Below are 72,089 nucleotides of genomic sequence, written 5' to 3' on the forward strand. Positions count from 1 at the left end.
TATATATATATATATATATATATATATATATATATATATATATATATATATATACACATACCCTATATAACACTTAAGGGGTTAAAATGTGAATGTCTTTTACCCTTTTTACACCTCGGTTTTGAAAAAATTAGTTGGACTTGGCAGACTAATTTTGCAATGGAAGTGTATTCAGTGGCGTTGCTAGGGTTGTTGTCACCCGATGCAGTAGAAAATGGCGTCACCCCCCCCCCCCCCCCCCCATCCTCCGTGGAAAAGTAATTCCAGTATTATAATCAAATATACCAATTGCCACATAAGGGTGAAGTTTTTACCATGTGATTGACATGTGATTGAAATTGTGGTTAGGGGATGCTGGGAGTTGTAGTTTTGTAACATGGGCCTTCTGTATTACTCACTGTATCTCCTCCATGGCCCTGCACTGCTTTTTGTTTATGTAATAGGAAATGACAACAGAGCAATAGAGAGCTATAATAATATTGCTATGACTTCTGGGCCACACTGTGTACACCCTGGCAGTATAACTTGTCATAACTAGATGCAGTGCCATCTGGCCTATTGGTTAAGGCCGGGTTTGCGCTCCATTTGTGCCTACCAAAGCACAAATAAATCAGCATCCTGTCAAAATAGGATACCCATGTACAGGCCTATAGATGTGCAGGGACATTCGAGTCCCATAGACCATGGCCTGAATGTAGCCCGAATAAAGTACAGCACACCATGCTTTAGGGTCTGAATACAATCACCTATATCAGGCATAGGCAACCGTTGGCACTGCAGATGTTGTGGACTATATCTCCCATGATGCTCTTACAGTCAAAATGCTTCCAAAGCATCATGGGATATGTAGTCCAAAACATCTGCAGTGCCAAAGGCTGCCTATGCCTGACCTATATGTTGTAAAAGGACCTAAATGTAGTCAATAGACTTATAATGTAAAAATAATAATAATATTTTAACCACACCTCAAGGATGATACACAATGAATAAAAATTACGGACAGTTTAATCTCTTACCTAGAGTGCTTTATGCTTTCCGTACCCTGCCAATCTCCGTTCCCTCTCAAGCTTTAGACCGCTTGCAATCGGACTTTCTTACTTTTATTTGGGGCTCCAGGGGTAGCAGAGTGGGACGCAGGACACTGTTTGCTCTCTGTTCTCAAGGGGGATTGGGGGTCCCAAATCTTAAAAAATATTACCAAGCAGCGAGAATAGGACAGCTTATCTAATTTCACATACTCCACTCTAGCCCCCAATGGGTCTCCATCGAACAGTTAGCTGCACCTACCGTACCTCTATCCCTCTTACATTGGCTCCCAGCTAAAGACCCTCAATCCTCTCTCCTATTTTATCACAATCGCTACAATTGTGGGATAGTCTTCGTAATAGATTCCCCTTACAATCAGCCCACACCCTGGTAGCACCACTTCTACATAATCCTAAATTTCCTCCTGGCATGGTCTCGCTGGCTTTCTCATGGTGGACAAATAAGGGATTATTTCGCATAGGTGACTTTATTGATTGACTGGGTATTAAACCAATAGCATACTTCCGCGCCTTCTATAAGCTACCCGACTCAGAATCATTCTGCTACAGTCAAATTTCTCACTTTTTGTCTAGTCTTAAGAAGACGGGGACAGACATTACTTCCCGCACCTCTTATGAATCAATGTGTCTGAGAGCTTTTGACAGTAGGGGCACTATCTCTTCTATCTATAACACCCTATTATCTACGCCCACCAAATTACCGTATATGATTGCCTGGGAGAAGGACCTGGGGAAGGAAACTGACCTGAAAGATTGGACACTTAGCGCCTCTATTACCTCCAAACTCTCCATTAATTCATCCTTGCAGGAAGCGGGCTGGAAGGTGCTACTTCGATGATACTTGGTCCCTACTAGAATAGCTAAAATGTAGCCCACAGCCTCTCCATTGTGCTTCCGTAATTGCCAGCAGCAGGGAACTATGTTCCACATTTGGTGGACTTGCCCACGAGTAAAACACTTTTGGATACGGGTCTACTATTTTATCCTGTCGGTCACAGGTGTGAACCTTGTGAAATCCCCGGAGAAAGCTCTATTAAATGCCCCAATCCCGAATGTCTCAAAGGGACTTCGCAAACTTATTTTCTACATCTTTCTAGCCGCCAAGATAGCTATAGCGACTAATTGGAAATCAGGTTCTGTGCTATTTAAGCTGATACGCCCCAAGCTAAACTGGATAATGGCTAATGACAAACTGACGAGCCTCCTAAATGATTCCCAACAGTCTTTTGAAGCTACCTGGCAACCTTGGGTGGACTATCTGGGTAACCCTTCGTGGAGTTTCTGCCTTTGCACTTTTCCTCTCTTTCTCTTCCTTCTCTTTCTCCTTCCGGACCTATCTTCTCTCCCTTGTTTCACTATACGTGTTGTCTTCCCCTCTGTGTCTATCTTTGTATTGGTCACAACCCGATGTTACCGGGCTAATCTGTCTTAACATATATTGATTGATTTAGATAGTCGGGTCTCCTCCAAATAGCTCATCTTGTGACTATTGTTCAATCGGAGGAACCTTTATAAGTATCCCTATTCGGAAGCCACAACTGGCTTGTGACTTGGCGATCGGAGTTTTTCGTACTTATGTTTACTGTATTGATAACTTACATATGGGAGTTTACATTCCTTTTCTGTTGGCATAAAGTGCCTTAACTATGTTACATGTATTGTATACTTTATTCTTTACTGAAAACCTTAATAAAAACATTGAAACAGAAAATTACGGACAGTTTGATTTATATGAGTGCAAAAATCATTTATTAGTTCCCCTTCCTCAGTAGTATATACTTTTCGCCTACTGAGGAAGGGGTCGATCTAAGTACCCTGAAACGCGTCTAGGCATTCTTTCTATCCAGATATAGCATTTAGAAGATGCACTTCTAATCTGCACATTATCGCAACAAAAGCCAGCATAAAGAAATCCAAGAGACCCACTTACTGAATCTGTATCTCCATAACACCGGGCATGCTGTCTGCTGCATGACTTTATCACGATCAACCTCTCCATCCAAGTGCTGCCTGAGAGGAGGACTGTTACAACTGAGATCCTCATTCATTGGAGCCTCCTGCCGGAGTATACGCTCCCACCATTTCTGCGAGCTTCATACAGCAACTACAAGTGCCGCAGCGCCCGTAACATCAAATCAGCCGCAGGACTTTTCACATTTGGTCCGTCGCAGTACGGGACCAGCGGCCGGAGGCACGGTGAGCAAATGACAATTTAACCATTGCAGACAAACTGTGGGTAGCATACTATAGCTCTATTTTTTTGGAGATACTTTCATACATATTAATTTCTCGACATCTAATTGCCCGACCAGTGGACTTTTTTCTGAACGATCAGATTACAAGTGCTTAAAGCAAACACTATTAGTGTTTTGATTTTTCAGCCATTGGGGCCCAAATGGCAGATACTATCAGTGCTATATACTTTTGTGTTTTATGAAATTATTTCAATTGCTTTTATATTGTGTAATAAATAATTTTTGCGTTCATATAAATCAAACTGTCCGTAATTTTTATTCATTGTGTATCATCCTTGAGGTGTGGTTAAAATATTATTATTATTTTTTCATTATATGTTGATCAATGGGGATTGATCTTTTTAACCACACATACCTCGGACGTTGGTTGTGAGCTGCACACACAAGTTTTCTTTCCAGACTTATAATGTAGCTTGTCTTTTTCAACGAGATGAAGATTGCAGGTAAAATCTAAACTTACATGTCTCACATTTGGAATAATGACAGGGGCACTTTAAAGTGCAACTCCAGTGACTCAGAGCCCTAAACTTGCGCAAAACTACGGTGCACAATCTACATATTTGGGGGAGGTCCCATAGACTTGCATGGGAGTTCCTCAAAATCTATAGATTGAACACCGTAGTATTGTGCAAGTCTTGTGCTTGGGCGGCAGCACAAAAAGGTAAGCCATTACCAAAGTTACATTTTAAGTTGCGCTATCTCCTATACATGCCTATGACATCTTCTAAAATATCACTGTGACACTGTGGCTATAAAGGTAGATTTCCTCTTTAATCTGAGAAAAACGGAAAAAGAAAGTTGAAAAAAATCTTCCGTACTGGTAATCTCTAGAAGGGAAAAGCTTCTTTATTTGGAATTATTTGGGTAAACTATATGCGAGTCACCTCTTCTCCCATGCACAGACACACTTGCCTGTCTCTGATGACCAGAGGAAAACCAGAGGCTGAAGTAAAAATAGACAGTATTCACGTGTATGAGGAGCACATTAACTATAGACATGACATTAATCCAGCCATCTGGAATTGGAGCTGAATGATGTGAGATTTCACAAAAAAAAAAAATGTACATGTAAGATACCATACTGCACTGCCCAGCGCAAGCCTTGCTTCTATGCTATGGTGCCGACTTCTATGCTCTGGTGCCAGCAGAAAATTCATCAGAAACTTCGTAGTAATTGCCAAACCCCCTACTGACATTACCAGGAAGGCAGCGGATTTGCTCCACTAGAGTCAGGTGGCAGCTACTCCTTGTAATCGTTGGTTAAATGAAAGTTTTATGCAATCTCCAGTTTTGGTAAAGCCTGACCAAAGTAAATCATTCATCATGGAGGTGGATGAGTCCAGGGTAAGAGGGGGAGAAATTATTTTGCAGGGGTCACCTGTTCTCACCAATCTTCGACTACGTGCCCTTTTCTCCCCAAAAAAATTATCTCCTGCAGAGAGAAATTATGATACAGTAGAGAACAGGGAGCTCCTTGCCATAAAGTAGGGGCATGAGGAGTGGTGGCACAAAAATCTCACAATTCCTTGGTTTGCTAAAAGGTTAAAGCCTCCTGAGGCCCACTGGGCTTTGTTCTTTACTTGTTTTAATTTTGTGGTTACCTATATGCCATGGTCTATAAACATTTGTTAGGATTCGGCTAGCTGGATGTGGATCCTCTGTGTCTAGGGTGGACCGGTTCTAGGGTTGCTAATGGTTTTCACCAGAGCCCGCCGCAAAGCGGGATGGTCTTGCTGCGGCGGTAGCAACCAGGTCGTATCCACCGGCAACGGCTCAACCTCGCTGACTGCTGAGAAGGCGTGGGACAGAAGGACCAGCTGGCGGAGGAGATGGTTGCTGCTGTAGCAGTGGCAGAAGTTGCTGTAATGTGGCGGTCAACTGTGACAGCTGCTGTCCTTGTTGGGCAATTTGCTGCGATTGCTGGGTGACCACCGTGGATAAGTCAGCGAGAGTTGGCAGCGGCACCTCAGCGGGATCCATGGCCGGATCTACTGTTAGGATTCGGCTAGCTGGATGTGGATCCTCTGTGTCAGCGAGGGATTGGCGTGGACCGTGTCGGTGGACTGTTTCTAGGGTTGCTACTGGTTTTCACCAGAGCCCGCCGCAAAGCGGAATGGTCTTGCTGCGGCGGTAGCAACCAGGTCGTATCCACCGGCAACGGCTCAACCTCGCTCACTGCTGAGAAGGCGTGGGACAGAAGGACTAGGCAGAGGCAAGGTCAGACATAGCAGAAGGTCGGGGCAGGCGGCAAGGTTCGTAGTCAATGAGGATGGCAGGAGATCTGGAACACAGGCTTAGGACAACACTAAACGCTTTCTCTGGCACAAGGCAACAAGATCCGGCCAGGAAGTGTAGGGGAAGTGAGGTACTATGGACAGGGAGCAGGTGGAAGCTAATTAGACTGATTGGGCCAGGCACCAATCACTGGTGCACTGGCCTTTTAAATCTTAGAGAGCTGGCGCGCGCGCACCCTAGAGAGCGGAGCCACGCGCGCCAGAACATGACAGCCGGGGACCGGGATGGGTAAGTGGCTTGGGATGTGATTCGCGAGCGGGCGCGTCCCGCTATGCGAAACGCATCCCCATCGCGAATGTCAGTGCAGCGCTCCCGGTCAGCGGGTCTGACCGGGGCGCTGCAGAGAGAAGAACGCCGCGAGCGCTCCGGGGAGGAGCAGGGACCCGGAGCGCTCGGCGTAACAACATTAAAGCACATGCCCTGTCCAGAAACACTTGTGCCACCTATTCCCCTGACCTAGTGCCTGAATCTCTCTCTATCTGCTTTCTCTCCAGATTTAGCCACTAAGATTAGGTCCAGTCAGGATTGGGCCCCCAGGTTCTGCCCAAATGGAAATTGTATGTTCCTCCTCCAGATTACACCTCTCATTATTATTGGTGGCTGATGTTATCTCTGCATATGTGATCGCATTTGATGCCCATTCCAAGATGCTTTGAACCTGTGAGGGAATTCCATCTATTGCCTATACCCAAGAGGCCATGGACCCATATTTCTATGGACTTTATTACAGATTTACCACCTTCTGAAGGAGAGATGGACCCATTTTATTCCATTGCCCCAGTAGCCTAGTGCTTAAGGGACTCTTTAAATTGTTTATTCTTCATATTATTAGACTTCATCAGGTACAATTTGTGTCTCTTTTCCAGAGACTCATTTGCTCTAGGAGGGGAATACAACTTTCTTTCCATTGGCATTCCATCCTGAGACCAATGGGCAAACAGAAGGGCAAAATCTGAATCTGAGGCGGTGTGATTAAAGTTGAGCCTTGTCCCTGCACCTGCTCCACTTTCCCCCTTCCATGCTGTAGTGTGTCTTACCTGTTCTGATTTTGCTTCGATGCCAGAATAAATCATACCTTCACAGTCGTCTACTTGGTGAGTTGCCGTGTCTTCTTTTCCTTTCTATGCTGGATATGAATTGTCTCACCATAATAGACACTGAGCTCCCCCTTTACCTGTGAATATACCCATGAATATGTTCACACCTGTTTGCTCCACTGTAAGATGGCGCCGCACACCCCAGATTTTCTACAACACGTGGAGCACGTCACTATAATCACATAGACACTTGCTGCAGACAGTGGGCATAGTGCGCATATGCAGAGTGATTTGAGCATGGTGCCATAACCACATAGACGCTCTCAATTCCATGTATCGCACTCAGGATGACGCACTTCCGGCGCTCATGCGCAGAAGAATATATACACGCTGAGTTTTTCCCTGCTTTCTCTGGGTGAGTGATTACCCCTTTTCTAACTGTAAGGTTTTGTTTTTAAATGATTTTAACCAGGTTCATATATGTCCTGAGTCATAATCAGGACCTTATTAAGGGTGATGTATAATTTTGGAGGTATTGATGGTTATGATGTGATTTGTTATTCTGCACGTATACTGTTTATGTATGCTGAATTGTATATTTACACTTGTTCATGTAATTGATGTGTGATAAATATGTGTTGTACACTTGATTTGTTAATTAGATATCAGATTTGTATCCCTATATAATGTGTGAAATGCACCATTTGTACTGAGCTTGAGAAAGACCAGGAGAGCTGGTTGAAACGTTGCTATGTGACATTCACTTTTTTTGATGGAATACATTTTCAAGTTTTTCATGGACTTGAGTGCTGCGGATATATTCCTTATTTTGGATAAGAAGGATAGATAGGGGATGGATTTATAAGTGATAGATATGTAGAATATATGTAGATAGATATGAGAGAAAGCTATTCTGAAAGATAGATAGATAGATAGATTAGATAGATACGAGATAGATAGATGATAGAAAGATAGGAGATAGATAGATATGTGATGTCTCAGTACGGGATATAGTCCTATACAGTACTTAGGCCCTGTCAGGTTGAGTCCCTCTGTGTCCTAGAGGCTCTCCTGCAATGTTTCCCCCATAGTAATGTATATTATGTATAGTGTTAGGTATGTTATGTATTAAGGACCTTTAACCTGTTAAGGACCCAGGGTGTACGGGTACGTCCTGACACCCTGGTACTTAAGGACCCAGGATGTACTGTACCTGTACGCCCATGGGAATTTCGGTCCCCGCCCGGTGACTGCTGATATTGATCAGCAGGCACCCAGCGCAAATGCCAGGGGGGGGTCATTACAACCCCCCCCCCACCCCATGTCGGCGATTGCCGCAAATTGCAGGGGTGTTAAGGCTCACTGGAGCCCTTGTTACGTTCCTTGAGGGGTGTAGTTTCCAAAATAGTATGCCATGTGTTTTTTTTTTTTTTTTGCTGTTCCGGCCTAAATGCGACATGCCCCCCCATTTCAGCAAAATATGCAAATGTGACTCCTGCTTTTCTGAGCATTGTAGGGCACTTAACGTCCACACATGGGGTATTTTCATACTCAGAAGAGATGGAATTACAAATTTTGGGAGCATTTTTTCCTATTACCAGCATTTTAGTGAAAAAAAAAATATATAATTTACACATCCAATTTTAACAAAAAGTCGTCAAACACCTGGGGGGTGTTAAGGCTCACTATACCCCTTGTTATGTTCCTTGAGGTGTGTAGTTTCCAAAATAGTATGCCATGTGTTTTTTTTTTGCCCCCCAAAAACCATTTCAGCAAAATTTGCTTTCCAAAAGCCAAATGTGACTTCTCTTCTGAGCATTGTAGTGCGCCCGCAGTGCACTTGACGTCCACATATGGGGTATTTTCATACTCAGAAGAGACGGGGTTACAAATTTTTTGGGGGGCATTTTCTCCGATTACCCCTTGTAAAAATGTCAAATTTGGGGGAAAAACCAACATTTTAGTGAAAAAACTAAAAATAAATCATTTACACATCCAAGTCATCAAACACCTGTGCGGTGTTAAGGCTCACTGTACCCCTTGTTACGTTCCTTGAGGGGTGTAGTTTCCGAAATAGTATGCCATGTAGGTATTTTTTGCTGTTGTGGCACCATAGGGGCTTCCTAAATGCAACATGCCCCCCCAAAACCATTTCAGCTAAATTTGCTTTCCAAAAGCCAAATGTGACTCCTTCTCTTCTGAGCATTGTAGTGCGCCAGCAGAGCACTTGAAGTCCACATATGAGGTATTTCCATACTCGGAAGAGAAGGGGTTACAAATTTGGGGGGCATTTTCTCCTATTATCCCTTGTAAAAATTAAACATTTGGGGGAAAATAAGCATTTTAATGAAAAAAAAAATCCTTTATACATCCAAGTTTAACGAAAAGGGATAGGGTGTTGAGTCTCACTGGACCCCTTGTTATGTGCCTTTAGGGGTGTTGTTTCCAAAATAGTATGCCATGTGTTTTTTTTTTTTTTCTGTTCTGGAACCATAGGGGCTTCTTAAATGTGACATGCCCCCCAAAAAACATTTCAGAAAAACTCACTCTCCAAAATCCCACTGTTGCTCCTTCCCCTCTGAGCCCTCTACTGCGCCCGCCGAACACTTGACATACACATATGAGGTATTTCCTTACTCGAGAGAAATTGGGTTACACATTTTAGGAAGATTTCTCTCCTTTTACCCCTTGTAAAAATTCAATAACTGGGTCTACAAGAACATGCCAGTGTAAAAAATGAAGATTTTGAATTTTCTCCTTCAATTTGCTGCTATTCCTGTGAAACACCTAAAGGGTTAGCAAACATTTTGAATGCCATTTTGAATACTTTGAGGGGTGCAGTTTTTATAATGGGGTCATTTATGGGTTATTTCTAATAAGAAGGCCCTTCAAATCCACTTCAAAACTGAACTGGTCCCTGAAAAATTTCGATTTTGAAAATTTTGTGGAAAATTGCTGCTATACTTTGAAGCCCTCTGATGTCTTCCAAAAGTAAAAACATCAAAACTTTATGATGGAAATATAAAGTAGACATATTTTATATGTGAATCAATATATCATTTATTTGGAATATTCATTTTCCTTATAAGCAGAGAGCTTCAAGTAAAAAAAAAATGCAAAATTTAAAATTTTTCATCAAATTTGGGAATTTTTCACCAAGAAATGATGCAAGTATTGAAATTTTTTTTTACCACTGACATAAAGTAGAATATGTCACGAAAAAGCAATCTCGGAATCAGAATGAAAGATAAAAGCATCCCAGAGTTATTAATGCTTAAATGTGCAAAAAATGGCCGGGTCCTACAATGAACACTGGCTGGGTCCTAAGGACCTTTGAGTTAGTCACATGATAATGTGTTCACCTGATGTGTTTGTTACCCGGAGAGCACCAGCTAACCAGGTGACCTGCAGCTTGACCTATGGGCTTCTGGCTCAGCCCCCCTTTATAAGAGGGGGAGACATTAAAATCTCTCTTTCTGCTGAGGTACAGTGAAGACCAGACATCTCAGACTTAGTGTCCAGCTACCTGGAGGACTCAAGCCTACCTTCAGCCATGTGCCAGTAAGTCAAGTATTCTATGTCTGCTGTCACTATCTACAGTCAAGTCTATAGTCAAGTCTCTTATAGTCAGCTTGGCTGTCCTAAAGTCTATCTAAGTCACTACAAGTCCCAGCAAGCTGCGAGGTCCTTCTGTGTTACTGGCCACCTCTCTGGGATCCTGGCCTAGCTGTAAAGACTATTACAATCTGTCTACCTCATTAAAGCTACCGTTAACCCTAACCTGGTCTTGGACTATTATTGCCCTGCCTAACCTTGGGATAGTGGGGCTATCGTTCGGGTGGTTACAGGGAAAACAATGCCCTGGCGTCATGAACATTTAGGGTTTAATAACATATGCCCCTGGGCTATAACATCTGCCCCACACACCTCACATTGCACCCTCGTGGCTCACCACAGAAAGATAGGTCCAAAGGAAAGCAACACTCCTATTATATGTGTCCGGGTGCAGGCTGCAGAGTCCTGGTCAGGGGCTCCTCAGCAGCAAAAAAAAAATAAAAAACATGCAAAAACAGCAGCACTCCGTTTGAAATGAATTAGTGCCTGGCTTTATTCATCAGGATTAGCTACGTTTCGGCTGGCTCACACAGCCATTATCAAGCCCCGAAATGTAGCTGATCCTGATGAATAAAGCCAGGCACTAATTCATCTCAAACGGAGTGCTGCTGTTTTAGTTTTGTTTGATAGATATGAGATAGATAGATAAGTAGACCAGGGCCAGTTCTTCCTAAGCAAAATAGACAGCCTCCAAGAGCACCCTCTTGATGGGGGGCACCGCTCTTCCTGCTGCAAGAAAGTTAGAAGCCAGCATCCGAAACACCCACTCATCTAAAGCACCCGCCTAGCCAGAACCTCCACCGCAAGGGGGGGGGGGGGTTACAGTGTGTCACCCCAGTAATAAGGTGATTGATTACATGATGAGGAGATTTGTTGCAGTGTGTCACCCCAGTAGGGAGGTAGGGTGTGTCAAAAGGGCAGAGCCAATGGGCGGGGTCAAGGGGTGGCAAAATTGGCTTTCACCAAGGGTGGAAAAAATCCTTGCACTAGCCCTAAGGTAAAATAAAGAGACTTTATTTGTAACATTCAGTACATGTCACACATTAACAATGGAGTCTAATCATTGTCTCTGCTCCGTCTTCTTCTTCTGGTGTAGTAAGACTATATTAATCTATTTGCTGCTAATGATGATATTTGCAGTGAAAACATTATATTAGAGAATCGCTGTTTATGCAAATTCTTGAATGGGCACCATAGAAGACGTCTTAGTACCCCTTGGTATGAGATCTCTTACCTCATATTGATCAGCTGGCATTATTTGGAGTCCAACTGAAACCCCACTGACTCCGTGAGCAGCATTATAAATACCAGGAACAACACTCACTGGCTCATGTACAAGTTGGCAGGGTACTCTATTATGTTTTATGCATTCACAGCAATGTCCCCTACCGTCCCCAGTATTCAGCCCTCATTACAAAGAATCTTTAGATCCTCTTAAAACTAAGAAAATCCTAAGTAAATAAGAGTGCTTAAAATCTTTCACAATACAGAGGCTGAACATGAAGCTTGGGGCTGTAATACAAATACTGTAGAAGGGTTTTCATCTACCATTTGTAATTTATAACACTAGAGCCCTCTTATGTGGCAAAGGAGTCTTTGGGCACTTTTTTTTGGAACTGTGTAACCTCTGTATCCCCTGTAGTTAAACGGTTTGTCCAGCTATTAAAAACATATCCTTTATTCACAAGTTAGGGGATAAGGGAAACTGGGACCCCGACGATCTCAGAAACAGGGGCCGACTCTTCCCGCTGGGGCCCCGGTTTTAGACACTAAGTTATCTCGGCAGTGACAACCCGCTCAGCCAATCAATGGCTAAGGAGGGACACTGCTGCGTAGTGATTGACTGATCGGCCACTGGCAAGACTAGTACATCTTGGAAGTTGTGGGCCGGAGCATTCAGCAGGGGGAGACGTGCCCTTTTCTGGAAATCGCAGTGGGTCCCAGCAGTCAGACCCCTGCAATTAAACATTTATCCCCTATTCTTTTAATCAGGGATAAGTTATTAATAACTGGATACCCCCTTTAAGACCCTAGCTATAGAAGTTATGTGATGTCCCAGTACAGGTACACGGTCCTGTACTACCTGTAGGCCCTGTCAGGTTGAATCCCTCAGTGACCTGGGGGCTCCCCTGCAGGGACTCCCCTTGTTCTCATGTTGGTTTAGTAAATGTGGTGTATGTGCCTTTAAGAGCATAGACAGGATCCTTATGTCTAGATAGTATACAGGGCCTGTGGAGGTCTCAAGGACCTGTGTGAGTAAGCCTGTCACATGTTATGTTATGCAGTTATATGATTTGTTACAACATGTACTCCCAGAGGGCACCAGCTTAACCTATTACCCACAGCTTGACCAATGGGCTTTAGTCCAGCCCCCCACTATATAAAGGGGCAGCCATCTTTAATTCACTCTCTTTGAGTTATGTGTCTTTGCTGAGGAAGCTACCAGAAATCTCAAGGACAAGTGATCAGCATCTGGAGGCCACAAAGCTACAAGTCTCTCCAGTAAGTCTACAAGTCTATGTCTGCTGTCACCACACCTAGTCAAGTCCTGCACAAAGTCAAGTCTAATTACAAGTCAAGTTTATTACAAGTATTAGTCCAGCAAGGTCATCTGGGTACTAATCCCCTCTCTGGGAATTCTGTCCTTTGCTGTGAAGATAATTACACCTGTCTTCTATTCAGTAAAGCCTCCGTTTACCCTCAACTGGTTGTTGACTCTTTATTCACTACTAGCCCTTGGGATAGCGGAAAATCCGGGCGTGTGGTGTTCCGGAACCCAAAAACCACACTGGCGTCACGAACACATAGGGGTTAATACCAATAATATCTGATCCCACCACTCTCACTGCAGCACCCGTGGTCCCGCCATTCAACGCAGTGATGCACCACAGGAACAGAGGTCACAGCTGCACCCAGGTTCTGGTACCCAAGTAGCCCAAAGGCCAAACATTTATCTGCAGATAGAAACAAACTACCACATGTCTGATAAGGTTTCCATGAAATACTGTTTTGTGTATGTATTCGATCCACCTTTTCTTTGTAACTTTGGGGTGGGTCTCCTTCAATGATTGCCTAGGGCAGCGCACATAGAACACTTGAGCATATTTTTACCTCTTGCTCATAGACTTGATGTCTCCAAAGTCATTTAGCAGCGAGAAAATAAACATCCACAACACTGAAGGGCCGTACTCACATAATTCACATTATTATGATCCAGTTGTAGGATTCGACTATGTATCTAAAGGGTCTTTTCAATGAAGTTAATGTTTTTACAGATGGTTAATAATCTGTTTTTTATAATCTTTCAGCGGTAATGAATATCATCTCTCCACGCACTCACAGCAGCCAATCAGGGGATGCAGGGCTGCAGTAGGGAGGAGGAGAGCAGCAGTCCGAACCAATGATGAGGCAGGAGGTGTATCTGCTTCAGACTTCCTGTAGTTCCTTCTATGGAGCCTGTGATCCGCAAAGTTACAGATCAAGCGCCGCGCACTTTACCCGGCTATATTTTTGGATCGATGTGTGTGTGTGTGTGGGGGGGGGGGGGGGGGAAGGAGGGAGTCTTAGCACTGAGACCCTGAAGGATCAAAACTTTTGACATGTCTTTGACAAGTTTTCTTTGATAAAAGTTTTATCTGTTTAGTTTGAATAGATGCCTCATTTACGCTATGAAGAATGGTGCAGGTACACCAAGTAACACCCAGGTGCTCTCAGGGATGAGTGTGTGTGTCGTCTACCGGTAGACGGTAGAGATGGGCGAATTTTTCAAAAATTAGATTCGGTCAATTTGCTGAATTTTCCCAAAAAAATTCAGGTCCATCCGAATATATTTGCGGTGAATCCCTATTAAAAAACGTCTATTTCCGAGCTACAGAGAGCCTCAATAGGGGTGTAAAACACTTTGCCTTGCCATAACACACATAGGGTGTGTGCTGTGTTAGTGAAATAATACTGTTATTCAGTATGACATGCGGATTAGAGGTGTCGCTATTAGAATCACTGCAGCAGAGCAGGGAGGTGGCATTAGCATGATGAAACCATAGGGTGGCACAATAGCAGAGCCTGGAGGTGGCAGCAGCATGATGAGACCATAGGGCGGCACAGTGATAGAGCCTGGAGGTGGCAGCAGCATGAAGAGAGGTGGCAGCTTTGGCTCCACACTTCCCACTGCTGCCACCATGCTGACTGCCAACCATGCTACCACCTTGCTGGCTCAGCTGCTGCCTCACGGGCAACCTGCCACCCTCTTCTCCTGATGATGATGAAGCCCCTTCTGCACCCGGCTCCCAAGTGCGATCAGCTTCATCATCATCAAACTGTGTCTGCATGTCACTGATGTCCTCCTTAAGTTCCTCAACGATGTCTACTTCAGGAGCCTGAATGCTTGCAACATCACCTCCCATGCCACTCTCCCCATCACTATTTGCCCGCCTAGCGGAGGAAGCGGCGGATGTCTCCTCCACGTCCTTGCTGTATAGTGGAGCTGAGCCCACAGCATACAATACTTCCCTGGGTGAGGGAACAGCATAGGACAGAGGCGGTTGGAGGCCAGGGATTGCTCCCGGGCCATGTCAACTGGGGGTTGTGTCTGAGAAACCCATCTACTGTTGACTGGGGTGTCGCATGTCACTTGGGATAAGTTGGATGACCTTGTTAACCAATCAATGACGGCTGCTGGATTGCTGGTCGAGACATGACCACTAGCTGACCCCGGGAGCTCAGACCTCTCGCTGCGACTCCTGCTGCCATGCGCCCCTACTCTGCTACGACCTCTGCCTGCACCCTATTAAATTTAGGCCTCTGACGCCTTTTGCCTCTGTGCATGGCCTGGCACTTCTCTGCCTGACATACTTGTCGAACAGTGAAGTTTTAAAGAGCAATACTCCCCTATATGTCTGCAACAGAAACTTGCGGAACACGCAATGTGTGTGTATTTATATATATGTATGTATATATATATATATATATATATATATATATATTGTGGCAGTGTGGCAAGGAAAGGGTGTATTTCCTTGGCTCACCCTGCAGAAGCTCTCACCTGCTTCTTAAGTAATGAGGCAGGAGGTGTATATGAGATGTAGACTCAGTCTAATGTGGGCTCTTCCTAGGAGACAGCATGTGGGCTGTAGGGAAGAGACAGAGCCTGCTGAGGAGTACACAGCCCGAGCTATGAGTGGCTCAAAGAGAGTGACATGAATTGTGAGTAGAAGGTTGCAGGGGACATATGTTTAACCGGCTGAGGGAAGCTCAGCAGTTGTTAGTCATGACAAGCTGATCTGTTTAGTCAGTGACCAGACGGTCTAGGACTTTGTTTTGTTCCTGCTTTTTGTTTATTTCTTTCCCTGCAACCTGTCTAATAAAACAAACAAGGTGCCAGATTTGCATTAGAAACGCTTGTTTGCTGGTTTATTGAGAAGAAACGCATCCTGTGGCGTAGTCCAGGACGATCCCAGAGCTAATCCCCAAGACTGGTCTACACAATATATATATATATATATATATATATATATATATATATATGTCCCTGCTTTTACAATAACAGGCCATTATACGCTTGAGACTGAAAACACGTACAACAGCGGAGTGCGTCTATGTTTTACTTTTTATAGAGAAATATGCCCTTATACTGCTGCAACAGAAACTTGCGGAACACTCAATGTGTGTGTATATACAAGCAAAAAGAAAGATAGCCAGCACAACAGCCCAATACACGGGTGCACACTGCTATGGCAGATACAGAGTATACAAAAAAAGAGGATTGCAGCAGCACACATTGGTCAAAAAATTTAGGCTCTTAGCGCACTTTTTGATCAAAACTTGTCCCCCTTCCACCACGGGGAGGTGGCCTCATTTAGGATGGGACCCTAGCACAAATTCTGAGCCTAACGCTCAAATATCCACTCACCTCTGCTGGGCATATAGCCTCTGACTGGGTGACATGCTGGATCCATAGACAATTTAAAACTCCACCTGTGAAAAAGGGGGAGGGGTGCACAGCTAAAGAGGGTGCCATCATGGATCCAGCATGTCACCCAGTCAGAGGCTATATGCCCAGCAGCAGTGAGTGGATATTTGAGTGTTAGGCTCAGAATTTGTGTTAGGGTCCCATCCTAAATGAGGCCACCTCCCCGTGGTGGATGGGGGACACGTTTTGATCAAAAAGTGCGCTAAGAGCCTCAATTTTTTGAAGAATGTGTGCTGCTGCAATCCTCTTTTTTTGTATACAATGTGTGTGCATATATATCCCTGCTTTTACACTAACAGGCCACTATAAGCTTGAAACAGAAAACACGTACAACAGCAGAGTGTGCATATACTTCACTTCTTTTTTTGAGTAATACGCCCCAGTACGGTTGCACCAGAAATAAGGGTAACAATCTAGTGTGTAAGTCTTTTAGTGCTTTTACACTTACTGCCCCCTATTAGCTTTAACCAGAAAAAACGTAGAACTGAGGAGTGCGTATATATTTATTTCTCTTTTTTTTTTAGTAATACGCCCCAGTACAGTTGCAACAGAAAAAAGCATACTCTCTCTCTCTTTCTCTGAGCTGTCCCTGCACAAACTATGGTTGCTTGCAGTCTTTGAATGGGGAGTGTGTGGTAGCCCTTGGGGGTGGTGGTATAGTATTGGTATATGAGGGGTTAATGTTAACCCTATAGTTTGTGAGACGCCAGGCTGAGGGCTGGTATGCTGAATCAATGTTCCGGCCTATCGCCGCCCTTCCCAGTAACGATAGGTGCATGAAATGACTGAAGGTCCACAAAGAGATTGAACTTGAACGTGAATAACTTTAATGAAGTGCTTGCAATATCCACGGCACAGTAACAGTCTCATATAAACAGTCCTTAGGTTACTTAGTGACTGGCAGTTGTTGCGGACCTTGAGTTAGTGATACAGTCTCTAAATTTAGGGAGAGATTTGTAGATCCATCCGGATTTAGGGGAGTTATTAGGTCCGGTGATGCTGCAGAGTGTTTGGAAATTGATACACTCTATAATTAGAATTCAGGTAGAAGAAACAGACATGGTCGCACATCTACAATCTTGTATAATGATCTAATTGCTTCTCAGCATAGTATCAAAAACTAACAGGTTGCTAGTATACATTTTTGATCAAAAAGTACAAGCCCACTCGCCACGTCAAGGCCACCTATTTAGAGTGGGTCCCTAACGTCCCCAGCATAAAATGGCGTAGCACCGGGCGGCGACCACCACCGCCGCGACACCAGTGCCCACGGGGGGGAACGACCCACTGGCAGAGCGGCCCCAATGCCACTCAAACCAGTCTATGGGCCGCACCCCCCCACACACACAGACACGGCGCCACGGCAGCAACGGACGCCGCACAGCACCACACCTGTGTGAACAAGGTGTAACAGCTCACTTACCATGCTCTCTCAGTCAGACTGGGAGGCTGCTAGAAAAGAAATGGCCCTTGTGTAGCTAACTACTACTTATATAGGGTTGGGCTGAGGGGGTCGGGAAGAGTGCAGACACATGTTCAAAAAAAAAAAAAAAAGGAGGGGATAGAAAACATAATGTGAATTCAGGTAGAAGAAACAGACATGGTCGCACATCTACAATCTTGTATAATGATCTAATTGCTTCTCAGCATAATATCAAAAACTAACAGGTTGTTAGTATACATTTTTGATCAATAAGTACAAGTCCACTCGCCACGTCAAGGCCATCTATTTAAAGCGGTGGTGGTCGCCGCCCAGTGCTACACCATTTTATGCTAGGGACGTTAGGGACCCACTCTAAATAGGTGGCCTTGATGTGGTGAGTGGGCTTTGTACTTTTTGATCAAAACGTATATACTAACAACCTGTTAGTTTTTGAAATTATGCTGAGAAGCAATCAGATCATTGTGCAAGATTGTACGGGGCGAATCTGATTGGTCCGAACATCTGCCATTCACCATTACATGGTGTAATGGGATTGCTTACGTCACAGGGCCTCCAAAGGTCCTTAAGCCTAATACCATAGAGTTCACCTAGTCACATGACTTGCAGGTCCTGCAACGCTATGGAAACAAGTAATTAACCATTTATTTACAAATAAATCATTACATTTACGTTAACCTTATATAGACCACTGGTCTACTAGTAGAAATAGAGCCGACAAGGGGTAAACTACATTACAGGGATCCCTACGTCCTAGGGACTCTGGCTATGGGGACCTATACATAAATAGGTACCGTATAGAATGTGGTACCGGGACACCACAAGTGCTTCCTGTGATGATCTCAATTAGCAGACTATGAAACAACTTCTAAACTCTCCCTGCCTGCCTGCAGTGATGCGGGCTTGAGGTCAATAGATTTCCCCTGTGCTGATCTGTATTTTCAGTAACGCTGATTAGTGACCACACAATGTCTGCTCTTTGTCTAGCCAGAATGAATGCGGGCTTGAGGTGAATGGATTCGCCGCTGTAAAGATCTGTATTGTCAGTAACGGTGATTAGTGACCACACAGTGTCTGCTCTTTGTCTAGCCAGAATGAATGCGGGCTTGAGGTGAATGGATTCGCCGCTGTAAAGATCTGTATTGTCAGTAACGGTGATTAGTGCGGAAATGCCCGTCTTCGGCAATGGCTGCCGAATATATAGAGCTGTGAAATCACAGGGCTGGCTGGCTGCTGATAGGCTGCATGCCGCCATGTGATTCAGGGTGATCCCGCCTACCCGCCTTCTCACACATGTACCCTCCATTTTAGCCCCCAGGCCCGTACAAAATGTAGTGAATGACACGAGTCGTTACCACAAAGCGGAAGGAAATTTGGATTAATTCAGAATAAAATTTTTCATGAAATTCGGAATGAATTCAACTTCGTCAGCTTCGATTCGCCTATCTCTAGTAGAAGGCATGCGCTTCATCCATTCCTAAGGGGGCGCTAATGATGCCCGAGAGCTGTACTCGGGTCTTTTCTGCGCTTCAATAGGTATGAATGGAGCGTGTGCCGGCTGCAGTACGCACTCCTCACTGAGTGCCAGGGTCCAGTCCCGGTGATCGCCAGGGGGCCCCAGCGGCCAGACCCTCCGCGATCAGCTACTTATCCATTAATTTTCAATGGAGATCTTCTAAAGTATAAGTATAGTATAAGTATAATATTTTTAGGAACAAGTGTTTTATTCTGTTCCTTAGCTATATTTGTTTCTGGGAAAGACAAGTGACAGTCATTATGTCAACCATTGCACTTCCCACATGGTTTGTTACCCAGCTTTTCCAGAATTCTGATTTTAAAATTTGTGAAAGCTGTGTGGCAAGCCCTAAGGGTACCATAATAATACTGTTTACCACCCAGCTTTCCCTGGAAGACATATAAATGGAAACATCTCACGTCACCATTTTACCAGCATGACAGCAGAGGATGACCTTATTTGCTAGTGATTTTATTAGTACATAAAAGCAATGATTCTGTATGGGTCATGTTGTGCAGGTGGTACGACAGATCCAATATGAAGTGACCTCATGCTCGAAAGACTTTGAAGCAAAGCAGACTTGTGGTGTTTGAGGTTCTGGGGGAAGCCTTGTAGGGAGAGAAGAGTTATGTGATGTTTATTTGGGGCAGTCAGGGATGTAGCACAAGTCATCATCTGCCAGCCCGGTCTTCTCTTGTGGTCGGGGGCTTAAGCACTTGGCTTGAAGGGTTTATGGTGTAATGGAAAAAACACATTTGTGTACGATGCAGAATATGTTGGCAAAGAATGGAAATGACTAAAAAGGAGCAATTATTACAGAGCCGCGTGGTGAACAGAACTCCGTGTTATGGCTGAGAGTGAATGATCCGCAACGTAACTGCGGCACAAAGTACAAACTGCTGGTTATTAACGACAGTGTTCTACAATTCACTAGTCAGCTAAGTACAATGTACAGCGATAAGTCTGCCCCATCCTTCGTTTTACATAGGACTAGAGCATGTTATATAGTCAGGACCGGTGCAAGGATTTTTGTCACCCTAGGCAAAAGCTCATTTCTCCGCCCCCTTGACTCCTCCCATTGAAACCCCACCCCTTACTACTGTGGTGACACACTGTAACAAACCTCCTCCTCATGTAATCACCTTACTACTGGGGTGACACACTGTAACAAACCTCCTCCTCATGTAATCACCTTACTACTAGGGCAACACACTGTAACAAACCTCCTCCTCATGTAATCACCTTACTACTGGAGCGACACACTGTAACAAACCTCCTCCTCATGTAATTACCTTACTACTGGGGCGACACACTGTAACAAACCTCCGCCTCATGTAATCACCTTACTACTGGGGCGACACACTGTAACAAACCTCCTCCTCATTTAATCACCTTACTACTGGGGCGACACACTGTAACAAACCTCCTCCTCATGTAATCACCTTACTACTAGGGCAACACACTGTAACAAACCTCCTCCTCATGTAATCACCTTACTACTGGAGCGACACACTGCAACAAACCTCCTCTTCATGAAATCTCCTTACTACTGGGGTGACACACTTTCACAAACCCCCTCCTCTTGTTGGCTCCTAACTGCTGGGGTGACACATTGTAACAAACCTCCTCCTCATGTAATCTCCTTACTACTGGGGTGACACACTGTAACAAACCTCCTCCCCATGTAATCTCCTTACTAATGGGGTGACACACTGTAACAAACCCTCTCCTCATCTAATCAGCTTACTACTGGGGTGACACACTGTAACAAACCTCCTCCTCATGTAATCTTCTTACTACTGGGGTGACACACTGTAACAAACCTCCTCCTCATTTAATCACCTTACTACTGGGGTGACACACTGTAACAAACCTCCTCCTCATTTAATCACCTTACTACTGGGGTGACACACTGTAACTAACCTCGTCCTCATGTAATCACCTTACTACTGGGGCGACACACTGTAACAAACCTCCTCCTCATGTAATCATCTTACTACTGGGGCGACACACTGTAACAAACCTCCTCCTCATGTAATCTCCTTACTACTGGAGTGACACACTGTAACAAACCTCCTCTTCATGATATCTCCTTACTACTGGGGTGACACACTGTAACAAACCTCCTCCTCTTGTTATCTCCTAACTGCTGGGGTGACACATTGTAACAAACCCCCTCCTCATGCAATGTCCTTACTATTGGGGTGACACACTGTAACAAACCTCCTCCCCATGTAATCTCCTTACTAATGGGGTGACACACTGTAACAAACCCTCTCCTCATCTAATCAGCATACTACTGGGGTGACACACTGTAACAAACCTCCTCCTCATGTTATCACCTTACCACTGGGGTGACAGTTTTGTGGCTGTCAGGACCTGGAAAAATAACTTTCTTGTGGGGCAGAAAGGCACCCCCATCAAGGGGGCGCTCTAGGCAGCTGCCTATTTAGCCTATAGGTGGAGCTGGCCCTGGTTATAGTAATTGTCTGCTTGTATGTCATAATACAGTGTTTTCCAAACAGTGTGCCTCCAGCTGTTCCAAAACTACAACTCCCAGCATGCCGTTGGCTGTCTGGGCATGCTGGAAATTGTAGTTTTGCAACAGCTGGAGACGCACTGTTTGGAAAACGCTGTCCTAATAGGTTATAAAAAAATGTGTGTAAGCCCAGTAGGTAATGGCAGGTGTGAGAATTTTTTTATAGGGAACCTGTATTTTTTTTAAAAAAACTTCTAAAACTTGGAGGATTCACCGAACACATGGGCGTATTAAAGGGGTACTCCAGATTAGGTAAATGTATCCCCTCTCCAATACATAGGGGATAAGTGTCTTATGGCTGGGGGTCCGACTGCTGGACCACTCCCCCCCCCCCCCCCCCTCCCTGCAATCCCTTGAACGATGCCCGGGCTCTTCTTCTGCACGGAGCGGGAGTCGGCATGTGCCCTCCATGCCTCTCTAAGTTTGAGCCGAAACGCTGAACTCGTGTATCTCCAGCGAGAAATTCTGGCCAGACATTCTGTGGGGAGCTAGGACTACCCGGAAATGTGATGTCTCTATAATATGTTCATTCTTTTTGCAAAATCCGGAATTTGAATTTCCACAGCAGATGTTTCCGAAATTTTGCAGTGTGAACGATGCAGCAAAATCCAATAGAAAAAAAAAATTGGAGGCTACTGCAGTAGAATTTCTAAGTAGAGTTTTTCAGCCAGATTCGGCTCGGTAATTTGGCTGTGTAAATCAGCCTTTAAGGAGTATTTCCATCTCAACTAACGTGGTTAAAGGGGTATTCCAGGGAAAAACTTTTTCATATATATCAACTGGCTCCAGAAAGTTAAACAGATTTGTCAATTACTTCTATTAAAAAATCGTAATCCTTTCAGTACTTATGAGCTTTTGAAGTTAAAGTTGTTCTTTACTGTCTAAATCCCCTCTGATGACACGTGTCTCGGGAAACGCCCAGATTAGAAGATGTTTGCTATGGGGATTTGCTTCTAAACTGGGTGTTTCCCGAGACACGTGTCATCAGAGAGGACTTACTTCAGAAGCTCATAAGTATTGAAAGGATTAAGATTTTGTAATAGAAGTAATTTACAAATCTGTTTAACTTTCTGGAGCCAGTTGATATATAAAAAAAGTTTTTTCCTGGAATACCCCTTTAAACTTGTATTGTACAAGAAGGTCAAATATTATCCCCCTCTCCTGATACTCCTGACACTTTCCTCTTTTTGTTGACAGCTCATTGCCTAGGCCCTAGGATATAGTCCACCGCTCCACTTTATATCAAGATATATATATATATATATATATATATATATATATAAACAAACAACAAAAAACGTTGTCTCAAATGGCTGGAGGTGCTCAACCCCAATATATATATATATATGTATATAGGGGAATATGCAAAACAGCTCATTACATCACCTTTTCAGGCGATGTTCCCTGGTATCAGCTTAGCTCCAGTTACGGAATATAAAAAGCTAATCGGGATTAATGCCAAGCCAGAACTCTCTCTCCAGAAGGAAAGAGCACCCATCTGCAGACAGCTGTTTCGGGGTTTATTGAAAGAGCTTTATTGTCCGTTCAGTCATTAAAAGTCATACAATAAATTACAATCACACAAAGCATGACAGTACAATACACAGCAAAGGTCCCCTAAGCTATACATCGCACATCATGCTACTCTAACACTCCGCTCAATCCTGTAATAGAAAAGCACAAGAGATCGAATAACAAAACAATACAATCTGTGATCGGGGTAGCGGCGTGGGCGACTATGTGAGGGTGGGGAGGGGGCGGATCACAGGGCCAAACTGCTGGGCTGTATCTTGAAAGAGACATGGGAGAAGGAGAGACCCATCTGCATACAGCTGTTTCGGGTTACTTGCCCCTCGTCAGTACAGAGCAGGGTAATCTGGCTTGGCTGAGATGAGGGGCCTTAGACCAACTAAACGGGATGAGTATTTAACTCAGGGAGAGTTCACCACTCCTGGTGTGACGGGGCTGGTGTCAAGGGCCACTAAGCACTCCGCAGGTATTCTGGGTAGGGGAATATGCAAATCAGCTCATTACATCACCTTTTCAGGCGATGTTCCCTGGTATCAGCTTAGCTCCAGTTACGGAATATAAAAAGCTAATCGGGATTAATGCCAAGCCAGAACTCTCTCTCCAGAAGGAAAGAGCACCCATCTGCAGACAGCTGTTTCGGGTTACTTGCCCCTCGTCAGTACAGAGCAGGGTAATCTGGCTTGGCTGAGATGAGGGGCCTTAGACCAACTAAACGGGATGAGTATTTAACTCAGGGAGAGTTCACCACTCCTGGTGTGACGGGGCTGGTGTCAAGGGCCACTAAGCACTCCGCAGGCATTCTGGGTAGGGGAATATGCAAATCAGCTCATTACATCACCTTTTCAGGCGATGTTCCCTGGTATCAGCTTAGCTCCAGTTACGGAATATAAAAAGCTAATCGGGATTAATGCCAAGCCAGAACTCTCTCTCCAGAAGGAAAGAGCACCCATCTGCAGACAGCTGTTTTGGGGTACTTGCCCCTCGTCAGTACAGAGCAGGGTAATCTGGCTTGGCTGAGATATTTTGCAACATCTGGAGGTCCACAGGTTGGAGACCACTGCAGTAGAGCATACATGTAGTGGGTGCCAGCAGTAAAGTCCACTCCAAGTCATGGTCCGTCTGCTCAATATACAGCAAAGAGGTTCTGCAGCACCCCAGGATAGATTCAAAACGTGATTTTATTTTCCTATAAAGATACTATATGAAAATAAAATCACGTTTTGAATCTATCCCGGAGTGCTGCAGAACCTCTTTGCTATATATCTACAAAGGATAGGGGATAAGATATTTTTCGGCGGAGTACTCCTTTAAATCACATAAACAAAGAACCACATGATTGTAAGAGAAAAAAAACTGAAAAAAAATCATGTACAAAAACGTAAGAAGGCATAAATGGCTTCCAATAAAACTGGACCAAATGTACGGTGGCGATAAAAGAACTAGTGAGAGAATGGTGACAGTCTCTGTACAGCACTATGGAATAAGCTGGCGCTATCGAGAGTGTGACTCAGAATAGGTATCATCCTATAATGCTTTGTTTTCATATAACTGTGGTGGCCCAGTACAGGGCTTGCCCTCCTGTACCTTTTTCTGTCCTGTGTGGCGGACTCTATTTCAATGTCCCCTGGGTCCACCTCCATTCTACAAACCCTGAATGGTTAAAGGGGTACTCCGGTGGGAAAACTTTATTTATTTATTTTAAATCAACTGGTGCAAGAAAGTTAAACAGATTTGCGAATTACTTCTATTAAATTTTTTTTAATCCTTCCAGTACTTATTAGCTGCCGAATACTACAGAGGAAATGATTTTCTCTTTGGAAAACAGAGCCCTCGGCTGACATCATGAGCACAGTGCTCTCTGCTGACACCTCTGTGCATTTTGAGAACTGTCCAGAGTAGGAGAAAATCCCCATAGCAAACATATGCTGCTCTGGACAGTTCCTAAAATGGACAGAGATGTCAGCAGAGAGCACTGTGGTCTTGATATCAGCAGAGAGTACTGTGTTCCAAAAAGAAAAGAATTTCCTCTGTAGTATTCAGCAACTAATAAGTACTGGAAGGATAAAGATTTTTTAATAGAAGTAATTTACAAATCTGTTTAACTTTCTGGCACCAGTACTCCACCGGAGTACCCCTTTAACAGTGCCTTATGTGATTTATTAATTTGTCTCTTTGATGTTAATATGCCTTTAAATGTTGTTACCAAGTCATGTAACCAGGGAAGATGTCAGTGACCAGGTGACTTGTATGGTGACCTATAGGACCCCTCCAAATTGCTCCCTTATAAATCCAGGGAGGAGCTAGCTAGTTGAGTCTAGAGTTTTCTGAGGTTCAGTCAAGACCTGAGAGTGTCTGGTGTCCTAAGAGAGACCAAGGCCTAACCACGCAACCACGCTTCCACCAACCGTGTACCCCTACAGGTGAAAGTCATACCTGGTAAGCAACTACAGGGGAGAAGTTTAGTCAGTCATAGTCAAGTCTGTTCAGCCTGCTAAAGTTAGCGTGGGTCTGCTTAATTCAGTCCACTGCAAGTCCCAGCGAGTCTCATAAGTCACTGGTCATCTCCTTGGGCCTAACTGTAAAGACTATACCATCTGTCTATCTCAGTAAAGCCGCCGTTGTTCCATAACCTTGCATCGGAGTGATTATTTTGCCTGCAGCTGGCCCAGGAACCAGCGGCCATACTTCGGGTGGTGTAGAGGAGAACCACGCCCTGGCGTCACGAACACAATGGGTTAATGCCATCTGCCCCTAGGGTAATAACATCTGCCCTTTCATCGCACCCTCACCACATAACCTTGTACTTTCTTTGGGTCCTGATGCCGTTTATGGGCCAGAGCTGTTAGGGAACATACGAATTTAGTAAACTATGGGACAATATTTACATTGAGTTTTATTTTGTTTGTGTCCTTTTTTTAACTTCCTTCCATTCTTCTCTGTCTCCAGCCGCTGTTCCTGGCAGTGGTTTACGCTCTGGCCCCCAGTTCCTCTTGTATATATTTACTTCACATATAGTTGAAAGGGAAACTATTAGTCATTTATATTGGTCAAAGTTAAACACAAATGGATTAAACCATTAATCCCTTTTGATGGAATCAGTTGTCAGGAAAAAATGTACAGCTGGCGATGGATACCAGGAGAATCTCTGCTGAATAATGGGCAAACCCAAAAAGACAGGGTGACACTTGTCTACCAGAGCAGTGTTTCCCAACCATGGTGCCTCCAGCTGTTGCAAAACTACAACTCCCAGCATGCCCAGACAGCCGAAGGCTGTCTGGGCATGCTGGGAGTTGTAGTTTTGCAACAGCTAGAGGCGACCTGGTTGGCAAACATTACACTAGAGGATGATCCCAGGTTCTGATACAGTAATGGGCCCCAAAAGCAACTCCAATGTCTTGCTGCTTGACCAAAATGTACACCCCAAAGAAGCAGACCCTAGCAAGAGGGGGCACAGGTATCTCAATTGAGAGCACCTTTAAAAAAAATAAAAAAATAAAAACTCCAACAACAACTTAACCCCTTAAGGACTCAGCCCATTTTGGCCTTAAGGACTCAGACAATTTAATTTTTACGTTTTCATTTTTTCCTCCTCGCCTTCTAAAAATCATAACTCTTTTATATTTTCATCCACAGACTAGTATGAGGGCTTGTTTTTTGCGCGACCAGTTGTCCTTTGTAATGACATAACTCATTATATCATAAAATGTATGGCGCAACCAAAAAACACTATTTTTGTGGGGAAATTAAAACGAAAAACGCAATTTTGCTAATTTTGGAAGGTTTTGTTTTCACGCCGTACAATTTATGGTAAAAATGACATGTGTTCTTTATTCTGAGGGTCAATACGATTAAAATGATACCCATTATTATATACTTTTATATTATTGTTGCGCTTTAAAAAAATCACAAACTTTTTAACCAAATTAGTACGTTTATAATCCCTTTATTTTGATGACCTATAACTTTTTTATTTTTCCGTATAAGCGGCGGTATGGGGGCTCATTTTTTGCGCCATGATCTGTACTTTGTTTTGATACCACATTTGCATATAAAAAACTTTTAATACATTTTTTATAATTTTTTTTTAAATAAAATGTATTAAAAAAGTAGGAATTTTGGACTTTTTTATTTTTTTTTCGTTCACGCCGTTAACCGTACGGGATCATTAACATTTTATTTTAATAGTTCGGACATTTACGCACGCGGCGATACCAAATATGTCTATAAAAAAAAATTTACGCTTTTTGGGGGTAAAATAGGAAAAAACGGACGTTTTACTTTTTTATTGGGGGAGGGGATTTTTCACCTTTTTTTTTACTTTTACTTTTACATTTTTTTACATTTTTTTTTACATTTGAATAGTCCCCATATGATTGCTAATACTGATCTGTTCTATGTATAGGACATAGAACAGATCAGTGTTATCGGCGATCTTCTGCTCTGGTCTGCTCGATCACAGACCAGAGCAGGAGACGCCGGGAGCCGGACGGAGGAAGGAGAGGGGACCTCCGTGCGGTGTTATGAATGATCGGATCCCCGCAGCAGCCCTGCGGGCGATCCGATCATTCATTCAAATCGCGCACTGCGATTGATCCCGGCACCTGAGGGGTTAATGGCGGACGCCCGCGAGATCGCGGGCGTCGGCCATTGCCGGCGGGTCCCTGACTGCGATCAGCAGCCGGGATCAGCCGCGCATGACACGGGCATCGCTCCGATGCCCGCGGTTATGCTTAGGACGTAAATGTACGTCCTGGTGCGTTAAGTACCACCGCACCAGGACGTACATTTACGTCCTGCGTCCTTAAGGGGTTAAAGGGGTACTCCCGTAGAAAACTTTTTTTTTTTTTTTAAATCAACAGGTGCCAGAAAGTTAAACAGATTTGTAAATCACTTCTATAAAAAAATCTTAATCCTTCCAGTACTTTTTAGTGGCTGTATACTAAAGAGAAATCCAAAAAAGAAATGCATTTCCTCTAATGTCATGACCACAGTGCTCTCTGCTGACCTCTGCCGTCCATTTTAGGAACTGTCCTGAGCAGCATATGTTTGCTATGGGGATTTTCCTCTGCTCTGGACAGTTCCTAAAATGGATGGCAGATGTCAGCAGAGAACACTGTGGTCATGACATTAGAGGAAATGCATTTCTTTTTTGGATTTCTCTTTAGTATACAGCCCCTAAAAGGTACTGGAAGGATTAAGATTTTTTAATAGAAGTGATTTACAAATCTGTTTAACTTTCTGGCACCAGTACCCCTTTAATTCTATAGAGAAGCTTACGGAGAAAAATGGACAGAAACCCCTACAGTCAGCAGCACATTATAGTATACGCTAGTACTCATGTGGTGTCCCATGTACATGTGTTATATGTATATATTATCTTACTGTACCTTTAAGTGAGGAGCTGTGTAAACCCATGTGACCCTGCCTGCCAATGGGAACCTCTAAATTCCTTAGAATATAGTGTAGGGGGGGGGGAGGCGTCTCATCCAGTCATTCTGTAGGGAATCCCCCCGCACAGAGGAAATTCAAGCCCTGGCGGAGAAAGTCACAGGACCTTGTCAGAACCCTAGCGACCTGGAACAATCTTCAATCTCATATCAAGTCAATATTAATCTATAGGGTGAAAAGCACCATAAGTCCCAGCAAGGCAACAGGGCTCCCAAGGGGTTACACTACATCCTCTCCACTCTGCTCCATACTGTTAGCGTGTAATACCATCTGCGCCCTGCTCAGTAAAACGCAGTTATCCGTAACCCAACATCAGTGTGTTCCTTTACACCCCATGTCTGGACCAGGAGAAACTGTCTCCAACCTTGGACCGTTATAGGATAACAGTGCCCTGGCGTCACGAAGTGATCAGGTATTTCCTAGCACCCCCGTGGCTACCACAAAGTTAAAACACTTTCCTAAGTTCACGTTGATTTAAGGAGAAGTCTCATGGATAAATATTAAACAACAATTGTGACTTACCTGCCACCGCTCCCTGTGTAGCAGGTAAGTGCTACACAGGGAGCCCGGTATTGCCGCTCGAGACCTCCGCTTGGGGGAGCCCGTAGTGTGATGCGTTGACCACAGGAACTGGGAAGAAGATGGCAGAGGAGGTTCAGAGCGGCAATACGAGACACTGCGGAAGCGGCAGCAGGTGAGTCCCGTTTGTTGTTTTATGTTCTGGCAGCCCGGGAATAATGTCCGCACATATTTGTCCATGAGACTTCTTCTTTAGGGTCTATTCACACGTACAGTGTTCTGTCATTCAGTTTACATTGAAATCTGCAGCAGAAAACCCTGCGCATAAAATCTGCACAGAATACTGTACATGTGAATAGACCATTAATAGACACTTATTATACAGTGGTCCCTCAACATACGATGGTAATCCGTTCCCAACGGACTGTCGTTTGTTGAAACCATCGTATGTTGAGGGATCCGTGTAAAGTATAGGACAGTGGTCTACAACCTGCAGACCTCCAGATGTTGCAAAACTACAACACCCAGCATGCCCGGACAGCCAACGGCTGTCCGGGCATGCTGGGAGTTGTAGTTTTGCAACATCTGGAGGTCTGCAGGCTGAAGACCACTGTTAGAGGAAGTTGTACTCACCTGTCCCCGCCGCTCCGGACCGTCACCGCTGCCCGGGATGTTGCCGCGTCCCTGAGGTGTCCCCGACGCTCCGGCAAGGCCTCTGCTTCCCCGGCATCCTCGCTCTCCATTGCCACCATCACGTCGCTACGCGCGCCGCTCCTATTGGATGACGGGACGGCGTGCGCAGTGCCGTGATGACGACGAGGGAGAGCGCCGAAGATGCAGGGGATCCCGAAGAGGACGCGCCGGAGCCCCGAGGACAGGTAAGTGATTGTCAGCGGACCACACGGGGCACCGTAAACGGCTATCCAGTCTGCGCTGCCGGATAGCCGTTTATGCGATGGCCCCGACATACAAAAGCATCGTATGTTGATGCTGCCTTCAACATGCGATGGCCTCTGAGAGTTCATCGTATGCTGAAATGATCGTATGTAGGGGCCATCGTAGGTCGGGGGGGGGGGGGGTCACTGTACTACTTGGTACCTTGAGCAGGAGATCGGGGGTTACTCTTCTATGTTACTTCCCCGCCCCTTTCTTTCCTTTACCCTAATGTGTTAATCTGCTAATTGTTTTCTTCTCTGATATATTATTGTTGAAAATGTTGAATAAAAACTATTTACAAAAACAAAACACACGACCCTACCAGGACCCCCGTGCTGTAGGGCAACAGTGCTAACCAATGAGACACTATGTTTTATGTGATGTAGCCCAGAATAGCACATGATTAACCCTTATAGCATTCAGCTCTAGGTAATCTATATGAAGCAGGTGAACACCCCAAAGCCTCCTGAGAAAGCTATACGTCTGTATACACAGGATATCCTGCTGTCTCATATCTACTTCATCCTCGGCAGACTATAGGCAAGATGGTGCAGTGCTGCGGCAAGTGTGATGTCATCCTGCCTATGACTGACACCAGGAGATCGGACTTTTAGGATTTCTATACACACAGTAGCAGCGACCATAGGTTAAAGGGGATATCCCATCTTGAGAATGGGGGACGCTTTGGATGAATGGACTGGCAGAGCACATTCTGGATACTACTTCATGCATTCTGTATGGAAGATTCAAACATTGCAGAGTACTGATCTGCTGATCTCTGATGTATGTCAAGTGCCATAGACAGTGAGGGGAGCTGAGGCCAAGCATGCACTCTGCTGCTCATTCACTGGGGGGACCTCCGTTCTCAGGATCGATAGTTGGACCCTCACTTATGAGCTAGTTGTGGCGGCCACTGGGTGTTGGTAGACGTACCTTGATCACTTTGTGACGCCAGGGCACCGTTTATCCGATCCATGGTCCGAAGGTGGGAAGCAGTCTTCCTGGGCCAGACACGATGAGCCAATAAACACAATGATGTCAGGTTACAGTTAACTGCTTTTATTGAGCTTGTGAAGTTGGTATAACACAGACAGCTGGCTTTATTATGAGAGTGCAGCGTACCCCTTGCGAGCCTTGTTGCTGTTCTGAGACCTGTGGTGCTTTTCACCGGACAGAATTGTAGAATTTGCAGTACTGATTGCTAGGGTCCTTCCAAGGATGACCAGTAGTGGAATGGAGTAGGCCTCTGCTAAGAACACACAACACAGCACACCTGAGCTTAGCTGTTGCTCAGGAGCACACACTGGGTGAACTCACTGCATACTGACTAACTCCTCCCCTGTACCTCACTATACAGAGGGGACTTTGGGGGTCTCATTGGTTCACATGGGGCTCACTGCTCACAATTTTAAAGGCACAGTAATACATTAAACTTACATACATGAAACAATAACACAATTAATTTAAAGAAAATATATTACTCTTATTTAACAATATTCACATAATTGCTATACTAAAGAATGTCAGTGGGCCCAACACTCTGTGCTGCCAGGCTGCCCGAGTCAGTCCTCAACCAAGAGGACAGCCACTTGTGCTGGGACACCACATAGTTACCCCCTATCCTGTGGACCCCACCAATCAGCTAGTTATCCCCTATGCTATGTACCCCCACTGATCAGCTTGTTATCCCCCATCCTGTGGACCCCCACTGGTCAGCTAGTTATCCCCCATCCTGTGGACCCCCACTGATCAGCTAGTTACCCCCTATCCTGTGGACCCCCACTGATCAGCTAGTTACCCCCTATCCTGTGGACCCCCACTGATCAGCTAGTTACCCCCTATCCTGTGGACCCCCACTGATCAGCTTGTTATCCCCCATCCTGTGGACCCCCACTGATCAGCTAGTTATCCCCCATCCTGTGGACCCCCACTGATCAGCTAGTTACCCCTTATCCTGTGGACCCCCACTGATCAGCTAGTTACCCCCTATCCTGTGGACCCCCACTGATCAGCTAGTTACCCCCTATCCTGTGGACCCCACTGATCAGCTTGTTATCCCCTTTCCTGTGGACCCCACCTGATCAGTTAGTTATCCCCTATCCTGTGGAACCCCACTGATCAGCTAGTTATCCCCTATCCTGTGGACCCCCACTGATCAGCTAGTTATCCTCTATCCTGTGGACCCCCACTGATCAGCTAGTTACCCCCTATCCTGTGGACCCCCACTGATCAGCTAGTTACCCCCTATCCTGTGGAACCCCACTGATCAGCTTGTTATCCTCTATCCTGTGGACCCCCACTGATCAGCTAGTTATCCCCTATCCTGTGGACCCCCATTGATCAGCTAGTTATCCCCTATCCTGTGGACCCCCACTGATCAGCTAGTTATCCTCTATCCTGTGGACCCCCACTGATCAGCTTGTTGTCCTCTATCCTGTGGACCCCCACTGATCAGCTAGTTATACCCTATCCTGTGGAACCCCACTGATCAGCTTGTTATCCTCTATCCTGTGGACCCCCACTGATCAGCTAGTTATCCCCTATCCTGTGGACCCCCATTGATCAGCTAGTTATCCCCTATCCTGTGGACCCCCACTGATCAGCTAGTTACCCCCTATCCTGTGGACCCCCACTGATCAGCTTGTTGTCCTCTATCCTGTGGACCCCCACTGATCAGCTAGTTATCCCCTATCCTGTGGAACCCCACTGATCAGCTAGTTACCCCCTATCCTGTAGACCCCCACTGATCAGATTGTTATCCTCTATCCTGTGGACCCCACTGATCAGCTAGTTATCCCCTATCCTGTGGAACCCCACTGATCAGCTAGTTACCCCCTATCCTGTAGACCCCCACTGATCAGATTGTTATCCTCTATCCTGTGGACCCCACTGATCAGCTAGTTATCCCCTATCCTGTGGACCCCCACTGATCAGCTAGTTATCCCCTATCCTGTGGACCCCCACTGATCAGCTTGTTGTCCTCTATCCTGTGGACCCCCACTGATCAGCTTGTTGTCCTCTATCCTGTGGACCCCCACTGATCAGCTTGTTGTCCTCTATCCTGTGGACCCCACTGATCAGCTTGTTGTCCTCTATCCTGTGGACCCCCACTGATCAGCTAGTTATCCCCTATCCTGTGGACCCCCACTGATCAGCTAGTTATCCCCTATCCTGTGGACCCCACTGATCAGCTAGTTACCCCCTATCCTGTGGACCCCCACTGATCAGCTTGTTATCCTCTATCCTGTGGACCCCCACTGATCACTAGTTATCCTCTATCCTGTGGACCCCCATTCATCAGCTAGTTATCCCTCCCCTATCTTGTGGACCCCACTGATCAGCTAGTTATCCCCCATCCTGTGGACCCCCATTGATCAGCTAGTTATCCCCCATCCTGTGGACCCCACTGATCAGCTAGTTATCCTCTATCCTGTGGACCCCCATTCATCAGCTAGTTATCCCTCCCCTATCTTGTGGACCCCACTGATCAGCTAGTTATCCCCCATCCTGTGGACCCCCATTGATCAGCTAGTTATCCCCCATCCTGTGGACCCCCACTGATCAGCTAGTTACCCCCTATCCTGTAGATAAGGGATCATTTTCAATATTTGTATAACCCCTTTAAAAAGTGGTATTTATTAAACAGTGGCAACAAACAAGTAAGATGTTACATGGACGGCAGCTGCGGCAAATGTTTCTACAGATGTAGCAGAGCTGAATTTGTCCATGAACTCTCCTAAGCTGTGTCCTGTCTGCCCAGTGTCAGGGAGTCCAGCGAATGCAATAGGCGCATCCAGTCCTATGTATAATACCAATGTGATGTCAATACGAGTTCAGCTCTGCTACATCACCTCTGTGTGTAAATGGTTTAGTCCCCTGTAGGAGGTAATGAATCTGGTTGTGGGTGTTTCCAGCACTGCCTGAGGGTGTGTGGGAGATCCCAGGGGAGGGAGAACAGTACACAGAAACATTATAAAGGGAGGGTGAGAGAAGTGACACAGAAAGAAACTTTTCATGCAGAAGTTTCCAAATACAGAGAGAGAGAGAGAGACAAAAGAGAATTTAGTGTTCAGAGCACCAGGGACCAAACAGGGACACTGAGCCCAAATAGGACTAACAGGCGAGAATGCCCCTGGGACTACGGGCAGACTGGTAAAAGGGGCTTCTGCCATGTCTGGGGGTCACAGGTGGAACCAACCCTCAGGATTCCAGGTGAGGAGATTTGGGGGGAGGGTGGGGAAAAATAGAAGCCCCCCACCCCCAATCCATTGCCCTCTATTCTCCCAGACTGATCCATCAGCTGCTGACTGAGCATCATATAGTGCAGACTCAGCTGTGCAATGCAGAGCAGGCAAGATAATCTGCAGAGTGCTTACAAATTGGGGGTTAAAGGTCTATGCGGCATTGGGGCATGGTTAATAATTCAGAATGTGTGTCAGCTTGTTCTGGACGTCTGTTTTCCTGTAGACCTTATGTAAATTTACTAATCCGAAACACGGGTGGCGGTGATGGGCATCGACTTCCATTGGCCGTCGCGAGCAGAATTTGGTTAAAACGTAGAAGAAAACCTGATGTCACGTAATATGGGCAAGAAGTGTCTCCTAGTACCTAGGCTTCACTATAAAGCTCTATACTGTATAAATTAATATGTAACGATATTCTATGCGATTGTCATTAAATAAGGATTATTCATGTTATGAGAAACCATGAAAGAGTTAAAAAAATATTTATAAAATAATGGGTGATCCAGTCCAACAGAAATAAAGCGTACTCCTTGCACCGTATAGTGTGACCAGTTCTGCAACTTGCCTATAGGCTTTAAGGGTACGTTCACATGTGCGTATTTTCTGCTGCAGGTTTTCTGTAGCATGGCTTTGCTACCCCTTGAAGTCAGTGGGCTGCAAAATCTGCAGCACAAGTAAGAACGTGTGAACTGATTCTAAGGGAATGTACTGCAGCTGATTTTGCAACCCGTTGAAGCCAATGGGTAGCAAAATCAGCTGCAGAAAATCTGCAGCAAAAATATGCACGTGTGACCGTACCCTAAATCAGTTCCTCCCCGTTGTCAATATCTCTGTTGGCTGACGGACAATGCAAGCTTTTTGTTTATGGCAGTGTTTTCCCAACCAGGGTGCCTCCAGCTGTTGCAAAACTACAACTCCCAGCATGCCCAGACAGCCAACGGCTGTCCGGGCATGCTGGGAGTTGTAGTTTTGCAACAGCTGGAGGCACCCTGGCTGGTTGGAAACCACTGGGCTATGTGCTTGCACATTATTTTTGCCTTCTATACAGAGAAAAACTATAAGACATATTTACGCTATTTTCTGAGTTTCGGACCCATTTCTGGTTTTGGTAATATAGGGGGAAATTTATCAAAACCTGTCCAGAGGAAAAGTTGCACAGTTGCCCATAGCAACCAATCAGATCGCTTCTTTCATTTTTAACAAGGCCTCTGCAAATTGAAAGCAATCTGATTGGTTGCTATGGGCAACTGGGCAAGTTTTTCTTTGCACAGGTTTTGATATAGCAACCTCATACACGGAGGATGAACGCTACTACAGACCTATGGGTATATTTAGAGATGAGCGAATTTACAGTAAATTCGATTCATCACGAACTTCTCGGCTCGGCGGTTGATGACTTATACCTTATAAATTAGTTCAGCTTTCAGGTGCTCCGGTGGGCTGGAAAAGGTGGATACAGTCCTAGGAAAGAGTCTCCTAGGACTGTATCCACCTTTTCCAGCCCACCAGAGCACCTGAACGCTGAACTAATTTATGCAGGAAAAGTCATCAACTGCCGAGCCGAGAAGTTCGTGACAAATCGAATTTACTGTAAATCCGCTCATCTCTAGGTATATTCTCACAGTGCGGCCACGTTGCAGTTCATTGCTGCAAGATTGGAATAGTTACTACAAAATTGTTACAAAATTCTTGGCGGGTTCGCAGGAAGTTATGTGAACGTGCGCCTAATTTTAAGCCTTTATGCCTTTTTTACACACACCAAGGGGGAGATTTATCAATGTGGTGGCCCAGTACGGGAGGTTTTACCCCGTACCCTTGCTGCCCTGTCATGCAGCCTCCCTACAGTGTCCCCTGGGCCCCCTTGCATCTGTCCCCCATGTAAATATGTTTATTATGCATTATACTGTGTAATGTGTCCAGAAAGCGTTGTCACTTTAAGAGTGTTTACCATGCGATTGTTACCCAGGGAGGTATCATTGACCAGATGACTTAATTGTGACCAATGGGATCCCCACAGAGCCTCCCCCATATAAGCCCTGGGTAAAGCCTCTGCTCTCTCTCTTTCCTTACAAGTCTTTGCTGAGGTCAAGACGAGTCCTAAAGAGTGTCCAGAGTCATAGGAGGCCTCAGCAGCTACAAGTAAGCCACAGTCTCAGTATTGTCAGTCGTCATTCGTCAAGTCAACGTGGCCTGCATTAAATTGACCCCATCTACTACAAGTCCCAGCAAGTGTCTGAGTCACTGGTCACCTCCGTGGGCCCTGGCTGAACTGTATAGACTTTACCATCTGTCTACCCTCAGTAAAGATACTGTTATCCGTAACTTGGCATCAGTTATAATTCCCCGTGCCTAGCCCAGGATCTAGCCTTATACCTTGGGGTGGTATGGAGGATAAACCACACCCTGGCGTCACGAATACATGGGGTTAATGCCATCTGCCCCTAGGGTAACCACATCTGCCCTTTGCATCACACCCTCTACCACATCAAAACCCATGCAGAGGATGAATGGTGCAGTTGCCTATAGCAACAAGATTGTATTTTAAAGAGGCCTGTGAAAAATGAAAGAAGCGATCTGATTGGTTGCCATGGGCAACATCACCACTCCCCCCATAAAGGAGATCTGCAGTGTATAACACTTATCCCTTATCCGCAGAATAGAGGATAAGTGTCTGATTGCAGTGGGGACCCCCACAATCTCCTTTACAGGGCCCTGGCTCTGCCGTGGCTATCCCGTGCAGGAGGCGTGTCGGCCGCAGCGTGATGCCGCAGCAGACACTCCCCCTCCATGTATCTCTATTGGAGAGGCGGCAATGGAGCGTTTGTGCATCCTCCCCTATCCCATAGAGCTGTATGGAGGGGTCATTAGTGGGTCCCCATACAGGAGATTGCGTGGGGTCCCAGCGATCAGACACTTATTCCCTATCCTGCGGATAGGGGATGTGTCTATGGGTGCAGTACTCCTTTAAACGCTTGATAAATTCCCCCCATAGTATAGTCTTCATGAAGCTAAACAGTCTGATCTTCATATTTTTGACTACTGCAGAAATATCAGTGTAGGAAAAAATGTAATCTATTAGGACAAGATTTTTGTTGTTGATGTATATTACAGTCATAAAGTATCCCATAAACTGGATACATGCCCTGGAAATATCCAGTTGTCGTTGTTCAAAGGACTGAAATGCTGCAGATTTTTGAATTCCCTATTGGAGATAGTTGTGGAAAACCTGCAACAAATCTGCAGCATATCCGCAATGACCGAGAATACCTGTACGACAGTGTTTATTCCAAACAGTGTCTCCAGCTGTTGCCAAACTACAACTTCCAGCATGCCCAAACAGCTGTGAAAGAGAATGTTCTTTCACTGACAGCAAGCATAAACAGAACTTGTTCCACTTACTCACTCACTAATGCCTTTTGCTGTCCAGGCATGCTGGGAGTTGTAGTTGCAAGAGTGCACAAAATGCACCTGTGTAATGATTGTCTTACAGCCTGACCTATAATTCTGTCAAGTTTGGGTCACTAGTAATGAAGGAAATGCCCAGCACACGCTTAGTAATTCCGCTTGGAGTGTCCGCAGGAGATTCTGCTGTTCAGTGCACACGGTGGAATTTATGTGCGGAAATCCAGATGTTTCCGGCACGGAAATTCAATTTTCCGAGTCCGCACAAAGAATGAACATGTTAATTCTTTGTGTAGAGACTGCACGGAATGCATAACCGTCCTACGGTCCTAGCACCAGTACATTGTACCGGCGCCTGCAGTCTCCGGAATGTCCGCACAGAGATTCTCCGTGCAGACATTCCAGTGTGTGAACATAGCCTTATGGTTCATGTCATTTATTCCTGCAGTAGAAATCAGTACAGCGGTTTGTCAAAAGGCGCGTCGTGGCTCCCAAACGGAGCCTTTCTCCATTGCAGCTAACATGTCATGTGTGCATTACAACATAAATAGTGGACTAACGACCCTTAATAATGTCAGAAACCAGTAACCATGGTTACATGAGAAAATACAGTTTGGGGTCACCAGTAGAGATGATCAAACTTACAGTAAATTTGATTCGTCACGGACTTCTCGGCTTGGCAGTTGATGACTTTTCCTGCATAAATTAGTTCCGCTTTCAGGTGCTCCGGTGGGCTGGAAAAGGTGGATACATTCCTAGGAAAGAGTCTCCTAGGACTGTATCCACCTTTTCCAGACCACCGGAGCACCTGAAAGCTGAACTCATTTATGCAGGAAAAGTCATCAACTGCCGAGCCGAGAAGTTCGTGACGAATCGAATTTACTGTAAGTTCGCTCATCTCTAGTCACTAGGACACCTAGATCATGTGAAACTGGCCAGAGACATTAGTATGTTGCTTGGCTAAACCTGAGGGATGTATCATGTATGTGGCATCGTTGGCAAATATTTGGGTAGGAAGGATCAAGCATGTTGGATTTTAACTGCCTGATCCTTTTAATCTTAGTATAAAAAAAACTAACATAAAATAAACACAGGGAGGAATCTGTCAGTGGCCTTCTCCCATTCAGAACACATGCATGCTCGGCTGAGCGTGGGCATGCATGATGTATCAGGGATGATAGCTGTCAGCTAAACATTTGCTTGATAGCGATCTTGAAGGTGTTGAAAGGATTGTTTAAAGCGCAACTCTGATGCTGGTCTGGCTGCAAGAATCTCCCAGCAACTTCATATCCAAAGTCTAAAGTGATCCAGATTTGCCAGAAGTTCCATAGACTTGCATGGGACTTCCAACAAATCTGTATCCTGGCATTGGACCAACATCAAAGTCAGGGCCCATGAACAATATGAAAATTCAGCGAGGAAATTCTTTGCTGAATTCAGTCAGCAGATCTACACCACCCGGAATCAAGTTCATTTTGAACGGAATTTGCTGCAATCCAATGTCCCATTGACTAATGGGCTTTTCCAGATGGATTCTGACATAAACAGAAACATGCTCATTCTTTTGTCGAAATCTGGATGCATGTCAGAACTTCAATAGTGTGCACGGAGCAGCAGAATTACTTTGAAATCAATGGGATTCTGCTGCAAGTGTATTCCACTCAGAATTATATCGGTGTTCAATATCCGTAGTGAGCATGGGCCCTAATGCTCCCACCATCACAAGGGAGGGACACACCAACTTCCTGTGGGGGAGGATTTCTAACATACCTTTTTTTTTTTCTCTTTTTTTTGTGGGATCGGACAGGTACACTTTAACCTTTTAAGGACGCATGCATACACCCTGCATCCTGAGTCCTTAAGGATTGCAGAAAATCGCATGTCAATTCAGACATGCGATTTTCTGCTATTCCGGGCAGATCGAGTCTCTGGTGACCCGATCACCCGGAAAATAGGGATGATCGGAGCTGTCAGGGACAGCCCTGATCATCCTGAGTGATAGGAGCGAGGTCGCAGTGCTGCGATCTCCTCCTATCTCCTACCATTGATCAGAACTGATTATGACCAATGGCAGGGCAGGACATTGCCATGTCAACCCCCCATTCTGCCCACCCCTGGATGTCAAGGGGATCCTGGGCATGCTGGGAGTTGTAGTTTTGCAACATCTGGAGGGTCACAGTTTGGAGACTACTGTTACAGTGGGGCACAAACGGTAGCCCTCCAGATGTTGCCAAACTACAACTCTCAGCATGCCTCGACTGCCCAGGCATGCTGGGAGTTGTAGTTCTGTAACATCTGTCCCTTCAGATTTTGCAATTTTCATGAAATTTTTGAAAACTGCTGCTCTACTTTGAAGCCCTCTAATTTTTTCAAAAAGCAAAAATATGTCCATTTTATGATGCCAACATAAAGTGAACATATTGTACTTGTGAATAAAAATAAAATTTATTTGGAATATCCATTTTCCTTACAATTAGAGAGCTTCAAAGTTAGAAAAATGCAAAATGTTCAAAATTTTCATGAAAATTTGGGATTTTTCACCAAAAAAGGATGCAAGTAACGCCGAAAATTTTGCACCAAAATAAAGTAGAATGTCACGAAAAAACTCTCAGAATCAGAATATTCGGTAAAAGCGTTTTCGATTTATTAATTCGTAAAGAGACTGGTCAGAATTGCGAAAAAGGGCTCAGTCCTTAAGCTGAAAAAGGGCTGCGTTCTTAAGGGGTTAAGGACAATGTATATCTAAAAGCTTTAGAAACAAAAATTTTCAGTTTTCATCTCTGCCCCAAGACTTCCATATAGCGTTCATATAAATAGCAATGAAATGCGCTGCTTCAGTCTCTTCTACATGCCTCCTAGCGCTGCTGCTAGCCAAAAGAGATACCGTACTTGTGACTGACTAGCAGAAGAACACACTTTTCAGGTTTTCCTACCTCTGCACTGATGCTTCGGGATCATAGTGATGTTGGGTCACGTCGTAATTCAGACACCAGTAAGGCCATGTTCACACGTCGGAATTTCCGTACCAAATTACGCATTGGAATTTGCCCCAGAGATTTCGCTGCAGCAGAGTCCCGTTGAATTCAACAAGATTCTGCCGCGCTGTGTACACTGCAGAATTTCCATGCCAGATGTTTCCGGCACAGAAAATTCTGTTTTTTTGTGTCCACAGAAAGAATGAACCTGTTCATTCTTTCTGCGCACACCGCATGGAATGCATAGACGCCTATGAGCCGGTGCATTCCTGTATCGTCCTAGTGCTGGATGTTATGCCGGCGCCCGCAGTGTGCAGGATGTCCGCATGAAGATTCCTTCCGTAGTGTGAACATAGCCTAGATCATGCGGCAAAGCATGCAGATTTTGAGGCCAAACTGCAGCAAAATCCATTGTGTGAATTTTTTTCTCATAATCTGTAAGTAAGGAGAAACTAAATTTGCTATATTAGGGTCCGGTCACACGCATATTTGATGTGCAGGATTTGAAGCTGCAGATTTCAATGTAAATTACATAACTGAACAGAGCTTCCTATACTGCACATCAAATATGCACAGGATACTGTACGTGTGAATGCAATATTGCTACTAAAAAAAAAAAAAAAAAAAAAAAATATATATAAATATAAATATATATATATATACGCGCTGCATTGGGGCAATAGATGGTGGCCCCCGGGATGCCTTAGGGCAGTGTTCCCCAACCTGTGGCTCTCCAATTGTTGCAAAACTACAATACCCATCATTCCGGGACAGCTAAAATATATCAGGGGCATGATGAGAGTTATAGTTTCGCAACAGCTGGAGAGCCACAGGTTGCGGAACACTGGCTTAGAATTTGCATTATGGAAATATAGGGATCTAGCAAGGACAATAGAATTATAGAAGCTTTTCCACCTCAGTAGTGTTTATTCATGGATGATTCACAGGGCTTCCAACCCTTTGTGAATTCCTGGACAGTCTGGGACCTTTAACCAGTGTCTGAGAAAAATATAATTATTATTGTAATTCAACATATAAGTGTTTCCCAACCAGGGTGCCTCCAGCTGTTGCAGAACTACAACTCCCAGCATGCCCGGACAGCCGTTGGCTGTCCGGGCATGCTGGGAGTAGTAGTTTTGCAACAGCTGGATGCACCCTGGTTGGGAAACACTGTATTAGGCTACATTCACATCACGTTTTTAATATATGGTATGTAAATATATGTTGCAGTGAGCATGTGTTCATGTTTGTGTGGTGTCCCGGTACCATATTTCATACGTTACCTTGTGGTGAGGTCCCCAAAGACAGAGTCCCTAGGAACAGTGGGGGTCCTCTACCTTAGCTAGCCCCTCGTCACCCCTTAGTTAGTTAATATTTATGTAAATAAATGTGTGGTGTCCCAGTACCGCATTTAACACGGTACTTAGTTATCTGTGGGTCCCCATAGCCAGAGTCCCTAGGACTTAGTAGTCTTTATTGGTCAGTTCGCCCCTAGTCGCCTCCATTATAGTATATAGATTACTAATTTATCTATAAAAATAATGTATATAGTGTTATTTCAGTATGTAAATGGTTAATTACTTGTTTCTATGACATTGCAGGGCCTTCGGGTCATGTGATGCCTTCCAAGCCTCGCTATGGATGCGTTCCAGGCCTCGTTCTGGTATCTGTAGCCTCGTTCTGGTTCTACAGTGTACATAGAGCCTGTGACATAAGCAATCCCATCTCACCATGTAAAGTGAGTGGCAGACGTTCGGACCAATCAATCCGCTAAGCACTCTGCAGCATCACCGGACTCAATATTTCCGCTAAATCCAGACTCAACCCCTCATATACCAACATCCTACCATCCCTACCATACACCCCCCAAGGGCTACCACATATGTAAATATGTCTATTCAAGATTCCTACCTTGGTTGCGTCGCAGGACCTGCAGATCATGTGACTTAGTTCAGAACTCCATGGTTTTGCTGAAGGACCTTTGGTGGTTCTCATGACATGTGATCACCCACAATGCAATGGTGAGTGACAGCTGATTGGACCAATCCAAAACAGCCAGCCCCTGCCCATATAAGGGAGCTGCGCCATCTTGATCCCTCTCTTGGGTTGCTGACTCTGGATGAGGTAGGACCTCCGCAGCTTACAAGACAAATTACTAGGCCTAAGCCTGCGCTAGAGACGGATAGTTCTTACAATTCCCTGTTACCTCAGCAAGATCTCCGGACCTAATCAAACCCCTAAATCCGGCGGATCTATGCAAATACAATCCTCTAAAGCTAAAGAGAACTTTCCGGTCCTAAGCATCTGTCAATCACTGCTGTGCTGTTTCAATAGACTCTGTTATCTGGACTGTTACCGTTATTTCAAAATCTTCAGTAAAGGTTCCGCAAATTTTAAGTTCAGCACTGCTGTGGACAATCTATTTATTTATTTCACACTCACCTATCGCTCTTGGGAAGGGTGGCGATAGGCCCAGCATCACTACAGAGTTTTAACCCTCACCCTGGCGTCACGAGTGACAAGGATTTACAGCGCCCTTTCAGTATCTAGAACAGCAACACCCCAACTAACTTACACCCCACAAGTCTTTCCACACACTTCTGCACCACATTTGTATTTTGGGCTGTAAACATATACCACTTATTAATATCTTTCTAATCTTTTCTAATATATATATATTTTATTTTTTCATCAAAGTTTTGACTGTCCATGATTTTTTGCGGTGTCCCGGTACAGGACCGGGTCCTGTCCCTGCCTAAAGTCCACTATGCCATAGTCACTTAATTCCCATAGGGCTCTCCTGCAGGGCTTACCCCTGGTCGCCTCATATAAATTGTTTATTATTTAATGTATATACATAGGTATTATAAATGTATAGGACCTTAGCAGGTCTACAACATGTGACTATAATTATGGTTGTACTATTGTTCAAGGATCTTCCAGGGTCATGTGATGTACCCAGAGTTCACTGGGTTCAGGACTGACAGGTTTGCTTTGCTAACCAATGAGTTTAGTCCAGCCCCTTATTATATAAAGGGCTGTAGCCACTAAATTCTCTCTTAGGACCTGCACATGGAAGCAAGCACAAATATCTCGGCACAAATCTCAATTCAACTAGGCCAAAGCCTAAGAACCTGCAGCCACTAAACCGTGAGTTACAAAGCTCAATCTATCAAATCCTGTGTGACTACTACCAGCTAAAATATTATTATTAGTAGCACAGTGGCCTGCACCAAAGCTCATTGCTTCAAAGTCCCAGCAAAACCTGTGAGGAACCTGCATTCCGGTTGCCTCTTAAGAGACTGTTATGTATATAGACTGTTGCATAAAAGCTTCAAGTAAAGTTCTTCAGTTTATTCATAAAGTCTGCTGTGGACATTCCGTTATTTTCCCTGCTGTTTCTGGGACGCTTGTCAGTAGGACCATTGATACTAAGGAAAACCTCACCCTGGCGTCACGACATCTAAGGGTTAATACCACCAGACCCTGCACTTACATCACCACAACTCTCCTGGTTCACCACATTTTCAAAAAGAGAAAAAAAATCACTGCTTAATGCTGCATTAGGAATGATGAAGAATAAATATCACCTATGACTAGTAGGGGATTTTAGGATTCGAGCCTCTATGTTCTGAATAAGACCGATTCCTACTCTAGAGCCTTTGTCGTTTCCTTCATTTGCACATAAATACCATTTATGGCACCAAGCAGCCTTTCACACCCCCCCCTCCCCTCACACCTTGGCACCCGTGGGCATCTCCAGTTTTTAACCCTACTGTGGGCTACATTCCATGCTGACAATGCCCTGCGGCTCTTCAGGGCTATTTTCGGAATCCCCCCCCACGAGTATAGGGAACCGTTCCAATAACAACATTTATTGGGTAATGTCTTGCAATCCAAGTCCCTTTTTATACAATAGTTAATGTGGCTCCAAACTTGATTCTGACTGTAAGATGTTTCTTCCAGAAGATTTGCAGCCCTATTTATGTCCTGAGGATAGAAGGAGCCGGTTAGGACAAGTAGGAGAATCTTCTATCCCACCTGCACTGAAATTCCTGCGCTCCTAAAACAAATCTTCAAAGCCGGGAAACCAGAATGGTAACATAGTTTTGTAGAAACCTACAGGCGAGTGAAGTGCTAAGGAAGATGTGATGGCCATATTAATGGATACCTACAGGTTGCAGTTACACGACTTTCCTGTCCTCTAGGCACGAGCTGATTGGGCGCACTCAGCGACATATTCTCTATCTTTTGCTGATCTTCATTTCTCTGGGGAAACAAGCATGTACTGTATAGTGCTAAGGTGACGGACGGCTGCGGGCATCAGAGGAAAGTTCAGGGTCTGTCTGTTATTGCCTGTTAATATGTGAGGGTGACTGGGAAAATATGGTAATGTACATTGTACTGTATGGAGCAGTGGTTCTTAACCTGGGTTTGATTGAACCCCAGGGGTTCGGTGAGTCAGTCTCGCGGGTTCGGCGGAGGTCAAGACACACACCCGACTCATATGATTCGTGATGCCCCGCTTGTCCATCATTGGCTACAGGTGATCATGTTCCACCTAGCAGATCTCAGAGTACTGTTTTTACCCTACTGTAAAGGAAGCCTCCTTTCCTTTGTGGCTCCGCTCCTATGCGGTCGCCTGCATGCGTCCCACACTGGAGCGCACCACTTCCGGCGCAGCCTCCCGTGACGCACTTTCGGTCTTGCGGCGTCTTAAACAGACTCAGCCAGACCGTCCCTCTGACACACGGACAGACTGGATGCACGGACGCTGCGGGAACAGGTAGGCACACTGAACCACCGCTGCCTTCACTCAATGCCTGGCTAACTGTTCTTAATGATCTTGTTGTTTAATTGTTTTGTTCATTTTGTGCACCTATGTATAAATATAAACTTAAATATATACCTATGTTTTGAGTTTGAAAAAATCATATTTTATTTTTCCAATTAAGAAGGGTTCAGTGAATGCGCATATGAAACTGGTGGGGTTCAGTACCTCCAACAAGGTTAAGAACCACTGGTAAAGAGGTACAAGCTCTACTGAGGCACATACACCTGTGGAATCATTTATGGAGAAGAAGCATTCAGAATATAATGGTGTCCATAATACACCATCAATAGTTGTCAGCCAAACAGCAGTCACTCCTGTTTACCTCATACATAAACTTTCGGCCAAACTTTGTGTTGTGAATGGGTGGAGGACAGCTAAGACTCCTCCCTTTTCTCTCGAGAGAAAAAAGGCCTTCATACACTGAGAGTCCAAGCCTCATTCCTTGGTCCCAACCCAGTCCTTAAAGGGGTACTCCGGTGGAAAACATTATATTTATTTATTTTTAAATCAGCTGGTGTCAGTGTGGTGTCCCGGTACCCCATCCTATCCGGTACCTTTTGTATATAAGTCCCCATAGCCAGAGTCCCTAGGACGTCTGGGTTCTTCTTAACTAGCCCGCCCCTAGTCACCTCTCATCTAGGTATTAGTTATCTAATAATTCTTCAGGATTTGTGTATGTACAAGTGTATATAAATGGTTAATTACCTATGCATAGCGTAACAGGACCTGCAAGTCACGTGACTGGGTGAACTCTATGGTTTTATGCTTGAGGATCTTTGGAGGCCCCTGTGACGTTTATCTCCCATCACTCCTTGTAACGGTGAGTGACAGTTGATTGGACCAGTAAAAACAACCCAGCCCCTGCCCATATAAGGGAGCGGCGGCCATTGCTCACTCTTTCCTCGTGGGCTGTTGATGGAGAAGGATCTGCAGTGCTGTCATCAGTGAGTTTAGGCCTGAGCCTTGCGGCGACGGCTGATATCTGCTAAATTGTGTGTATCAATCCCTAAACACTCTGCCAGATCACCGGACCTTATCTATCCCCTAAATCCGGACGGATCTTCGCAATATTCCCTAATTCAGAGACTTTTATGAGAAGTCAAGGTCCGCAACCACTGTCAGTCATTGCACTAGATAGACTGTATTCATGAGACTGTTACTGTTCATTGGATGTACCGCAAGCATTTAAGTAAAGTTGTTCAAGTTCAACTACTTTGTGGACCTTCAGTCATTTTATGCATGCACCTATTGTTACTGGGAAGGGCGGCGATAGGCCAGAGAAGTACCTCAGCATACTAGCCCTCAGCCTGGCGTCACGAACTATAGGGTTAACATTAACTCCTCATCTACCGAAACACCCCAACTACCATACACCCCCCAAGGGCTACCACACCAGAAAGTTAAAAAGCTTTGTAAATGACTTCTATTAAAAAATCTTTACCCTTCCAGTACTGTTTAGCAGTTGTATGCTACAGAGGAAATTTCTTTTTTTTTTTTTTACTTTTTTGTTTTGTCCACAGTGCTCTCTGCTGACACCTGATGCCCATATCAGGAACTGTCCAGAGGAGGAGAAAATCCCCATTGCAAATCTATGCTGCTCTGGACAGTTCCTGACACGAATTTTCTCTGTAGCATACATTTCCTCTGTAGCATGCAGCTGCTAAAAAGTACTGGAAGGGTAAAAAATTTTTTTAACAGAAGTCATTTACAAACCTGTAAAAACCTGTAAAAAAAAAAAAAAAAAAAAAAAAAAAAATTCCCCCAGAGTACCTCTTAAGGCTCACAAACATTTTAGTGTGTGTGTATGTGTTATATATATATAATATATTATATAATAATTTTTTTTTTTTTTTTTTCAGTTCCTCCATTGGGACAGAACAGGGAAAAAATAAAATCCTGGACTGTTGGTGGGCCTAGAGGATGGGGTTAGGTCTCTAGGACCACCAACAGTCTTGTGTATTAGTCAATCCTCCCTGATCTCTAGGGAGAAAAAGGCCTTTATACACATTAGAGGGGTACGCCGTTCCACTCAAATTGGTGAGGTCAGCCAGCTTTTCTCTAAAGTGCACGGGGAACTTTAATGCCAGAGACTGGCCTTTTGTCCATGTGCATGGAGCCTTAGGTCTTAATCATACCCCCATTCTACCAAACCGGTCAATACACCCCCTATATACCTGATGAATGCCAAAAGAGGGCCCTTTTTGCATCCACTGGGCCGGAATGCAATGTTTTTCCATTTCTTTATTAGAGAGTAGCTTACTGAACTTTCATATACTGTTGACCAATGCACAAAAAAAATATACCACACAATATAGCTAATTTTTTTTCTTGTATATGAAATGCTGTTTTATTTACAGTGGCATTAGATGGTGTGGTGTCCCGGTACAGGACCTTGTCCTGTCCTTTGTCTAAAGTCCCCTCAGCTAGAGTCCCTCCATTCATATAGGGCTCTCCTGCAGGGCTTACCCTTGGTCGCCTCATGTAGTGCGTGTTAATATTTATTTAAGGTACAGAAAATATATGTACAGGACCTTAGTTGTCACATGATGTACGGTTGTGGTGCATAAAATGTTCAAGGACCTTAGGTCATGTGATGTACCCAGAGTTTCATAACAGGTTTGCTGACCAATGAGCTTAGTACAGCCCCTTATCATATAAAGGGCTGTAGTCAATCAATTCACTCTCTTATCTCCTGGACACTACAGAAGCACAAGCATCTCATCAGCATCAATTCAATTCATCTAGGCCTAAGAACCTGCAGCAACTAAACATGAGTTACTCAAAGCTCCATCTATCAAATCCTGTGTGACTACTACCAGCTCAAATCTTCTAAATTAGTAGCACAGTGGCCTGCATAAAAGCTCATTGCTTCCAAGTCCCAGCAAACCTGTGAGCAACCTGTATCCCATATGTATCTTGTATGTTAGACTGTTTTCATAAATTCCGCAAGTAAAGTTTCTTCAATTTATTCCTGAAATCTGCTGTGAAAATTCTGTTATTTTTCCCTGCCTTTTGTGGGACGGTTGGCGGTAGGAACATTACTATTGAGGAAACCCCACCCTGGCATCACGACATTCAAGGGTTAATACCACCAGACCCTACACTACACGGCAACACCCCAGTCACCATTACTCTCCTGACACCACAATGTAAATGTACACAAATTGTAGACTCTAAACATGTAAATAGAGCTCATATGGTGTTCCGTACTACTGAGCTTCTGTATGGTCCATTTCGGACGCATCCATCAGACTACTTAAAGGGGTACTCCGGTGGAAAGATAGATAGATAGAGAGAGAGATTTATAGATAGAGAGATAGAGATATAGATAGATAGATTTAGAGATAGAGATGTAGATAGATAGATTTAGAGATAGAGATATAGATAGATAGATTTAGAGATATAGATAGATAGATTTAGAGATAGAGATATAGATAGATAGATTTAGAGAGAGAGAGATAGATAGATAGATTTAGAGAGAGAGAGATAGATAGATAGATTTAGAGAGAGAGAGATAGATAGATAGATTTAGAGAGAGAGAGATAGATAGATAGATTTAGAGAGAGAGAGATAGATAGATAGATTTAGAGATAGATATAAACTGGTGCCAGAAAGTTACACAGATTTGTAAATTGCTTCTATTTAAAAATCTTCATCCTTTCAGTACTTATTAGCAGCTGTATGCTACAGAGGAAATTCTTTTATTTTTGAATTTCTTTTTTGACTTGTGCACAGTGCTCTCTGCTGACACCTCTGTCCGTGTCAGGAACTGTCCAGAGCAGGAGAAAATCCTCATAGCAAACCTATACTGCTCTGGACAGTTCCTGATATGGGAATCAGGTGTCAGCAGAGAGAACTGTGGACAAGACAAAAAAGAAAGTACCCCTTTAAGTGTACTCACCCTTTATATGACTGAATTACATTTTAACAGAAGAAGTTTATCCAAGTGTATACTGACCACCTACTGGCGCTACTAGTGCAATAGGTGAAGGTATAGATAAAAATAGTATAATGCTGGGACGCCTTTCACACACATCCAGGTAAGAAACCAGGGGAGCAGTACTGATAAACACAAGTCCCTGTAGGGCAGCTATGTCAGTTTAATGGTTGTAACTTCAGAAACTGCAAATTTTTTGTAAAAAACTGATACCAAAGTAAATGGTCACTGTAGTTATAGAGAAAAAGTATTTTTTACTGCAAGTTTGTCTATGAAAAACTATGGACTAGCATTGAAGAACCACATGTAAGAACGTTCTTTGTGCTTCTACAAACATGGATGATGATGGTACATAAATATATATAAATTTTTTATTTTTTATTTTTATTCTTATTTTTTTTTATTTTTTTTTTTTAATCTCCATAAGCACCTAGGAGAAAAGTGTCCATAAGAGATTCAGCACGTCCTCCTAGACTTCTAAGGGGCTGTCATACATCTCTGTACAATTGTATGAAGCTGTAATCAAGTCATGTGCATGAAGTCTTAAAGGCGTACTCCATTGGAAAGCATTTTTTTATTTTATTTAAATAAACTGGTTCCAGAAAGTTAAACAGATTTGTAAATTACTTCTATTAAAACATCTTAATCCTTCCAGTACTTATCAGCTGCTGGATGATCAACAGGAAGTTATTTTCTTTTGGAATTTTCTTTCTGTCTGGCCACAATGCTCTACTCTGACACCTCTGTTTTTAGGAACTGTCCAAAGTAGGAGCAAATCCCCTTAGAAAACCTATCCTGCTCTGGACAGTTCCTAATATGGACAGAGATATCAGCAGAGAACACTGTGGCCAGACAGAAAGGAAGTAAAAACTTCCTGTGGATCATAACAGCAGCTGATAAGTACTGGAAGGATTACATTCTTTTTAATAGTAATTTGCAAATCTGTTTTACTTTCTGGCACCAGTTGATTTAAAAAGAAATGCATAAATAAAATTCCAGTGGAGTACCCTTTTAAATTCAAGCTACAATGATTTACTGCTGCCTATTGTAAAGGAGTCATCAGCCTGTCCTTGGCCCAGCACTTACATTGAGCAGATCGCACTTATGGAAGAGTCTTCCAAGATTGTATTTTTTGTTTTTTCTGTTTCGTGAATAAAACAGTAGAATTTTCTTGTAGCTTAGGACAAGCAGGGAAACTGCAAACTGGACTAAATTACTTAACCCATCTTTTTGAACATGGGATAAAAAACATGGTAAAAAAGTGAGGAGGTAGTTGGGTTGGCCATAGACTAATGGTTAAGAGTTAATCTGGTGAAGATGATCCTCCTTTCTCTAAAGATTATTAATGTCTATGGCCAGTTCACAGAATTGTCTCCTTCAGAGGGACACTCCCCAAGAAGGTCAAAAAAAGTAGACCAACCAGATCCCTTATGTTCTCTATCTTGTGTTTCACAGGGAGATGTCCAAAATGGCACCGATCCGGGGCATGAACCTCCTCAGATTATTGAAGCTTCAACGAATTGGACTTTGAAATCTCCACCTCATTTCACTAACAATAGCACAATTCTTCCAGGACACCCAAGCGGACTTGTTCCTGGTAAGGATAGCCTAGACACCATGCCTTCTAGCTATCCATTCATGTATCATGTAACTCCACTGGCATTGGTGACCCTTCTTTGTCATGTCCATTCATTGAATGTTATCTGTTTTATCTCAATTGTGTTTTTAGGTCTCATTGCCGCTGGAATCTTTATAATGTTCCTGCTTTGCCTGTATGCCATCCTCTGGAAATGTATGGTATCGCCCCCGCAAAAGTAAGTGATGAGTTTATTTTTATTTTTCTATTACTATCGAATTGTTGAGAAATCAGAATCTACCAAAACTCGAGTCGGGGTGTGTGTGTGTGTGTGTGTGTGTGTACAGTAGAATTTTCCAATAGTGCACACTCATGGGGAATAAGTGTCCGCTCTATTGAGAGATGTCCCCTATTGGGGGGGGGAAAGGCTCTTTATAAATGCCTGAATACTGTTCTGTATGCACTCCAGAGTGTAATTACCTATAAAACATGATAAAAAGGAATACTACAGTAGTATCTCCCAGTGACGTTTAATTTCCCCTTATCCCTCCCCTGTATCATTTCATCGCCCCTTTATACCCTGTGTCCCCTTAGGCCTTGTGCCAAATTATCCCCCCTTACCCCCTGTGCCTAATCATTTCCTCTTGATCCCCCCTCCCCCTGTGCCATTTCATTACTCAATTATTACCCTCTGTGAAAATGTATCGCCCCCCCCCCCCCCCTTTATGAAATGGCAAAGGGGGATAAATGGGGAATGAAATAGCACAGGGGGGGGGAATCAAGAGGAAATTATGTGGCACAGGGGGTAAAAAGGGGGGGGGGATGATTTGACACTGGGGGGAATAAAGTGGTATTGGGGGATCAGGGAAGGAGAGGGGGCGAATGACGTGGCTGGCGGACGTATGGAAGCAGGAGACAACTGAGGTCTTCTGCTTCTGTGCTGGGGCTGCTGCAGGGGGGTGCAGTGGGGGCCTGGGCCCCCTGGGAGTCTCGGCCCCTTACTGGGGTATTGGCTGTATCCCAGTGTACAAGGTAGTCTGTGTAAAAGGTAGGGTCCGTACATAAGCCTGGTTGTTCCCTATTGGGATTGTTTTGTCCCCTATTAGATGTGTCCCTGTCCACTATTGGGAATGTCCCCTATTCGGAGGATGCAAATACATTATGTCTTATGGGACTCTGCCAGGGGAATTAAAAACTGTCCACTATTGGGAGGTGTCCGCTAAGGGAGATATCACTGTATATAGATATATGCGAGTTATAATAATCTTTATGTAAACAGTGCAAACACATTCTGCGGCATGGAAGTAATAAAGAGGTAAAATGACAAATCATCAAAATAAATGAAGATCTGATGAGTCAATGGTAGAAAGGTCCCTGCCCATAAGAGCTTAGAATATTAATAGGATGGGAGTGACAATAGACACATGGTGCCAACAATATCCAGGGCCCCTGCCTTGGCATGGAAATTATAAATAAACCTGCATGAACCAATTGTTTAGCCAGAATCTGAGCCAACATGGATATGCAATGCAGAGTGATGCAACAAGGTAAGTTAGTTGAGGACAGGGTGGAGTGGAGAGAGCTGTGACCAGGTCAGGTTGTATGTGGGCCATGGACTGTGGTTAAAGGGGTACTCCGCCCCTAGACATCTTATCCCTTATCCAAGGGATAAGATGTCTAATAGTGGGAGTCTCGCCGCTGGGGACCCCCGCAATCTCCCTACTACACCTGGCATTTGTTTAGAGCATCAGGTGCAGCGCCAGAGGCTTGTGATGTCACAGCCACGCCCCCTCAATGCAAGTCTATGGGAGGGGGCATGACTGCCGTCATGCCCCCTCCCATAGACTTGCATTGAGGGGGCATGGCCATGACATCACGAGCGGAACATGACCGTGATGTCATGAGCTTCCGGCCCGCATCGCCAGTCATCACTGGATGTCTGGGGTGCTGCAGGGGATAAGATGTCTGTGGACAGAGTACCCCTTTAAGTGACACCGGTCTCGATAAGGCTACAAAGTGACTTTTGTTGTGTAACACGATAATTGCAGTGTTGCACATAATATTTAATGGAATTGCACTATGACCTGTAATTTAGTGCAACGGTCCCAAAAACCCCAATTTTGGTTGCAAGTCACATGAAGCTTTTCAAGCATTGATCTTAATGCAACCTGCTTGTGATTTCTCTGCAATTTGGCTGGATATTTTTTTTACAGCCAAAACAGAGTTGTAATCATGTGACAGCAAGTCACAGATGGGTCAAAAAAATATTTTCGTTGTGTAACTTGGATGGGATTTGATGTTGCGCAACGCATGTCACGGTGTAGCTTCCAGCCATCAGAAATGAGTTTTCTTATGCTTAGAACTAAAAATGTTAAGAGCTCCTTTGGTTGTGTGGGGCAGTGAGTTCTACAAAATGAATGTAGCACCGAAGAAGTCCCATAGACCAGTGGTCCTCAACCTGCGGACCTCCAGATGTTGCAAAACTACAACTCCCAGCATGCCCGGACAGCCAACGGCTGTCCGGGCATGCTGGGAGTTGTAGTTTTGCAACATCTGGAGGTCCGCAGGTTGAAGACCGCTGCTATAGACAGTACTGAGAAAACATAATAGCCTTATTCTTTATCTTCCCGATTATATCTTTCTGATGTTAAAAAAACAGCCAAAAAAAGGCCCTATTTTTCCAAGTTCTATGGGAACTTGCCCTTCTACCCACACACTTATTTATTTTTTATTTATTTATTTTTAGTGGTATTTGTTACGTCCACAAAATATAGCTATGTTTTGGCACATTATGGCACATAATTTACATTATGTTTTTTTGTGCTATAGCTTTTGCTGTATGTAGCTCAAAAAACTACCACTAAACAGCCAGAAAGCTGCAAAAAAGGGCTAAAGAAAAAGCAAAAAAGCAGAAAGAAGGCTCAAAAAATGCTTAAAATGTTACGGCATGAGCCACTAAAAAGATGTCATGTGATGACCGCCTGAGAGACATGTTATTGGATGGGCAAAGAGGACGATGGGGTTGGTAGTTGGAAAAGACAGGAGAGATGTAGGACAGTGCAGTGTTGTGGGGAACTTCTGTAGACTGGTAGGAGAGAGCTAAGTATATTACTTCTTATTCTGCAAAGGGGACTGCGCAAGAGCTGCGATTATAAGAATTTGGATGCCACAAAGTTAGTGTAGTTTGCTATTTTATTAATTTAGAGACCCCCAACATACTTACAAGGATCCTTTAAACTCCTGAACACTCTGTGGTGGACCATCGGTGTATGACGGGACTACGGCTGTAGCGGTGTACATGGTGGGACCAGATGGTATTAGCCCCTGGGGCAAGATGTTGTTAACCCCTATTGTTCGTGACGCCAGAGTGGTTTTTGGTACCGGAGCCACACGAACGGTATCTCCGCTATTCCAATGTCTAGTAAAAGGAGAGTCCACAACCAGTTATGGTTTAACTGAGGCTTTACGTAGTTTAAGACAGGTGTCATTATCTTCACAGCTAAGCCAGATTCCCAAAGAGGTGGTCAGGAACTCAGAAGACCTCGCAGCTTGCTGGGACCAATTATACGTGTAATAGACTTGAGACAATTATCTTGAGGCTTGACTATATGCAGGACTTGACCATTTGTAGCGACAGCAGACATAGACTTTAGACTTACTGGAATGACTGTAGCTTTTGGGGTCTTCCAGATGCTGATCACTAGCACTGAGATCTCTTGCGTTTGCTGTGCTCAGTAGCAGGTAGTAAGAGAGAAGATAGTGAATTGTAATGGCTGCCCCTTTATATAGTGGGGGGCTGGACTAAAGACCATTGGTCAAGCTGCGGGTCATAGGTTAAGCTGGTGCTCTCTGGGAGAACATGTGACAACAAATCATGTGACTGCATAACAGAACATGTGACACAGTTACTGGTCCTTGACACAACCTCTCACAGGTCCTCTGCTCTATCTATAAATTAGGATCCTGTCTATACATTAAAGCAATATACACAACATTCTGGAAACAGGGGGAGACCCTGCAGGAGAGCCCCCAGGTCACTGAGGGTCTCAACCTGACAGGGCCTAAGGGTAGTACAGGACCATGTCCTGTACTGGGACATTACAACTCATTCATGTGATATATATATAGATAAATGATAGATATATATTTATCATCAGACATGGTAATGAACAGCTGAACATTTCAAATACCACTTCATACCATGTAATGGAGGCTCTATGGCTGGTTGGGCATTTCCATGGGTCCACCGGCCCTGTATGAGTTCTCCTGATGTCCTAAATTAATCAGTCTCTCCAGCTGTTGAGATACTACAACTCCCAGGATACCCAGACTGCCATCTGGTGAACCACTGGGGTAAAAATTAAAAGATCTTGTGACTAGCTAAAAAGCATAGTCTCAGCAGTTAGGGCATATGCAGGTCAAAGAGGATAGACCCCATTCAGATCCCTTTCTTTTAGGGCCTAATACACATTAGAGGCAATGTGTAATGAGAGTTTTCCAACCAGGGTGCCTCCAGCTGTTACAAAACTATAACTCTCAGCATGCCAGGAGAGCCTTTGGTGGTTGGGAACCCTGGTTGGGAAACACTGAGGACCTCCCAACTTATTATTATATCAGGAAGAGAAGGATGGGGCATATTGAATTTCAACTGGCTGATCCTAAGCAGCGGATTACCCTCCCCCTCTCCCTTTCAAACTCTGTTCCAAAAACATGAGTACTCGGCTGAATGTCCATGTGTATGGGGAGATTGGTAAACATGGCTGTCAGCCGACACCTATTTTGTGTATGGCTACCTGTAGTAAAGATGAAAGCCACTTCAAAGATTGGCTTTTGTGGTGGCCACGGGGTGTTAGACGTACCTTGTTCACATTGTGACGCCAGGGCACTGTTTTTTCAATCCACGGTCCGAAGGTTGGAGGCAGCTTCTCCTGGGCCAGACACGATGAGCAAATAAACACACCGACGTTAGGTTACTGATAACAGCCTTTACTGAGCTTGTACAGATGTTGTTACACAGACAGCTGGCATTGGTGTGAGGGTGCAGCGTACCCCTTGTGAGCCCTATTGCATTGCTGAGACTTGTGGTGCTTTCACCAGACAGAATTGTAGACTGTAACATTAGATTCTGGTTGCTAGGGTCCTTCCAAGGCACTGTAGACTATTCTGCAGGGGAATGTATTCCTCCTGTGAGTGAACCTTGTAGGATGACCAGTAGAAAGATTAAAGGAGTTCTCTAAGCTAGAACTTTTAACCCCCCTGTGCCCGGGCTGTAAAACCATACATAACCTTTCACTTACCTGCCTACGATCCCCCGTTTTTCAGATATCGCCGTCCCGTTCTCCGGTCCTGGTCTCTTCCACTTCCTGCGGGTCGGCGACTTCACTCTGCGCTCAGCCTATCAAGCGGCCGCAGCAATGTCCCGTCGCAGCCGCTGATAGGCTGAGCGCAGAGTGAAGTCACCGACCCGCAGGAAGTGGAAGAGACCGGGACCGGATATCGGAACCACGGAGGATCGTAGGCAGGTAAGTGAAAGGTTATGTATAGTTTTACAGCCCGGGCACAGGGGGGGGGGGGGGAGCGGTTAAACGTTTTAGCTTAGAGAACTCCTTTAAAGCTGGAGTAGGCCTTCCCTTAGAGCACACAACACACAGCACACCTGAGCTTAGCTGTTGCTCAGGAGCCTCACTAACAGTGGACTAACTAACTCCTCCTCTGTACCTCACTATACAGGGGAGACTTTTGGGGTCTCATTGGCTCACATGGGGTTCACTACTCACATTTTAAAGGTATAGTACACTTATTACAACCTATATACACATAAATAACAACATTAATTTATAAAGATATGACCCGATCTTATAAATATAGCATAAACATTATTTCAGTGGAACTTGTGTGGGCCCAACACCCTGTTCTGACGAGTTGCCCAGGACCGCCTCCGGTGTTGGGACACCACACTTTCACTCTGCTCTGAATCTGTTATGTATCATCCATTTGAACGGGTGCCATGAAATACTATGGGGGAGATTTATCAACCTGTCCAGAGGAAAAGTTGCTGAGTTGCCCATGGCAACCAATCAGATCGCTTCTTTCATTTTTGAAGACCTCTGAAAAATTAGTGATCTGATTGGTTGCTATCGGCAACTCAGCAACTTTTCCTTTGGACAGGTTTTGATAAATCTCCCCCCATATCTGTAAGGCTAAGTTCACAATAGGACTATGCGGACTGCATTGCCATCCTCATAGACTGCAATGCATTTCTGAGCAGATCTTTCAGCAGATCTAGCGTGGAAAGATTATTATAAGGACCCCTGCCTAGATTTGTCAATCTTCCTGAAACCAAGACGGTCTGGTTTTGCCTAAAACCAATCACATCTTTGCCAGAGCAAAGATATGAAAGCTGAGCTATTATTGGTTGTTATGGGTAACAGACAGTTTTGGATTTAGGTAAATTGACGATGTATCTAGGCCGCTAAGAGAACAAGGCTTAAAGGTTATACCATTGTCTAGGACCAGTCGCCAAAGTTTCCCGTTTTCGGAGTAATCATTCCAATATGAATACGTCAAAAAAGAAAGGGTTGTGGTCCTATAAATATTATGGCCAGGGGCGTAACTATAGGGAGTGCAGAGGTAGCAATAGCACCAGGGCCCTGGTGTCTGATGGGATCCCAAAACACCTCTACCCCATAAGAAAACACCAGGCTTATAAGTGTCACTTGGCAGGCATGGAGCCCTGTTACAGATTTTGTATTGGGGCCCGAAACTAGTTATGCCTCTGATTATGGCGCATGGGATTGATGGGTTAATCCATAGACACAGAGGTGGAACTTGAAGCTCTCAGTCCCCAATGCAAAATCTTCCACACAAATGTCTCTCCTGATCCCCCTCCCCTTACACAAACAGGCTCTGCTCCGCCAAGCATGTATTTTGAATGGGAAGATGGGAACCCTCATGGCAGCTTCTCCCCAAAAACAAAAGGATTGGGCATTTTGTAATCTAACAAGAGCAACCTCTTCCATTAGGGGAGAGTAGGGAGGCCCCATATACCTTAGATGGTTAACCAGTCTCGAAATTCAAGATCTCTGGGTTTGGTCATCTTTTGATCTAAAGTTTATGAGCAGCTTTAGGCACCAGGTTCGACTGCTACCTTCTCGCCCAGTGTTTCTTCTTTCAGTCCCTCCCTTTAACCAGCTATTTCTTTAATCCCACAGAAAGCGTAAAAAACGTGGTCCTGCCAGTTCCCACTCTCAGAAGCCACTCGTGGTATAACCTGAATATGCCAACAAAGGACCTTATGAATAATGTCTGCTGAACTTTCTGATGTCGTCTTTTGCTGGATCTCTCTACCTTGGACACTTCCGAAGACTATTACCTGAACCCTTTTTCTTCACAGAAGTCTGCAGAACATTACTCCTCCAATGTTCCGGTGTGCAAAAGTCTGCAGACCGTTTTTCCTGTTACGACCTGCAGAGCAGGCCTGAATATTTTTATTTTTTGGCCCTTATATTTATTCCTTGTTTTCTGTATGCCAAGTACTGCAGAAGGAATCCCCATCCTTAGTGTTGTATATAAAGCCTTGAGCGTTCATCTGCTGAAGATTCCTTTTGAGGAGATGTAGCATGAATCCCTACTCATCCCCAGCAGAGGAGGACGTATGCACCCGCTCTTACCAGCGGGATACAATGGTGACTAATGGATCATAGACTTGCTTAAAGGAACATTAGAAAACTAATTTATTTTTGTATGTGAAAAAAACGTAACTGAGGCTCTTACCGTATGTAAGATGTCTGTGTACATAACTTACAAATAATGTTAATAAAGTTATATTAACACAATGTCTGGAAACAAGTACTTATATGCCTGTGTATCTCAACTTGTGGTTCTCCAGCTATTGCAAAAATACAACTGCCATCGTGCCCTGGTAGGGTTGCCACCTTTCTTGTAAAAAAAATACAGGCCATGCTAATTTGCATGATTGATTATATATGCGTGACATCACATGATACCCATATGTGGGGAAAATGTTGTCCTATTCTGACCCCTATAACTTTTTTTTATTTTTCATTTTTTTGCGCCCCGATCTGTAGTTTTTAACAGTACTATTTTTGGTTTGATGTAACTTTTTTTTTTTTTTTATCCCAGCATGCCCTGATACAACCTGTGGCTCAGCAGCTGCCCCATACGAAAACTACAACTCCCAGCATGTTGGACTATATACTAGAATAGGTCAATGTTTTCCAACCAGGGGTGCCTCCAGCTGTTGCAAAACTACAACTTCCAGCATGCCCGGACAGCTGCTGGCTGGGCATGCTGGGAGTTGTAGTTTTGTAACAGCTGGAGGCGCTCTGGTTGGGAAACACTGGCATAGTATATGGTGCAACATACCGAGAGTTTTAGGAGAATAAATTGGATAAATATCGGCCATTGCATTGCTGGCATTTGTAATATAAAAATACTGGCAGGGTGGCCAAAATACCAGCTGTGCCGGTAAAATACCAGCCAGGTGGCAACCTTATGCCCTGATAGCCTCCAGTTGGTGCACGCTGGGGTTGTAGTTATGTAACAGGTGGGTAGCCACAGGATGGCATCAAATGTGGATAAGTTCACATGTAGCAGATGTGTTGAAGAATTTTTTTGCAACTGAAAAGCCGGATCCTACATAGGAAAAAGGGTTGTTTACAAATCCTATTACTATATATGAGACGGTGGTAGAAATCTGTTGCATGTGAACGTACTCTGAGGCTATCTTCACACGGTGGCAAACTTGCAGAATGTCTACCCGGAAAACTCGGGCAGATGTGCCGGAAATAGCGAGTACCAGCTGGGACATGCCGGCGATAGGACCACTTAAAAATGCACAACATCTCCATGTCTCCATAGACGGCAATGCATTTTCGAGAGGATTCTGCCGAAAGAATGAACGTGGTCATTCTTTCAGCGGACACCAAAATTGGAATTTCTGCCATGGAAATTCTGCTGTGTGCACAGTGTAGCAGAATTCCATTGAAAACAGTGGGGCACTGCTGCCAAAGAAATTCTGAGCTCAGTTTTTACTTTCAATGTTTTTTTTTATTTTTTATTATTTTCAATGAAAGGAGAAATACAGAACTCGAATAATAATTAATTAATATAATAAAATATAATAAAAATAATAATAATTAACAAGAAACAGACGCAGCTGTCAGCTATGAAGAGTAAATCGTTGACTTTTAGGAACAAGAATAACAGAAACAGGTATAAATCTGAGCTCAATTTTTAATATTGTGGTGGCCCAGTACAGGAGTTGCACCCCTGTACCCTTGCTGTCCTGTCTGGCGGACTCTATTGCAGTGTCTCCTGGTTCCACATCCCTCTTATTGACTGTCAAGTGTTAAATATGCAATATTTTCTCATGTTATGTGTTGGTTAATCTTTTGAGGCATGTGTGACATTAAATATTGTTGTTAAGCCTGTGTAACCAGGGAAGGTGACCAGGTAACCTATAGGACCCCTCTATATAAACCTTGGGAGGAGCTAGTTAGTTTCAGTTTAGAGCATGCTGCGGAACAGTCAAGATCTGAGTGTCTGGTGTCCTGAAGAGACCCAAGGCCTAACCACGCTTCCACCAACCAAGTGCCCAACAGGTGAATGTCAAAACCTGGTAAGCTACACACGGGGGAAGTCTAGTCAGCCCTATTCAACACACTCTAATCTGCCTACATTCAGCGTGAGTCTGCAGCATCCTGTCAAAGTCCACTACAAGTCCCAGCGAGCCACAAGTCTCTAAAGTCACTGGTCATTTTCTTGGGCCTAACGGAGCTGTAAAGACTATTCCATCTGTCTGCCTCAGTAAAGCTGCCGTTGTTCTGTAACTTGGCGTCTAAGTCATTATTTGCCCCGTGCCTAGCCCAGGATTCAGTGGCCATACCTTAGGTGGTGCAGAGGTTAACCACACCCTGGCGTCATAAACTTAAGAGGTTAATGCCATCTGCCCCTAGGGTAATTGTTACAGTTGCGCTCCGGCCGGACTCGCCGGACGTGAGCACTTTCTGTCCCCGCTGCCGGCGGGGCGGAGATTCGCATTGCGAGATGCGCCTGCATGCGAATCTCAGCCCGTTGTCACTTACTTACAGTCCTGTGTGCCTGTTCCATGTGTCCCCGCAGCTCCGGCGCCTATGCATCTGCCTTCTAGGGCGTGCCGTGCGCCGGAGCTCACTTTCTTAAAGGGCCAGTACCAAATTAGTTAAAGTACTTGCACTTGTCCCTGCTCCATAAGTATCTGCTCCTGCCTGGGCCGGATCTTGGTTGTCTGTCTTAGTCTGTGATTCTTATGCCCGAGTCAAGTTCTGTTCCCGAGTCTGTGTACCTGTCCCTAGTTCCGGCCTGTCCTGTTCCTGCCTTGTCCTCTTGCCCTGCCAGCCACGTCCAGCCTGCTACATTCTGCCAGTCTCTGTCTGTGCCAAGTCACCCCCCAGCTACCTGTGTGGATGAGTCGGGCCAGGGGTAGCGACCTGGGTGTCACCCACCGCAGCAAGACCATCCTGTTTTGCGGCGGGCTCTGGTGAAGACCGGTGGCACCTTAGACCCCACTCCCTGGCACGGCTCAAGTCTCTATCCACACAGGCCCAGAGAATCCACTTCCTCATGCTGTACTTCTGCCGTGATTCCTAACAGTAAGATCTGGCCATGGATTCCGCTGGGGCGCTTTTGTCTGATTTTTTTCGGGTCTTTTCCATCTGGCCTTGGATTCTGCTAAAGTACCTCTGCCAGAAGTCCGTCCCACTGTCGTGGTCTGTCAAGTGCAACGACTGAAGTTACTTTCAGCGATGATGCAACAGCTCTTGGCCTTGCAACAGCAGGTACCACAATCTGGCCCACTACCAGTTCCTGCAGTATCTCCTGGTTCCCAGCTATGCCTGTCTTTACCTCGTCTGGAGTCCCAAAGGTAGGAAGAACTTCTTTTGGAAGGAGAACCTGCCCAAACACTGCAATTACCTTGACTGGCATCCTTCCTTGCTACCAACTTTGCCTCTTGCCGAAGAGGTCTTGGATGTGGACCATTTACCCTGTCTAGCTCCTGCAGTGTCCTCTGAACATCCTTCCTTGCTACCAACTTTGCATCCTGCCATAGAGGCTATGGATGTGGACCGTTTGCACCTTCCAGTTCCTGCAGTGTCTTCTGGTGCCCAGCTGCGCCTGCCTGCACCTTGTCTGGTGTCTCAACATCGCTATGTGATAGCCTGGGGGAGTAGGGTATATGGGATGTAGCTGTGCGGTACTAAAGGGTGTTTTTTTAACCCTTTCTATTCGTGACGCCAGGGTGAGGGCTCCTCTGTAATGCTTGTCCTACCACCACCCTTCCCAAGAGCGATAGGGAGGTATAAAATAATTGAATGTCCACAACCGGAGAGTTTGCTGAAAACAGTTGGAACTTTACTGAAGATTTTATGCAAGCTTCATAACCGGAACAGTCTCTATACAGGCAAAGTCTCTTAGAGATTGACAGTGGTTGGGACCTTAAGCGTTTTAGAGTCCGTAGACTGATATGTGCTGTTCCACTTGATTTAGGGGATTTAGTTTCGGTCCAGTAGTCACTCTAGCAGTGATTTTAGTTTAGGACTCATGGTTTAGTTTAAACTGAGGCCGGCAGGTTTTCTGGCCTAGTTTGTCTTTGAAAGTTGCGCAGATCCGTCCTGCTAGTCCGGCATCCACGAGAGCAGCAACCCAAGAGAGCGATCATTGGCTACAGCTCCCTTATATGGGCAGGGGCTGGACTAGAGCTAACTGGTCCAATACTTCTGTCAATCATCTTTACATAGTTATGGGTAAACGTGACGCAAGGACCTCTAAAGGTCCTCCAACATACCATAAAGGAATTAACATGGTCGCATGACCGAAGGTCCTGCGACGCTATCAAGGTAAGCACACTAATATGCATTATATTAAATATACACACTATTAAATATGTACACATAAACATTATAAAATTAGAGAAGTAGGAGGCGACTAGAGGCTGTCCCACCTGGGAGACCCTACCTGAACGTAGTAACTCTGACTTTGGGGACCACCATACAAGGTACGGTACCACAAACCCCCTTACTTAAAATAAGTCTGCCTCAACGTCTGTCCCCTAAGACAGAGCGACGAAGTGAAGGTTGCTTTATAACAGTCCTGGGCATAACTTTTCACATGTCCATTAGTCAGGTTGCATAAACACTACAAGGTTATTTAACTTTTTGAGGTACATACATATACATGGGTAAACTCATGAACAGGATTACTTGGTTCATGAATTTAGTAACAGGATGGATTTATTATACATGAGATACATCCTACTTAACATTTTTGAATCTCACTAGACATTTTTGCCATATTAGCTACCTGTTTAGTACACTGAGGGTTTTACTGGCTTGCCTGAGGCTTTCTACCAATAAATTGGCTACTAGGGTCCATTGGCTACACACTCTTACTCCTAGAACACAACAGATAAACCTTACCTAGGTTACCTTTTTGATTACGTGTATTATTTTAGCTCGCAAGAGCTAGGACCGCGCGGACACTGCAGTCTCCAATAGACTGCAATGTGTTCCGCGCAGATTTCCGCCTGAAGAAAGAGCACCGCCTTTCTTCAGGCGGAAATTTCCAAGCGGATTGTCCGTTCACAAATTCCGCTTCACAAATTCCGAAGTGTGAATTTGTGAATGGAAAATCATTCACTACACTATACATTTTAGCAAGCGGAATTTCAGCCTGCAATTTCAAAGCAAAATTGCAGGCGGAAATTCCGTATTCTGGACCTAGCCTTAGTCTACATAACAGTGGCAGGAATTGGAAAATGACATAGGCTACAATTTCTAAAGCATTTACTTGAGTGTGAGATATTTTTGTTGTTTGACGTACTGAGTTTGTGAGGTAAGTACACTTGAGTAATTAGTTTGAGGTACTATGTGTACAGTAATACGTGAAAGGTCAGTCTTGGTACCTTAAAGGTGGTTTTCCCTGTGTAGACATTTTGAGATGGTGTTAGTGATGCGTGACGGAAAGGTTACACTCAGAGGAGCTGAGAGAGCCACCTACTAGCAACTACTACAACACCTATTATTGAAATTTTTTTTGTGTACACGTGCACAAGGCAATTTTTAATTTTTTGTGTGTACAATAACCATTTACATTTATTTACCTTAGCACAAATATCTATTAAACACTCCAACAGGGTTCAGGTGCATTCACCTGATAAGTGCAATTTAAGCAAAGAATATTGTGTTACTATTAACCTGTTCAGGATGCCGGGCTTATGCATACGCCCTGCATCCCGAGTCCTTATTGGAAATATCCCTTTTCCTTACAAGTAGACACTTCAAAGTTAGAAAAATGTCATGAAATTTTGGGATTTTTCACCAAAAAAGGATGCAAGTAACTCCGAAAATTTACAACCGAAATAAAGTAGAATGTCACGAAAAAACACATTCTCAGAATCAGAATATTAGGTAAAAGCGTTTTCGCGTTATTAACCTCTTAAGGACTCAGGGCGTACCTGTACGCCCTGAGCCCGGTCCCGGTGTGAAAAACGGGGTCACACCGTGACCCCGCATCACATTGGGTCGGTCCAGGCTGCTAATCATAGCCGGGACCCTGGGCTAACAGCATGCGGCATCGATCATTGTGCCGCACGCTGTTAACCCTTCAGACGCGGCGATCAAAGTTGACCGCTGCATCTGAAAACGAAAGTAAACTCTTCCCAGCAGCTCAGTCGGGCTGATCGGGACATCGCGATAAAATCGCGATGTTCCGATCAGCTGGGACGCAGGTGGTGCTCTCCTTACCTGACTCCGCGGCGTTGGTGCTGGTTGAGTCGCCCCCACCTCCTCGTCAGGAGTGGGGCACAGTACTTTTGTTGGTACCTGGTGGGCAGGCCAAACCTTCTCGCCGGGAGTAGGCCTAGGTACTGTGGTTGGTGCCCGCTGTTTAGGCCAAACCTCCTTGGTAGGAGTAGGCTTGGGCACTTTGCAGGAAACAGAAGGAAGTGGCTGCTGCTGTAGAAACTCCTCCTCAGGCTGGTAAGGAGCAGGCCATTTCGGCTTAAGCTGGAAGGGGTCTGCCTCCATATCAGTAGATGGAAAATCCTTGAATGGAAGCTGGGTTGGGGCTGCTGGTCTGGTGACTGCGGTAGCCCACTCTCCTCGCAGGCCCTGGCCGGGTGTGTATTCCACTATCTCACCCACCTCCAGGGAATGGAACTTTTTGTGGATGTATGACCTCTGGACAGCTCGACGGTTTACGAGGATGTGGCAATCAATGAGGGTACCGTAACCTCTGACCTTATCGAACTTGGCCACTGTTGCTCTGCGATGTTGTAAGCAGTATGTAAAATACTGTATAGACCTACAAGGGGTCAATTTGCCTCCCAGCATAGACAATATGAAAAAAACCTCTAAATAAGGACTTATATTATATTATATATAATTGGGATTAATATATAATTTTTTTTTTTTAGATATGACCAATTAGGGCATTTTTTCATCATATACAAGGGGTTTATAAGGTCGTGATCATGTGGCATGTGTACCCTTAGCTTTAGGGACCATGTGCCTATTTCATTTCTAAATGGCACGTATTCATTGCGGTATGCTCACGATCTCCTTTGTTTTTATACCCCTTCTTAGGAATTTTTTGCAATTTTGGTACTTCTACACCAACTATTGTTACTATTCCCATTGGTTCATTCATTAACATATAACCAGTCACACGAGAGTTAGTATACTCTATTACTAGCAATAAATCACTCACATACATACCTGAATCCGGCCCTAACTATAGTAGTGAGTTCGGCATTCTGCCCGCCCCCTGTGGGCGTCAGAGCGGGGCGGGCACTGCCGACGTCACACGTAGGCGCCAGGATATGACGCCAGACGCCGAGAGACCCGGAAGGTGAGCGCATCGCAGCCGGTTTGAATTATTCCGGCTCCCCGCCATTGCGGGTTGCGCACCTCCCGGGATCCTGTGATCGGCACCTAGACCAGCTGACAGTGAGTACAGCATACTAGCGGCGTTATGCTAGATTTACATTACAGGTACAGCGGAACCTTGTTTACTGATAGGAATATATTATTTTATTTATAGGTGTCCGGAACCACGGCAAGGACTGTGAGTCTTTCAGCCCTACAAAAACTACATTTAGTGCAAGTCTGTATACTGGGCTGACTGTATTGTTGGTTTTCTTCTTTTTAGGTCGTACCGACATTCTCCTGTCACAGCTGGGAAAGATCACACCCTTTGAGTGATACCCCGTATCGTGGGTCACTCAGTAATACCGTGTTTTTTCTTTAAAAATGTGATACTTCTATTATCTCTATTATTCTGATATTCTCCTGAGGACACTCTTGATTGGAGTAGAAACGCGTTGCCGCTCCACGGCAAGGACTGTGAGTCTTTCAGCCCTACAAAAACTACATTTAGTGCAAGTCTGTATACTGGGCTGACTGTATTGTTGGTTTTCTTCTTTTTAGGTCGTACCGACATTCTCCTGTCACAGCTGGGAAAGATCACACCCTTTGAGTGATACCCCGTATCGTGGGTCACTCAGTAATACCGTGTTTTTTCTTTAAAAATGTGATACTTCTATTATCTCTATTATTCTGATATTCTCCTGAGGACACTCTTGATTGGAGTAGAAACGCGTTGAGAATTATATTTTCTATTAGAGATGCATGTCTGAATATGTGTATCTACACATTAGATTCATGATAAATCCACCAGATGGGTGGTGATCCTAACAGATCCTGTGTCGCATGATCTTATTCTTATGTGGGTATAATCACTTGGCACATATTGGTGTGTTTTAGCAAGCATATATTAAAAGTTATGTCTTAAATAGCACTTCCCTTACACCTTATATTTATTTAGAGGTTTTTTTCATATGCTCTGCGATGTTCCAAGGGCTTCTCCCCTTCTCAGGGATAATCCCACATGCGAATATAGAGTGCCTCCATTTCTTTGGTGTTTTCTTGATAGCGGATCCTCTCCTGAAGCAGATGAACATGCTTGGGGGCATAAAGTTCTTGGTGTCGGGCCTTTAACTTTGACATCACTTCAGCCAGTTCTGCTTCCTTGCTTAGGCAATCTTGGCGAGCGCAGTAGTGCACTCGGCAAGGCAGACGGGTATTTCTGGCTCCGGGCTGGTGGAGGAAGAGAGTGCAGTTTCTGATGGTGTACTTACAGAAGACTCTTCTGTCGGGATCTCAGCCACAAACCCCATGTCCGATGGTGAGGGGACAGTCTCACCAGTGAAGATACTCCAGGTGTCCCAGCTGTTTCCCCTGGAGAGGTATCCGGCCAGTCATCGTCATCGTCTGGCAACGGGGGAAGATTGCAGGCCCCCTCTTCATCCAACGATAACTTCTGCAGACGGCCGGCAAGGTCGTGGAACAGTTGGGCTGCGACCGCTGCAACTTTCCTTTGCTCCGGTTCACGCCACGTGGAACGCTGCTCTCCGCCATGTCTGTACTCTCCCTCTCTTCCTTGTGCAGACTGAAGAGGTCACTGTGCAGGGCTCCTTTTATAATGGGCTTGTCCAAAATGGCTGCCGGCCGGAAGGACCTCATCGATGCAGCCCTGACTTCCAGTCCCCCCGGAAAACAACAGCAGTGAATTTAAGTTCCCTTTTGGCTGCAACACATTTACTTGATAGCCACGCCCAGGGGCAGGTCGTGGCGCAGCGCGAGGTTTCTTCGCACGCTTTTCCAACAGCAGGTTAACTCATGCATCGTGGACCAGAGGATCGTGGCATACATTCACTTCTCACTTTACACATTTCTGCAGCCAATACATTTTCATCTCCCCCCTTACTTTTCACGTGTGCTCTCTGCACGCGGCACCATACACACGATTCCGTACACTTAAATGGTGCTTCGTAACACATTGATAAAGTCTTTTACATAGGGGGAGTACAGTTTAATTGGTGGCAACAGCTGTAGGCACACACCCGTATCCTGTTCGTAGGATGCCAAAAAGCTATGTGATAGCCTGGGGGAGTAGGGTATATGGGATGTAGCTGTGCGGTACTAAAAAGGTGCTTGTTTAACCCTTTCTATTCGTGACACCAGGGTGAGGGCTCCTCTGTAATGCTTGTCCTACTGCCACCCTTCCCAAGAGCGATAGGGAGGTATAGAATAATTGAATGTCCACAACCGGAGAGTTTGCTGAAAACAGTCGGAACTTTACTGAAGATTTTATGCAAGCTTCATAACCGGAACAGTCGCTATACAGGCAAAGTCTCTTAGAGATTAACAGTGGTTGGGACCTTAAAGGGATACTCCGCCCCTGGCATCTTATCCCCTATCCAAAGGATAGGGGATAAGATGTCAGATTGCCGAGGTCCCGCTGCTGGGGACCCCGGGGATCGCCGCTGCGGCACCCCGCCATCATTACTGCACAGAGCGAGTTCGCTCTGTGCGTAATGACGGGCGATACAGGGGCCGGAGCAGCGTGACGTCATGGCTCCACCCCTCATGACATCACGGCGCATCCCCTTAATGCAAGTCTATGGCAGGGGGCGTGATGACCGCCACGCCCCCTCCCATAGACTTGTATTGACGGGGGCGGGCCGTGACATCACGAGGGGCGGAGCCGTGATGTAACAATGCTCCGGCCCCTGTATTGCCCGTCATTACGTGCAGAGCAATCTCGCTCTGTGCAGTAATGATAGCGGGGTGCTGCAGCGGCGATCCCCGGGGTCCCCAGCAGCGGGACCCCGGCGATCTGACATCTTATCCCATATCCTTTGGATAGGGGATAAGATGTCTAGGGGCGGAGTACCCCTTTAATCGTAGACTGATATGCGCTGTTCCACTGGATTTAGGGGATTTAGTTTCAGTCCAGTAGTCACTGATTTAGTTTAGGACTCATGGTTTAGTTTAGGCTGAGGCCGGCAGGTTTTCTGGCCTAGCTTGTCTTTGAAAGTTGCGCAGATCCGTCCTGCTAGTCCGGCATCCACGAGAGCAGCAACCCAAGAGAACGATCATTGGCTACAGCTCCCTTATATGGGCAGGGGCTGGACTAGAGCTAATTGGTCCAATACTTCTGTCAATCCTCTTTACATAGAGTTATGGGTAAACATGTGACCCAAGGACCTCCAAAGGTCCTCCAACATACCATAGAGGAATTTACATGGTCACATGACCGAAGGTCCTGCGACGCTATCAAGGTAAGCACACTAATATGCATTATATTAAATATACACACTATTAAATATGTACACATAAACATTATAAAATTAGAGAAGTAGGAGGCGACTAGGGGCTGTCCCACCTGGGAGACCCTACCTGAACGTGGTAACTCTGACTTTGGGAACCACCATACAAGGTACGGTATGCAATACGGTACCGGGACACCACACTTCCTTGTTACCAACTTTGCCTCTTGCCGAAGAGGTTATGGATGCGGACCATCTTGAATTTTGCCAAGTCCTTTGTCTTGTTTCTTTTTTCTTTCCATGTGTTCATCTCAGAATACTAAAGATTCGTAGCCGGCCTTTGCCCAGTTCAGTACCCCCCTGGTCTCATGTAGTGGGTCCCAAAGAAGAGGGGAGACCAAAGGGGGGGGGGACTGTTACAGTTGCGCTCCGGCTGGACTCGCTGGCAGTGAGCGCTTTCTGTACCCGCTGCCGCGGGGCTGAGATTCACATCGCGGGATGCGCCCGCATGAGAATCTCAGCCCGTTGTCACTTATGGTCCTGTGTCTCTGTTCCATGTGTCCCCGCAGCTCCGGCGCCCATACCTCTGCCTTCTAGGGCGTGCACGTGCACCGGAGCTCACTTTCTTAAAGGGCCAGTACCCAATTAGTTAAAGTACTTGCACCTGTCCCTGCTCCATAAGTATCTGCTCCTCCCTGCTCCCTGGGCCGGATCTTGGTTGTCTGTCTTTGTCTGTGATTCCTATGCCTGAGTCAATTCCTGTTCCCGAGTCTAGTCCTGTTCCCGAGTCTGTGTACCTGTCCCTAGTTCCGGCCTGTCCTGTTCCTGTGTTCCTGCCTTGCCTTTCTGCCTTGCCAGCCACGTCCTGCCTGCCACATCCTGCTAGTCTCTGTCTGTGCCACGTTACCCCCCCAGCTACTTGCGTGAACGAGTCGTGCCAGGGGTAACTACCTGGGTGTCACCCGCCGCAGCAAGACCATTCCGCTTTGCGGCGGGCTCTGGTGAAGACCGGTGGCACCTTAGACCCTGCTCCCTGGCACTGCTCAAGTCTCTATCCACACACGCCCAGATAATCCACTACCTCTTGCTGTACATCTGCCGTGATTCCTAACAGTAATAACATCTGCCCTTTCACTGCACCCTCGCCACATAACCTTAAGGCAGTGTTCTAGTATTTGAACCCTGCTGACAGCAGCTTATATCTCTACCCCCTTGTGACATCCAATATTTATGGATATATTCACAGCCCCTATAGCACTGGTAGCATTTTCTCAACATATGTGTCTGTACTATTTGTAGAATCAGCAGAATGTTGTAATAGTGCAGACAGATTATCAGGAAAGTATGTGGGTATTAGGTCTTCAGTGGAAAATCTTGGTCATACAATAGTGATAGTGTACTGAACACCAGCTGGAGGCTCTGTGACTGTGAACTTTGGAAGGAATTACGGGATGTGAAAATACAATAAAAGCTATGCGACTGTGTCCCTTCATTTTAGAAAGTTGCTAAAAGCAAATGTGGTGTCCCGGTACAGTATTGCATACAGTACCTAGCGTAGAGGTCCCCAAAGTCAGAGTAACTACGTTCAGGTAGGGTTCCTCAGGTGGGACAGCCCCTAGTCGCCTCTCCTAAAGTCTATCTTTTATAATAATAAATGTATATTTTTAATAATTATATATATATATATATATATTCTATAGTAATGTATAGTACTTACCTTGTTCAGCATCGCAGGACATTCGGTCATGTGACCATGCTAGTAACCTCTATGATATGTTGTAGGACCGTAGGAGATCCTTGGGTCACGTGTTACCCACAAATCTCTGTAATGGTGATTGACATCAGTATGGACCAATTAGCGTTAGTCCAGCCCCTGCCCATATAAGGGAGCTGCGTCCAATTATCTCTCTCTTGGGTTGCTGCTCTTGTGGATGCCGGACTAACAGGACGGTGCTACGCAACTTTCAAAGACATGCTAGGCCTCAAAACCTCCGGCCTCTGCAGAACCAAAATCGTGAGTTCAAATCTAAATCCCTGCTAATGCTAGCGTGACTACTGGACCACAACTGACCCCTAAATCCAGTGGAGCAACGCATAGTATCAAAAGACTCTTAATGCTAAAGTCCCAACCTTTGTCAATCTCCAAGGAAAAGCTGTTGTTATACTCAGAGACTGTTGTAATATTGAAGCTTGCAGAAAATCTTCAGTAAACATTAATGCTGTTTCAGAAACTCTCCGGTTGTGGACAATCTATTCTTCTTATCTACCTCCCTATCGCTCATGGGAAGGGTGGTGGTAGGAAAAGCTTTGTTGAGGAGCACTCACCCTGGCGTCATGAATAGCAAGGGTTAACAAACACCCTTTAGTTACTGCACAGCTTCACTCCCCATACCATACACCCCCCCCAGGCTCTCACACAAATAATAGATGTGAGGTTGAAGGTGCACATAATGTGCAAAATAGGGTACATGCCAGTGATCTTTTATAGGGTAATGCTCACAAGGTGCTTTATGGTATCGCCATCAAGTGGCTCAGGGATTGTGTTGGTCATTCTAGATGAGAGAACTTCTTTTAAAGTTGTATTCCAGCGTTTAAAAATAAACTCCCTATCCACAGAATAGGAAACAAGTATCTGATGGTGAAGGGTCAGATCTCTGGGACCTTTGCAATCTCCAGAATGGGACCCTGAATCTCCCCGCTGCATTAAGCAGTGAGATTTGGGGCCCTGTTCTAGAGATTGCAGGGGTCCCAGAGGTCCCCTATTTTCTGGATCAGACTCTTATCCCCTAACCTGTGGATTTGAACTC

Source organism: Hyla sarda, chromosome 4 (genome assembly GCF_029499605.1).
Source record: "Hyla sarda isolate aHylSar1 chromosome 4, aHylSar1.hap1, whole genome shotgun sequence".
Taxonomy (NCBI): domain Eukaryota; kingdom Metazoa; phylum Chordata; class Amphibia; order Anura; family Hylidae; genus Hyla; species Hyla sarda.